This window comes from Triticum aestivum, chromosome 2D, assembly GCF_018294505.1.
Source record: "Triticum aestivum cultivar Chinese Spring chromosome 2D, IWGSC CS RefSeq v2.1, whole genome shotgun sequence".
NCBI lineage: Eukaryota > Viridiplantae > Streptophyta > Magnoliopsida > Poales > Poaceae > Triticum > Triticum aestivum.
This window is the reverse complement of record NC_057799.1, coordinates 515,520,814-515,592,902: the sequence shown is the minus strand read 5'-3', so window position 1 is coordinate 515,592,902 and position 72,089 is coordinate 515,520,814. Positions and strand designations below refer to the sequence as shown.

At 46.3% G+C, this 72,089-nt stretch overlaps 1 protein-coding gene across 2 annotated transcripts; it reads right to left on the bottom strand.

The window, feature by feature from the left end:
• Positions 1–22,251: 22,251 nt before the first annotated feature.
• On the bottom strand, positions 22,252–33,291 carry LOC123054155 (protein argonaute 1B). Of its 2 annotated transcripts, none has more exons than XM_044477855.1 (23): positions 33,049–33,291; positions 29,169–29,959; positions 28,868–29,088; positions 28,644–28,793; positions 28,429–28,562; positions 27,925–28,034; positions 27,739–27,845; positions 27,509–27,647; positions 27,272–27,388; positions 26,750–26,857; positions 26,587–26,658; positions 24,743–24,865; positions 24,475–24,640; positions 24,278–24,399; positions 24,068–24,205; positions 23,816–23,958; positions 23,671–23,733; positions 23,539–23,602; positions 23,297–23,432; positions 23,138–23,211; positions 22,971–23,065; positions 22,858–22,889; positions 22,252–22,767 (listed from the first exon to the last, which is right to left on the bottom strand). In XM_044477855.1, the coding sequence occupies exons 2-23, from the start codon at positions 29,949–29,951 to the stop codon at positions 22,565–22,567; spliced, it is 3,300 nt and encodes a 1,099-aa protein (XP_044333790.1). In that variant the 5' UTR covers positions 29,952–29,959; positions 33,049–33,291; the 3' UTR covers positions 22,252–22,564. The 2 variants fall into 2 exon arrangements, with proteins under 2 accessions (XP_044333790.1, XP_044333791.1); XM_044477856.1 differs by having other exon boundaries at positions 29,169–29,962; positions 33,049–33,269.
• Positions 33,292–72,089: the final 38,798 nt, after the last annotated feature.

The following is a 72,089-nucleotide window of genomic DNA, read 5'->3' as shown; positions in this document are numbered from 1 at the left end:
GAGCAAGTAATGAATCGCGCTCCTTCTGAAGATCTTCATAACTCACTCTTAGCTTTTCAAGATCTTGCTTTCTTTGAAGAAATTCATAAGAAAGCTTCTCATGATCAGACAAGAGAGTGTTATGATGACCTTGAAGGTTGTCAAACCTAGTCTGAAGTCTCTGAAGATTTTCAGTCAAGGTTTTAGTGCGATCCATTTCTTCACCCAACATATCATCACTTTTGTCTAGCATGTTTTGAACCTTTTCAAGGGCCCTTTGTTGTTTCACAGCAATCTTAGCAAGTTTAGAATAGCTGGGCTTAAGGTTTTCATCAGATTCATTCTCACTTGATTCAGAGGAGGTATATTTGAGTACCTTGGCACCCTTTGCCATGAAGCAATAGGTGGGAGCGTAGTCATCATTGCCTTCATCAGCCTTGTTGGTGAGGTCATTTTCTTCAGTGTTGAAGATAGACTTGCTGACGAATGCAGTAGCGAGGGCTAGGCTCGCCACACCGGATTCGGAATCCTCAGATGCCTCCTCTTCCTCATTTTCTTCAGATTCAGCCTCAGAGTCCATTTCCTTGCCAATGAATGCCCGAGCCTTCTTGGAGCTGCTCTTCTTGTGAGATGAAGACTTTGAGGATTTTGATGATGAAGATTTTGAGGATTTCTTCTTTTTCTTCGCATCATCAGAACTGTAATCCTTGTATTTCTTCTTCTTTGATTCCTTTTCCCACTGAGGACAATCTTGAATGTAGTGTCCTGGTTTCTTGCATTTGTGACAAAGCCTCTTCTTGTAGTCACTGGATGAGGAATCATTGCTCCTTGAGGGTCTTCCAAAGCGACCACGTCTTGAGAACTTCTGGAATTTCTTCACGAGCAGTGCTAGATCATGGCTCAGTTCTTCAGGGTCACCAAGGCTGCTGTCAGAGTCTTCATCCTCAGACTCAGAAACTGCCTTGGCCTTCAGTGCACGTGATTTGCCATAGCTCGAACCATATAGATCTCTCTTTTCAGCAAGCTGGAACTCATGAGTGTTTAGCCTTTCGAGGATATCAGCGGGATCAAGTGACTTGTAATCAGCACGTTCTTGTATCATCAATGCCAGAGTATCAAATGAAGAATCAAGCGATCTCAACAATTTCTTCACCACCTCATGGTCGGTGATGTCAGTGGCACCAAGTGCTTGAAGCTCATTTGAGATGTCAGTGAGGCGATCGAAGGTTTGTTGAACATTTTCATTGTCGAGTCTTTTGAAGCGGTTGAAGAGATTGCGAAGAACATCAACTCGAGAGTCACGCTGAGTTGAGACTCCTTCATTCACTTTGGACAGCCTATCCCAGATAAGCTTAGCAGTTTCCAAAGCACTCACTCTTCCATACTGTCCTTTGCTCAGATGGCCACATATGATATTCTTCGCTTGAGAATCGAGTTGCTTGAATCTCTTCACATCGGTAGCGTTCAGTGAGGGTGAGACAGAGGGAACACCATTTTCCACAACATACCAGAGATCGTTATCAATTGCCTCAAGATGCATTCGCATCTTATTCTTCCAGTAGGGGTAGTCCGTCCCATCGAAGGTAGGACACCCAGCAGAGACCTTGATCATACCTGCGGTCGACATAACTAAAACTCCAGGCGGTTAAACCAAAATCACACAGAACAAGGGAGTACCTTGCTCTGATACCAATTGAAAGTGCGTTATATCGACTAGAGGGGGGTGAATAGGCGATTTTTATGAATTCTTCACTGAGGAATTTGTGGGTGAGGAAATTCCTTAGCGAAGAACTACTTGCAGCGGAATAAGTACTCAAAAGTATGCATAGCAGAACACAAGCATAGTCATCATGATGAAATGAAGACAAGCACAGAGTACAGAAAGCGTAAACACAGGATAACACAGGATGAAGACAAACAGACTGAAGAAATTGAACTGAGGAAATTGAGAAAGTCTTCAGCCAAAGTCTTCAAACACAGATATGAACAAGCATACAACACAGTAATGAGGAAACGAAAGAGTTGAGGAAATAGAACCAGTAAGCTTGGTGAAGACAATGATTTGGTAGACCAGTTCCAACTGTTGTCTCAGTTGTACGTCTGGTTGGAGCGGCTAGGTATTTAAACCTGAGGACACACAGTCCCGGACACACAGTCCTCACCGTATTCTCCTTGAACTAAGGTCACACAGACCTTGTCCAATCACTCGTGGTAAATCTTCAGGTGACTTCCAAACCTTCACAAACTCAGTCACTCGGCGATCCACAATTCCTCTTGGATGCTCTAGACCATGATGCCTAACCGTCTGGAAGAAGCACAGTCTTCAAAAGTAACAAGCGTCGGATCCACGCAGGATCAATCTCTTCAGTGATGCTCAATCACTTTGGGTTTGTAGGTGTTTGGGTTTGGGTTTTCCTCACTTGATGATTTTCGCTCAAAGTCCTCGGAGGATGGGATGCTCTCAATTGACAAGTGTCAGTTTCTCTCGGAGCAGCCAACCAGCTAGTGGTTGTAGGGGGCGGCTATTTATAGCCTAGGGAGCAGCCCGTCATGATAAGACAGAAATGCCCTTCAATGATATGACCGTTAGGTGGGTAGATATTTTGGGACAGCTGGCGCATAGCACAGCAACGGTCGGAAATTTGAGTATCAAATTCCTCAGGGCTATCATGTTCCTCACTGTGTAGGCAATCCGCACTGGCGAATTCCTAACTCCTCAGTCAGAACAAATTCCTCAGAGACCAGAAGAACTTCGTCTCTGTCACTGAAGAATATGACTAAACTGTATGAGATTTCCAATGGCTTCACTCGAAGGGATTGGTAGGTGTAGGATTTTGAGTTGAGCATCACATGGAAATTTTTCCTTAGTATTTCCTCGACCCCCTTTAACTGTACGGTGTTTCCTATGACTCAAGAAAGAGAAAATGAAACTACGAAAACAAAAGTCTTCATGCTTCATGTTCCTCAAATGAATACCAAGTCTTCAAGGTCACACCAATTTCTTCACTTTCAAAGTCTTCAGAAATCCAAAGTCTTCAGTCGAAGAACTTCATTTTTAGGGGTCGACTTTCTCTGTAAATATCAAACTCCTCATAGACTTATGGACCTGTGTACACTCATAAACACATTAGTCCCTTAACCTATAAGTCTTCAATACACAAAAATCACTAAGGGGCACTAGATGCACTTACATCAATTAATCATATTACTTAAGAACTCCCACTTAGATTGACATCCCTCTAATCATCTAAGTGATCACGTGATCCAAATCAACTAAACCATAACCAATCATCACGTGACATGCAGTAGTTTTCAATGGTGAACATCACAATGTTGATCATATCTACTATATGATTAACGCTCGACCTTTCGGTCTCAGTGTTCCAAGGCCATATCTGCCTATGCTAGGCTCGTCAAGTTTAACCTGAGTATTCTGCGTCTGCAAAACTGGCTTGCACCCGTTGTACATGGACGTAAAGCTTATCACACCCGATCATCACGTGGTGTCTGGGCACGACGAACTTTGGCAATAGTGCATACTCAGGGAGAACACTTTTATCTTGAAATTTAGTGAGAGATCATCTTATAATGCTACCGTCAATCAAAGCAAAAGAAGATGCATAAAAGATAAACATCACATGCAATCAATATAAGTGATATGATATGGCCATCATCATCTTGTGCTTGTGATCTCCATCTCCGAAGTACCGTCATGATCACCATCGTCACCGGCGCGACACCTTGATATCCATCGTAGCATCATTGTCGTCTCGCCAATTTATGCTTCTATGACTATCGCTACCGCTTAGTGATAAAGTAAAGCATTACAGGGCGATTGCATTGCATACAATAAAGCGACAACCATATGGCTCCTGCCAGTTGCCGATAACTCGGTTACAAAACATGATCATCTCATACAATAAAATATAGCATCATGCCTTGACCATATCACATCACAACATGCCCTGCAAAAACAAGTTAGACGTCCTCTACTTTTTGTTGCAAGTTTTACGTGGCTGCTATGGGCTGAGCAAGAAACCGTTCTTACCTACGCATCAAAACCACAACGATAGTTCGTCAAGTTAGTGTTGTTTTAACCTTCTCAAGGACCGGGCGTAGCCACACTCGGTTCAACTAAAGTTGGAGAAACTGACACCCTCCAGCCACCTGTGTGCAAAGCACGTCGGTAGAACCAGTCTCGCGTAAGCGTACGCGTAATGTCGGTCCGGGCCGCTTCATCCAACAATACCGCCGAACCAAAGTATGACATCCTGGTAAGCAGTATGACTTGTATCGCCCACAACTCACTTGTGTTCTACTCGTGCATATAACATCAACACATAAAACCTGGCTCAGATGCCACTGTTGGGGAACGTAGTAATTTCAAAATTTTCCTACGCACACGCAAGATCATGGTGATGCATAGCAACGAGAGGGGAGAGTGTGTCCACGTACCCTCGTAGACCGAAAGCGGAAGCGTTAGCACAACGCAGTTGATGTAGTCGTTCGTCTTCACGATCCGACCGATCAAATACCGAACGCACGGCACCTCCGAGTTCAGCACACGTTCAACTTGATGACGTCCCTCGAACTCCGATCCAGCCGAGCTTTGAGAGAGAGATCCGTCAGCACGACGGTGTGGTGACGATGATGATGTTCTACCGACGCAGGGCTTCGCCTAGGCACCGCTACGATATGACCGAGGTGGATTATGGTGGAGGGGGGCACCGCACACGGCTAAAAGATCAATGATCAACTGTTGTGTCTCTAGGGGGTGCCTCCCTCCCCGTATATAAAGGAGTGGAGGAGGGGGAGGGGGCCGGCCACCCTTGGCGCGCCCCATGAGGAGTCCTACTCCCACCGGGAGTAGGAATCCCCCCCTTCCATGTTGGAGTAGGAGAGGAGAGGGAAGAAGAGAGAGGGGGAAAGGAAAGGGGGGCGCCGCCCCCGCTCCTTGTCCAATTCGGACTTGGGGGGAGGGGCGTGCGGCTGCCCCTTGGTCCCCTCTCCTCTTCCACCACTTGAGCCCATGAGGCCCGATAACCTCCGGGGGGGTTCCGGTAACCCCCCGGTACTCCGGTATATATCCGATAACCCCCGGAACCATTCCGGTGTCCGCATATAGTCATCCGATATATCAATCTTCATGTCTCGACCATTTCGAGACTCCTCGTTATGTCCGTGATCGCATCCAGGACTCCGAACTACCTTCGGTACATCAAAACACATAAACTCATAATATAACTGTCATCGAACTTTAAGCATGCAGACCCTACGGGTTCGAGAACTATGTAGACATGACCGAGACACGTCTCCGGTCAATAACCAACAGCGGAACCTGGATGCTCATATTGGCTCCCACATATTCTACGAAGATCTTTATCGGTCAAACCGCATAACAACATACGTTGTTCCCTTTGTCATCGGTATGTTACTTGCCCGAGATTCGATCGTCGGTATCTCAATACCTAGTTCAATCTCATTACCGGCAAGTCTCTTTACTCGTTCTGTAATACATCATCCCGCAACTAACTGGAACCCATCTGTACATGGGCCAGGATACAGGCCCGCAGGCCCAATAGGCCTTATCATAATTCAAAAAACAAAAAAAATAATGGAAAAAATAAAAAAATGCCGCCTAATGGGCCACACGGCCTGCATACGACTAGAAACCCATCTGTACATGGGCCAGGATACAGGCCCGCAGGCCCAATAGGCCCAACAAGGCAGTGACAAGGGTAGGCAAGTACTGCCTGCATATTAGAGAGGAGCTCAGCACCTGAGCCGCAACGCAGCTTATAAACAGGTGCTGAGCTCTCTCAGCTAGTGAGGTGGGACTAAATTTCCCACCGCACCGCGCCAGCACAAGGCCTTTGGTCCCGGTTGGTGGCACCAACCGGGACGAAAGGGGCGCACTGGTGCCGGTTCGTGGCACCAACCGGGACCAATGCCACCCTTTAGTCCCGGTTGGTGGCACCAACCGGGACGAAAGGGGCGCATTGGTACCGGTTCGTGGCACCAACCGGGACCAATGCCACCCTCTAGTCCCGGTTTGTGCCACCAACTGGGACCAAAGGTCTGAAACAGGGACCTTTGGTCCCGGTTGGTGGCACCAACCGGGACTAATGCCCACCTTTAGTCCCGGTTCGTGGCACCAACCGGGACTAAAGGCTTAGCTATATAAGATGACACTTAGGAAATTTTCACTTCTCATCTCGCAGTTGCCGCCCCGACGACGCCGACGACATCGATGCCGCCAGGCTGCCCCGACGCCGCCCGCCTCCCCCCCCCCCCCCGTCGTCGTCGCCGTCGCCCATGCCCGTCGTCGCCGTCGCCCGTGCCCGTCGTCGCCGTCGCCCGCGCCCCTCGCCCGACGCCGTCGCCGCTCGCCGCCCCTGCCCCGACGCGCGCCGCCCCGGCCCTGCCCCAACGCGCGCCGCCCCGGCCCGCCGTCGCCCTTGCCCGTCGTCGCCGTCGCCCTTGCCCCTCGCCCAACGCCGTCGCCGCTCGCCGCCCCTGCCCCGACGCGCGCCGCCTCGGCCCTGCCCCATCGCCGTCCTCCCCGTCGACCCCGCGCCCCTCCTCACCTTGGTCCGGTCGGCGCCTTCCCTGTCTTCTCCTCTTTTTATTCTTCTTCTCCTCTTTTTTTAGATGTATTTTTTGTATGTATGTATGTATGAGGAATCATATATGTATTTTTTCAGAATTTTCTATCGTGCATAGACCGATTTTAGACCACGGGAGCACCCCCCCCCCCCCTATCGTTGCAAAAGTTGCTAAGTGATATTAATAAGGAAGAAGAAGAAGAAGAAAAAGGAGAGGAAAAAGGAAAATAAGAAGAGGAAGAAAGGAGAAGAAGAGGAGAAATAAATAAGAAGAGGAAAAAAGAAGAAAAAGAAGAGGAGAAGAAGAAAAAATAGAATAGTTTCTATTTTTTCTTGTTCTCCTCTATTCCTTTCTTCTTCTCCTCTTTTCTTTTCTTCTTTTTTTCTTCGATCTTCTCCTCTCTTTTTTTCTTCTTCGTCTTCTTATTTTTTATCGGGTATGTTGTTGTCGATATACCCCCTCCCCGATAACTTCAACATGAGGGGGGTCGATATACCCCCTCCCCGATAAAAGAGCGGTGTCATCGAGGCCACCCCGAACCCTTGAAGCATTGCCGAGGCCACCCCGAACCCAAGAGAAGCGTCGAGGCCACTAATATGATTCCTTGTTGTGATTAGGTAGCTAGCTAGGTCTATGTTTGCTACTAATATATCCACCTGTTGTCATTTTTGTATAATAATTGTCATGTTGTAATATTTGCAGAAACAATGGAGCACGGACGAGACGAGGCAGCAGAAGAGGTGTTGGGGGACATAATCTTAGCCGAAGGTGATGTCTTGTCGTATCTTAACGACAATGATGGTCTGGAAGAACAGGGTGAAGAAGCAGGCTATGGTGATCGAACAATTGAGGAGGAAAGACATGATTATGATGGCTCCGGTGATCGAATGCCGGTGCAAGAAGGAGACCGTGATGACGGCTCCGATGACCGAACAGAGTCCGGCCAGGTATATATATTAATTAAGCCTGTGCTGACTAGCTAATTGATGCATTCATTGTTTTGGTATGTACACATATTAATTAACTCTCGTCTTTCTTCTTTTTTCTAGCCCTCCGGATCGAGCACAACTTCGGTAAAGAGCCGAGGCCCGAAGAAAAAGTTGCGCTCGGATGAAAGGTTTGAGATCACAGCAATCGCGCGCGATGGCCAACTGATTGAACCCATCCGGACCAAGGAAGCATTTTCTGCTCAGTGCGGGGTTCTTGTTAGGGACAAGATCCCGATCAGCATCCACCAATGGTTTAAGCCTAAAAAGGAAGACCCTGAGGTGTCTTATGTCAATGATATGTAGAAAGATGATCTTTGGACCGTGCTGAAGGAAAATTTCACCCTACCGCCAAAGGAGGATCTGGAGAAGCCAGTTAAAGAGCAATTGATCAAGTCTCATGCTCTTAAGAAGATGGCAGAACTATTCAGGAGGTGGAAGAATGAGCTGAAAACATCGTTTGTCGACCAAGAAAAGACACCAGAATTCACCGGCCGGTATGAGAAGATCAGAGATCACTGGCCCGCATTTGTGGTCCACAAGACATCGAACAAGAGTAAGAAGATGTCAGCAACAAACAAGAAAAATGCTGCGAAGAAGCAGCTTCACCATCGCACGGGGTCAGGTGGCTACCTCAAAGCCCGACCGTTGTGGGACAAGGCTGAGAATGACCTGGTTGATAAAGGGGTCGAACCAGAGACATTGAATTGGCCAGACCGTTGCCGGACTTGGTTCTTCGGGGTTGGCGGAACCTTGGACCCTGTATCAGGGAAGTGCGTTTGGATGAACGAGCAACTGCGAATACCAGTCACGAAGCTTCGGGAGTATATCGATGCAGCGCAGCAAGGGACGTTCGTTCCAGACAGAGAGAACGACGAGCTCACAATGGCCCTCGAGAATCCTGAGCACCCTGGACGGACACGAGGCACGCCAGGCTCCGTTCCGTGGAAGGCTGGGTTTCCGGACGCAGGCGGTTACAAATGCCAGGAGGAGGAAGAAAGTGGAGAAGACCCAACTGCAGAAGCTGCACGAAAGGGTACAAGCGCTAGAGGAACGAGACGCAGTTCACAGCAAGCGACCTGCCGAAGCTACCCCGCCATCTCAGCGGAGAAGCAGCGTGGCTTCCACCGAGCTGCTTCAGCTGGAGCATGTCTTGACGGCTCCTGCTAGCTACCCCGTGGATGCTATCACGGAGTCTCAACATTGCCACCTTATGACACAATGGCAGAACTTCAAAGTCAAGGCGGCTGTCGACTCTGTTCGACCTCCTGAATCCGGCGCAACTTTTCACTGCCTTCCGATTCCAGAAGGATATGCTAGGGTGACGGTGGAAGAAATAGCGGAGGGATTTGAGGACCTCGAGCTTGACCACCCTACCGGTGAAGGGGAGACTCGGCTGGGTTCTTCTCTGAAGACTCCATGCCTATGGCGGAAGGAGCTCATCAACCTTCCGAACTGGACGCCTCCGCCTCCTCCTCCTCCTCCGGCGAGTCAGGGCACTCCGCCTCCTCCTCCGCCTCCTCCTCCGGCGAGAGATCAGGGCACTCAGCCTCCTTCTCCGGCGCGTGGTGGCACTCCACCTCCTTCGCCTGCACCAGCGCGCCCGAGCAGCCAACCTCCTCCTTCTCCGCCTCATCAGCAAGGGCAGAAGAGACCCGCCGCCGCTCCGGCTGCTCCGGTGCATCGTAGTCCCTCTCCTCCGCCTCGTAAGCAAGGAAAGAAGACAGCCGCAGCCACTCCGTCTGCTCGGCCGGCGTCTAGCAGTACAGCCAGAGGCGAGAGGCAATATAGATTCGGTCCATCTCTCAAGCCTCTAGAGAAGTTACCATACGAGATGACCGTGGAGGAAAACAAGAAGATCGTGGAAGCCAAAGTGAGGGACTACATTCAAGGGGTGAAAGCAAAGAAACATCCACCTCCGGAGGAGAAGATAGATCCGGTGAAAGCAAAACGCACTATCGATGCCCTGAAGCGAGCACCACCTTCTCCGCCGCAATCCAACTATGATCGCATTATTGAAAAGTCATTTATCAAAGCGGAGCGGTCGGGAAGTACTATCAGTGATCAAAGGTTAGCAGAACGACAAGCTGGGAAAAAAATTACCCAGCTCAGCGAACAAGCGAACCAATCATGCCCCTCGCTCAAGGTGTCTAGCGATATCGTCGCTAATCATCCGGAGATTTTGCCCAATACCAATCTTGAAGATTACCTGCCCGTCGATGTACATTATGATTTCTTGGAGGTGGACGAACACAAATACCATTACGGGAAGCCTCTCGTCAAAGATGAAAGATCTCTAACAACGATGATGCGAAGATTCCATGATTGGTACATGAAAACCTGCAGAGAGTCTGGGGGGATGAATACTTTGACGCTGAGAGTTAAAGAGGAGCATGACCTCGTTGGAATTGAACTGTTGTCTGTTCCATTTGAGGAGTTCTTCCAGTTTTTCAATCAAAAGGCCCTCGATAAATTAACGGTCACTTGCTACTGTCTGTAAGTACTACTTCTGTCATTAAGTCTCTATATATGGCTCAGCTCTTTCATTGCATGTATATATAATTACCCTCACTATATTATGCAGATTGAAGATCGCCGAATTGAAGAAAAGACAAATCGGTAATATTGGGTTCATTAACACAAATCTCATAGATCAATTTACGGTTGAATTTCAAGCCAAATATACCGAGGCCAACTTGCTACGATCATTGGTAATAAATCAAAACAAAGATATAATACTCTTTCCTTACAACTTCAAGTGAGTGTTACTATCTTGTGCATATTCGGTTTCCCTTATTAGTCGAGGTTATAGTAATGTAATTGATGAGTTATGCATGCGTGCGCATGTTCCACTATATTCTCCTAGAGATTAAGCTTGAGCAGGGACTAGTAACCGTCTTAGACTCGAGACGAAAAAATCCCCAGGAGTATGCAGACATGACTGAAATACTCGAGAAGTAAGTTAAATCGATCATTATCGCACCATATCGGCAACTTTGTTCATTTCCTGATATCAAGTAATTGTTTTCTTTATCTGGCAGGGTTTGGAAAAAAATTCACCTCAAAAGCTCCGGGACTGCCGAGGAAGCTGCGATTTACACACCCGAAAGTAAGTACTACTAGCTAGTTCCGCGCATCTCCTAGTGATTCAAGCGCTAGTTTCATCAATACCATTTAGCATCCTTGCTTATCAGTTTGATTGACCTCTATTTCTTGTAAAGTGGTTGTGGCAGGAAGCCGGGAATGATTACTGTGGATACTACGTTTGCGAGTCCATCCGTCACACGACCTGTGAGTGGGGCTACTCTAACAAACAATATGAAGTGTGTAAGCAATAATATTCACAATTTTATTTTATTGCCATCATTTGTGTTGAGTTTCATTCATTCATATATATGTATTAACCCCCCTTCTTCCAATTAGATGTTTCGGATGCGGGTGAACTCCTAACACCAGATCGGATGCGAGCAATTCAAGAGGAATTGGTGGCATTCTTTCTTGACCACGTGATCGATAAAGACGGAGAATACCATGTGGACCCTGAGTTCATATATAATTAGGGGATTATATTGTAAGAGATCTTATATTGTATATATGTAGCCAGTAGCGTCGGATAGATATACGAAAACTTGTTGTTCGACCAATCTCTCGAAGAAGGAGAGGTCGATATCACTTCTCTCTGTATGCATATGTTCATGACGATCTTATGTTTCCTTCATTTGCTTACTAGCTAGCGTGTCGAGTCCTCTCTATACGTATAGTACGTAGCGTCGACCAAGCACGGAGATAAGAGAGGACACTTCTCTCTATTAATTAGCTAGCTAACACAATATATGAAATACCTAAATTAACCCCCCCCCCCAAAACCCCCTAAACCCACCCCCTTTTAAAAAAACAAAAACATCAGCTCCTGCCAGCTGCTGACGCATGCATGCCTTTTGGTACCAACAAGCCCTCCTGCCAAGGCTCGCCGCAGCGGCCACATGGAGGCCCATGTTGGGGAACATAGTAATTTCAGAAAATTTCCTACGCACACACAGGATCATGGTGATGCATAGCAACGAGAGGGGAGAGAGTTGTCCATGTACCCTCATAGACCGAAAGCGGAAGCGTTAGCACAACGCGGTTGACGTAGTCGTACGTCTTCATGATCCGACCGATCAAGTACCGAACGCACGGCACCTCCGAGTTCAGCACACGTTCAGCTCGATGACGTCCCTCGAACTCCGATCCAGCCGACCTTTGAGGGAGAGTTCCGTCAGCACGACGGCGTGGTGACGATGATGATGTTCTACCGACGCAGGGCTTCGCCTAAGCACCGCTACGATATTATTGAGGTGGATTATGGTGGAGGGGGGCACCGCACACGGCTAAGAGATCAAGAGATCAATTGTTGTGTCTACAGGTGCCCCCTGCCCCCGTATATAAAGGAGCAAGGGGGGACAGGCGGCCGGCCAGGAGGAGGCGCACCAGGGAGGAGTCCTACTCCCACCGGGAGTAGGACTCCCTCCTTTCCTAGTTGGAGTAGGAGAAGGGGGAAGGAGGAGGGAGAGAGGAAGGAAAGGGGGGCGCCGCCCCCCCCCCCACCTTGTCCAATTTGGACTAGAGGGGGAGGGGGCGTGCGGCCTGCCCTGGCCGCCCCTCCTCTTCTCCACTAAGGCCCATCTTGGCCCATTAAACCCCCGGGGGGGTCCGGTAACCCTCGGTACTCCGGTAAATCCCGATCACCCGGAACACTTTTGATATCCAAATATAGGCTTCCAATATATCAATCTTTATGTCTCGACCATTTCGAGACTCCTCGTCATGTCCGTGATCACATCCGGGACTCCGAACTATCTTCAGTACATCAAAACACATAAACTCATAATATAATCGTCATCAAAATTTAAGCGTGCGGACCCTACGGGTTCGAGAACTATGTAGACATGACCGAGACACGTCTCCGGTCAATAACCAATAGCGGAAACTGGATGTTCATATTGGCTCCTACATATTCTACGAAGATCTTTATCAGTCAAACCGCATAACAACATACGTTGTTCCCTTTGTCATCGGTATGTTACTTGTCCGAGATTCGATCGTCGGTATCTTAATACCTAGTTCAATCTCGTTACCGGCAAGTCTCTTTACTCATTCCGTAATACATCATCCTGCAACTAACTCATTACCGAGTTACCGAGAGGGCCCAGAGATACCTCTCCGACAATCGGAGTGACAAATCCTAATCTTGAAATACGCCAACCTAATAAGTACCTTCGGAGACACCTGTAGAGCACCTTTATAATCACCCAGTTACGTTGTGACGTTTGGTAGCACACAAAGTGTTCCTCTGGTAAACGTGAGTTGCATAATCTCATAGTCATAGGAACATGTATAAGTCATGAAGAAAGCAATAGCAGAATACTAAACGATCGAGTGCTAAGCTAACGGAATGGGTCAAGTCAATCACATCATTCTCCTAATGATGTGATCCCGTTAATCAAATGACAACTCATGTCAATGGCTAGGAAACATAACCATCTTTGATCAACGAGCTAGTCAAGTAGAGGCATACTAGTGACACTCTGTTTGTCTATGTATTCACACAAGTATTATGTTTTCGGTTAATACAATTCTAGCATGAATAATAAACATTTACCATGATATAAGGAAATAAATAATAACTTTATTATTGCCTCTAGGGCATATTTCCTTCAGCCTCCCACTTGCACTAGAGTCAATAATCTAGATTACACAGTAATGATTTTAACACCCATGGAGCCTTGGTGCTGATCATGTATTGCTCGTGGAAGAGGCTTAGTCAACGGGTCTGCAACATTCAGATCCGTATGTATCTTGCAAATTTCTATGTCTCCCACCTGGACTTGATTCCGGATGGAGTTGAAGCATCTCTTGATGTGCTTGGTTCTCTTGTGAAATCTGGATTCCTTTACCAAGGCAATTGCACCAGTATTGTCACAAAAGATTTTCATTGGACCCGATGCACTAGGTATGACACCTAGATCGGATATGAACTCCTTCATCCCGACTCCTTCATTTGCTGCTTCCGAAGCAGCTATGTACTCCGCTTCACACGTAGATCCCGCCACAACGCTTTGTTTAGAACTGCACCAACTTACAGCTCCACCGTTCAATATAAATACGTATCCGGTTTGCGATTTAGAATCGTCCGGATCAGTGTCAAAGCTTGCATCGACGTAACCATTTACGATTAGCTTTTTGTCACCTCCATAAACGAGAAACATATCCTTAGTCCTTTTCAGGTATTTCAGGATGTTCTTGACCGCTGTCCAGTGATCCACTCCTGGATTACTTTGGTACCTTCCTGCTAAACTTATAGCAAGGCACACATCAGATCTGGTACACAGCATTGCATACATGATAGAGCCTATGGCTGAAGCATAGGGAACATCTTTCATCTTCTCTCTATCTTCTGCAGTGGTCGGGCATTGAGTCTTACTCAACGTCACACCTTGTAACACAGGCAAAAAATCTTTCTTTGCTTGATCCATTTTGAACTTCTTCAAAACTTTGTCAAGGTATGTGCTTTGTGAAAGTCCAATTAAGCGTCTTGATCTATCTCTATAGATCTTAATGCCCAATATATAAGCAGCTTCACGGAGGTCCTTCATTGAAAAACTCTTATTCAAGTATCCCTTCATGCTATCTAGAAATTCTATATCATTTCCAATCAGCAATATGTCATCCACATATAATATCAGAAATGCTACAGAGCTCCCACTCACTTTCTTGTAAATACAGGCTTCTCCAAAAGTCTATATAAAACCATATGCTTTGATCATACTATCAAAGCGTTTATTACAACTCCGAGAGGCTTGCACCAGTCCATAAATGGATCGCTGGAGCTTGCACACTTTGTTAGCTCCCTTTGGATCGACAAAACCTTCTAGTTGCATCATATACAACTCTTCTTCCAGAAATCCATTCAGGAATTGAGTTTTGACATCCATTTGCCAAATTTCATAATCATAAAATGCGGCAATTGCTAACATGATTCGGACAGACTTAAGCATCGCTACGGTGAGAAAGTCTCATCGTAGTCAATCCCTTGAACTTGTCGAAAACCTTTTGCAACAAGTCAAGCTTTATAGACAGTAACATTACCGTCAGCGTCAGCCTTCTTCTTGAAGATCCATTTATTCTCAATGGCTTGCCGATCATCGGGCAAGTCAACCAAAGTCCACACTTTGTTCTCATACATGGCCCATCTCAGATTTCATGGCCTCAAGCCATTTTGCGGAATCTGGGCTCACCATCGCTTCTTCATAGTTCGTAGGTTCGTCATGGTCTAGTAACATAACCTCCAGAAAAGGATTACCGTACCACTCTGGTGTGGATCTTACTCTGGTTGACCTACGAGGTTCAGTAACAACTTGATCTGAAGTTTCATGATCATCATCATTAACTTCCTCACTAATTGGTGTAGGTGTCACAGGAACCGGTTTCTGTGATGAACTACTTTCTAATAAGGGAGCAGGTACAGTTACCTCATCAAGTTCTACTTTCCTCCCACTCACTTCTTTCAAGAGAAACTCCTTCTCTAGAAAGGATCCAAATTTAGCAACAAAAGTCTTGCCTTCAGATCTGTGATAGAAGGTGTACCCAACAGTTTCCTTTGGGTATCCTATGAAGACACATTTCTCCGATTTGGGTTTGAGCTTATCAGGTTGAAGCTTTTTCACATAAGCATCGCAGCCCCAAACTTTAAGAAACGACAACTTTGGTTTCTTGCCAAACCACAGTTCATAAGGCGTCGTCTCAATGGATTTCGATGGTGCCCTATTTAACGTGAATGCAGCCGTCTCTAAAGCATAACCCCAAAACGATAGCGGTAAATCAGTAAGAGACATCATAGATCGCACCATATCTAGTAAAGTACGATTATGACGTTCGGACACACCATTACGCTGTGGTGTTCCGGGTGGCGTGAGTTGCGAAACTATTCCGCATTGTTTCAAATGAAGACCAAACTCGTAACTCAAATATTCTCCTCCACGATCAGATCGTAGAAACTTTATTTTCTTGTTACGATGATTTTCTACTTCACTCTGAAATTCTTTGAACTTTTCAAATGTTTCAGACTTATGTTTCATTAAGTAGATATACCCATATCTGCTTAAATCATCTCTGAAGGTGAGAAAATAACGATACCCGCCGCGAGCCTCAACATTCATCGGACCACATACATCTGTATGCATGATTTCCAACAAATCTGTTGCTCGCTCCATAGTTCCGGAGAACGGCGTTTTAGTCATCTTGCCCATGAGGCATCGTTCGCAAGTACCAAGTGGTTCATAATCAAGTGGTTCCAAAAGTCCATCAGTATGGAGTTTCTTCATGCGCTTTACACCAATATGACCTAAACGGCAGTGCCACAAATAAGTTGCACTATCATTATCAACTCTGCATCTTTTGGCTTCAATATTATGAATATGTGTATCACTACTAACGAGATTCAATAAAAAATAGACCACTCTTCAAGGGTGCATGACCATAAAAGATATTAATCATATAAATAGAACAACCATTATTCTCTGATTTAAATGAATAACCGTCTCGCATCAAACAAGATCCAGATATAATGTTCATGCTCACCGCTGGCACCAAATAACAATTATTTAGGTCTAAAACTAATCCCGAGGGTAGATGTAGAGGTAGCGTGCCGACCGCGATCACATCGACTTTGTAACCATTTCCCACGCGCATCGTCACCTCGTCCTTAGCCAATCTTCGCTTAATCCGTAGTCCCTGTTTTGACTTGCAAATATTAGCAACAGAACCAGTATCAAATACCCAGGTGCTACTGCGAGCATTAGTAAGGTACACATCAATAACATGTATATCACATATACCTTTGTTCACCTTGCCATCCTTCTTATCCGCCAAATACTTGGGGCAGTTCCGCTTCCAGTGACCAGTTTGTTTGCAGTAGAAGCACTCAGTCTCAGGCTTAGGTCCAGACTTGGGTTTCTTCTCCTGAGCAGCAACTTGTTTGCTATTCTTCTTGAAGTTCCCCTTCTTCTTCCCTTTGCCCTTTTTCTTGAAACTGGTGGTCTTGTTGACCATCAACACTTGATGCTCCTTCTTGATTTCTACCTCCGCAGCCTTTAGCATTGTGAAGAGCTCGGGAATCGTCTTATCCATCCCTTGCATGTTATAGTTCATCACGAAGCTCTTGTAGCTTGGTGGCAGTGATTGAAGAATTCTGTCAATGACGCTATCATCCGGAAGATTAACTCCCAGTTGAATCAAGTGATTGTTATACCCAGACATTCTGAGTATATGCTCACTGACAGAACTATTCTCCTCCATCTTACAGCTGTAGAACTTATTGGAGACTTCATATCTCTCAATCCGGGCATTTGCTTGAAATATTAACTTCAACTCCTGGAACATCTCATATGCTCCATGACGTTCAAAACGTCGTTGAAGTCCCGGTTCTAAGCCGTAAAGCATGGCACACTGAACTATCGAGTAGTCATCAGCTTTGCTCTGCCAGACGTTCATAACATCTGGTGTTGCTCCTGCAGCAGGTCTGGCACCTAGCGGTGCTTCCAGGACGTAATTCTTCTGTGCAGCAATGAGGATAATCCTCAAGTTACGGACCCAGTCCGTGTAATTGCTACCATCATCTTTCAACTTTGCTTTCTCAAGGAACGCATTAAAATTCAACGGAACAACAGCACGGGCCATCTATCTACAATCAACATAGACAAGCAAAATACTATCAGGTACTAAGTTCATGATAAATTTAAGTTCAATTAATCATATTACTTAAGAACTCCCACTTAGATAGACATCCCTCTAATCCTCTAAGTGATCACGTGATCCAAATCAACTAAACCATGTCCGATCATCACGTGAGATGGAGTAGTTTCAATGGTGAACATCACTATGTTGATCATATCTACTATATGATTCACGCTCGACCTTTCGGTCTCAGTGTTCCGAGGCCATATCTGCATATGCTAGGCTCGTCAAGTTTAACCTGAGTATTCCGCGTGTGCAACTGTTTTGCACCCGTTGTATTTGAACGTAGAGCCTATCACACCCGATCATCACGTGGTGTCTCAGCACGAAGAACTTTCGCAACGGTGCATACTCAGGGAGAACACTTATACCTTGATAATTTAGTGAGAGATCATCTTATAATGCTACCGTCAATCAAAGCAAGATAAGATGCATAAAAGATAAACATCACATGCAATCAATATAAGTGATATGATATGGCCATCATCATCTTGTGCTTGTGATCTCCATCTCCGAAGCACCGTCATGATCACCATCGTCACCGGCGCGACACCTTGATCTCCATCGTAGCATCGTTGTCGTCTCGCCAACTTATGCTTCTACGACTATCGCTACCGCTTAGTGATAAAGTAAAGCATTACAGGGCGATTGCATTGCATACAATAAAGCGACAACCATATGGCTCCTGCCAGTTGCCGATAACTCGGTTACAAAACATGATCATCTCATACAATAAAATATAGCATCATGCCTTGACCATATCACATCACAACATGCCCTGCAAAAACAAGTTAGACGTCCTCTACTTTGTTGTTGCAAGTTTTACGTGGCTGCTACGGGCTGAGCAAGAACCGTTCTTACCTACGCATCAAAACCACAACGATAGTTTGTCAAGTTAGTGCTGTTTTAACCTTCTCAAGGACCGGGCGTAGCCACACTCGGTTCAACTAAAGTTGGAGAAACTGACACCCGCCAGCCACCTGTGTGCAAAGCACGTCGGTAGAACCAGTCTCGCGTAAGCGTACGCGTAATGTCGGTCCGGGCCGCTTCATCCAACAATACCGCCGAACCAAAGTATGACATGCTGGTAAGCAGTATGACTTATATCGCCCACAACTCACTTGTGTTCTACTCGTGCATATAACATCAACGCATAAAACCAGGCTCGGATGCCACTGTTGGGGAACGTAGTAATTTCAAAAAAATTCCTACGCACACACAGGATCATGGTGATGCATAGCAACGAGAGGGGAGAGTGTTGTCCACGTACCCTCGTAGACCGAAAGCGGAAGCGTTAGCACAACGCGGTTGATGTAGTCGTACATCTTCACGATCCGACCGATCAAGTACCGAACGCACGGCACCTCCGAGTTCAGCACACGTTCAGCTCGATGACGTCCCTCGAACTCCGATCTAGCCAAGCTTTGAGGGAGAGTTCTGTCAGCACGACGGCGTGGTGACGATGATGATGTTCTACCGACGCAGGGCTTCGCCTAAGCACCGCTATGATATTATCGAGGTGGATTATGGTGGAGGGGGGCACCGCACACGGCTAAGAGATCAAGAGATCAATTGTTGTGTCTAGAGGTGCCCCCTCCCCCCGTATATAAAGGAGCAAGGGGGGGAGAGGCGGCCGGCCAGGAGGAGGCGCGCCAGGGAGGAGTCCTACTCCCACCGGGAGTAGGACTCCCTCCTTTCCTAGTTGGAGTTGGAGAAGGGGGAAGGAGGAGGGAGAGAGGAAGGAAAGGGGGCGCCGCCCCCCCCCTCCTTGTCCAATTCGGACTAGAGGGGGAGGGGCGCGGCCTGCCCTGGCCGCCCCTCCTCTTCTCCACTAAGGCCCATCTTGGCCCATTAAACCCCCGGGGGGTTTCGGTAACCCCGGGTACTCCGGTAAAATCCCGATTTCACCCGGAACACTTCCGATATCCAAATATAGGCTTCCAATATATCAACCTTTATGTCTCGACCATTTCGAGACTCCTCGTCATGTCCGTGATCACATCCGGGACTTCGAACTATCTTCGGTAAATCAAAACACATAAACTCATAATATAACCGTCATCGAACTTTAAGCGTGCGGACCCTACGGGTTCGAGAACTATGTAGACATGACCGAGACACGTCTCCGGTCAATAACCAATAGCGGAACCTGGATGCTCACATTGGCTCCTACATATTCTACGAAGATCTTTATCGGTCAAACCGCATAACAACATACATTGTTCCCTTTGTCATCGGTATGTTACTTGTCCGAGATTCGATCGTCGGTATCTTAATACCTAGTTCAATCTCGTTACCGGCAAGTCTCTTTACTCGTTCCGTAATACATCATCCCGCAACTAACTCATTAGTTGCAATGCTTGCAAGGCTTATAGTGATGTGCATTACCGAGTGGGCCCAGAGATACCTCTCCGACAATCGGAGTGACAAATCCTAATCTCGAAATACGCCAACCCAACAAGTACCTTCGGAGACACCTGTAGAGCACCTTTATAATCACCCAGTTACGTTGTGACGTTTGGTAGCACACAAAGTGTTCCTCCGGTAAACGGGAGTTGCATAATCTCATAGTCATAGGAACATGTATAAGTCATGAAGAAAGCAATAGCAGAATACTAAACGATCGGGTGCTAAGCTAACGGAATGGGTCAAATCAATCACATCATTCTCCTAATGATGTGATCCCGTTAATCAAATGACAACTCATGTCAATGGCTAGGAAACATAACCATCTTTGATCAACGAGCTAGTCAAGTAGAGGCATACTAGTGACACTCTGTTTGTCTATGTATTCACACAAGTATTATGTTTCCGGTTAATACAATTCTAGCATGAATAATAAACATTTATCATGATATAAGGAAATAAATAATAACTTTATTATTGCCTCTAGGGCATATTTCCTTCATGAATATGATGCCCTTCTGCTGAATAACACGTGGCAGTTAGTTCCTCGTCCTTCCAATACAAATATCGTTTCGGGCAAATGGGTTTTTCGCCATAAATTTAATTCTGATGGGAGTCTTGCACGTTATAAGGCTCGATGGGTATGCCGTGGTTACTCTCAGCAACACGGCATCGATTATGATGAGACTTTCTCTCCAGTTGTCAAGCCCAGCACTATTCGCACTGTCCTTAGCATCGCCGTCTCTTCCTCCTGGCCAATTCATCAACTCGATGTCAAAAATGCTTTTCTTCATGGCTCTCTTCAAGAAACAGTCTATTGTCAACAACCTCTTGGCTTCGAACATTCCTCCTATTATAATCATGTTTGTCTTCTTCAAAAATCTCTTTATGGTCTTAAACAAGCACCACGTGCCTGGTTCCAACGCTTTTCTACTTATGCTCAAACCATCGGTTTTACCCCTTCCCGTTCTGACACTTCACTCTCACCTTTCATCACAACAACAACACTGTTTACCTTCTTTTATATGTTGATGATATTATTCTCGCAGCTTCCTCACAACAATTTTTAGATCATATTATCTCTCTTCTTCGCCACGAATTTTCTATGACAGATTTAGGTCTTCTTCACCACTTCTAGGTATTGCTGTTATCCGTGACTCCTCTGGTCTTTTCTTGTCTCAACGTCAGTACACTCTGGATCTTCTTTCTCGTGCTGGTATGCTTGATTGTCAAACTTCCCGTACCCCTATTGATACAGGTTCCAAACTCTCTGCCGGCAGCGATCCTTCTCTTTATTGTAGTCTTACCGGTGCACTTCAGTATCTTACTCTCACTCGTCCTGAAATTTCTTTTGCTGTCCAACAAGCTTGTTTATACATGCATGATCCTCGTATTCCACACTACAATCATGTCAAACGTATTCTTGGTATCTCAAAGGCACACTAGACTTAGGTCTTCATATCAACAAATCCTCTCCCACCTCCTTGACAGCTTACTCTGATGCAGACTGGGCTGGTTGTCCAGATACTCGTAGGTCCACATCCGGATTTTGTGTTTTTCTTGGTAACAATTTGGTTTCTTGGTCTTCAAAAAGGCAGGTTACGGTCTCCCGCTTGTCTGCTGAAGCTGAGTACCGCGTTGTGGCTCATGCGGTTGCTGATATGGTTTGGTTGCGCCAGTTGCTGTCGGAGCTGCACCGTCCTATTGAGCAAGCTCCATTGTTTATTGTGATAATATTTCAGCTGTCTACATGTCAGGGAATCCGGTTCAACACCGTCGCACCAAGCATATTGAGATCGCATACATTTTGTTCGAGAGAAGGTGGCTCTCGGTCAAGTTCGCGTTCTCCACGTGCCTACTTCTGCTCAGTTTGCTGATATCTTTACTAAAGGCCTGGCGACTACTCCGTTTCAAGACATTCGTTTCAGTCTCAACGTCGTCGAGCCTACCGTTGACACTGCGGGGGATGTTAGAATACAACTTGTAATAGGATTAGGACTCCTACTCGGTTTGTAATAAGGCTAGGTCAGGTGCGGCTTGGCTCTTATATATATACCTCTTGTACCGGCACAATATTGCATCAACAATTATTCAATACAATTCAATACAATTCTACATTGGTGCCTACTTGGAATATAGCCAAAGGCTCACGCATGTCAACGTTGTAGTTGCAGGTAGGCAGTAGAGCTGAATTACAACGCAGACTTGGAAGAATGCAAAACATCAGCTTCGAACGCAGGAGGGCACAAATGACAGGACTGGTGTACAATTGCTGTATGCAACCACAACTAGAAACAAAAGCTGGTCAGGTAGAAGCAGAAGCTGAAACTGGGGGGCTTGCACAGATTCTGAAACAGGAGCTGCGAGTATGGATCGCACAATGCGAGGGAAAAACTGACCTGGGTCGCCGTATCATTCACATTTAAGCAGCAAAACTGGAAAATAGAAACCAGCCTGAGTATTATTAGATCTCAGCAAAGGCTAGTCCCCATGTGAGATGTAAGTCAACAAACAAAAAGACCCCAGCAGATGGCTGCCATAAATATACATTTAGCATCATTAGATCCCAACATGATCATAGACTTTTAAACTAACGCAAGTCCTTCCCAAACTAGAAATGATTTCAGGGTAGTTCAAATACGACCACAGATAGGTAGACGGTTACAGAGTTTCAGACTGCGCAACAACGAAAGTTTGCATGGAGGTGTTCTCCCAGTGCCACCAATGCAGTGCAAATACTACTTCTAACACACCCAAACTCAGTCGAATATCTTCAGGTTTGCATAATAGTGTAAACAATGACCATCACGACCTTAACAGTAAAACATGACCCGCTTCACGTTTTCCTTCAGGGCGGGGAGGGGCCTGACAGCAACATTCCCAAACGGCCTGGTATTGCGTCCGCCCTGTGGAGGGCCACGGGCACCGCTTGCCATGGACCCACTGTCAGAGGTATCCGGCTCCATGTAAAATCTAGCCCGGAAGGCTGCCAAATGTGCATAATATGCTGGAGGCACTGCAAGCAAACGCAATAGTCGGGTCAAATTTTCAAACATTGGTAGTGCAATGTAACACTTAAAAGCGTGAGAATCGTATTTGGACTTACCAATTGATACAGAGCGGGTGCACCTAGCATACCTGAAACAGTAGAAAATGTGTCTTATATTTCTTTACAGAGGGAGTACATTTTAACTAAAAAGGTTTGAGACAGTAAATTACGTGTAGCACAAGTTGTTTGTTAGAGTTTGCAACTCATCAGCAGTGAATTTGTTCTCGTCCCATAGAACGTGATAATGAGCAGGACGGCTAGTTCCCTGAAAGGAATTAAGAGTTAAATCAGCAATCAGCACATTCGACAAAATGCAGACTGCAAATAAAATGCCAACCTGAATGCCAGCGTGGCTACACAAGTAGAAATCGAACTCGGTCGGATGGCAAATCTTTGAATCAACAACTGTGCCTAGAAATAGAGGTCCATTCCACAGTCGTCAGATTCGGAATTGAGTAGCTAAGCAGAAAACAGCTTGTGTGTACAAACAACTAACCAGGCAGTATGTTTCCGCTTCTATCAACAGTACGCTGATCGTTGTGGTTATTAGCAAAGAGCCTGGTGTGATGACGCTTCTGGACGACTACAAAAGTAACTGGAGGCTGGTAATTGGGCTCCAAGGACGCACATGCCTACATGTAGTTAAGAAATGACAGTTAGAGATATTGCGGAGTATTGCCAAATAAGTGTGGCTGGTCAGAGTTTATCAAGAAAAAAGCATGAACGAAGCAATTCTACCTTTCTAATGGCATCAAGTTCATACAAAAGAACTTGATAGAACTGTCCCTCGCTGACACCATCCCTGAAAATACTAATTGTTTAATAACAGACAATTATGTTTACTAAACATGCCCAAGCAAGAATAAGAACCTGTAAAATATGATTCTCTGGGGTTTCTGTCCAGTTGCCCTCTTGAAAGAAATGAGAAGCTCCCTGCAATTTAACAGAATTTACACTGTTAGCAGCAATAGATACTAGAGGAGTGATATGTATCATGAGATTACAAAGATTGTACTTGATCATGCCACCAGTCACAGTTCCTCTTTGGGGATCTTGCCATACTTTGAAAAGATCCTGTATCAACTCTTGCCTATGGGCTTGGGCGCTAACTAATCCTGCATACTTAGTGACCTCAGGCCAGTCTTGGGAAGCAACCACCTGAAGGAAAGAATATTGCACACGATTAGCTTCTAGTACACCTACCTAGCAGGTCCATTGTATCATAGCAGAACTTCAAAAAAATTCATAGTAGCAGTAAGTCACTTACAGCAGCAATGGAAGGACTGGAATCTTCTCCAGGATGAGGGTGTGTAACATCAGCACCAAATATTATTGTTGGTCTGTCACTGACAAGGGGAATCCTCCTTGTCAAGGCATCCACAAGTACAGTATTCCTTCCACCCACCTAAAAAGTAGGAAAACATATGACAACCGAGGTGCACAATAAAGATGGAATGGTTGAAGCACAGTCAAATACCTTAACATTAATCTTAAGAGCTACATTTGCAAGATACTGCTTGCTCATCTTAAAAACATGTTTTGTCAGACAACACTGAGATACCAATCCAAGATCAGTCTCGCAAATCCTTTTGAGATCCCCTGGGAGGGAAAGAAAAATAATAAGCAAAAATATCCTCCAGGCAACCTTTAAATGTCGGTTGGAAGAGATCATACCATAAAGAGAACCATTATTGTCAGGCAGTATTACAATTAGCAGGTCAAGTTCTCTTCCCTGGGGTCTGATTATATTCATGGCATCTTGATAACGCGCCTTTAGTGCTCTTTCTACATGTTCAGGTCTCGCAGTAAGTGGGGGCAGAACAGGTTCAGGTGCAAAGTCCTAAGAAAGAGAGAGAAAGTGAGAATTTTAACACCAGAGAATACAAAATAAGAGAAGTGAACAGATGTATTATGGAAAGCTAGTTGGATGACTCGATCATACCATTCCAGATATTTGGCACATTATAGCAAGCTCATGGCAAAACCCCCTGGCAGCACTATCTTGCACATTCCGAGAGAAGTTTATACATGCCCAGTGACTGACCCTACCACCGTTCACCATTTTCTACCAATGAAAATGAACACATATCAGAACTACATAAAACATAGCATGACAAAAGGGGGGATATGAAGTAAAACTACAGCCACTAGTACCTAGAAAGTAGATGTACATCTAGGTTTAAGAAATGCTAACATCAGAGAGATACCAACCAAAATAATATATGGTTGTTAAGGTAAATCATGCAGATTCATAAAATGTTCACATGTGAAAGAACAAAGTCCATTTTACTACCCTGAACAAAGTTAGTGGTTCACATTACACCCTGATCTTTATTTCGGTTCCTTTTACCCCCTGAACAATCCCAAACCGGACAAAAGACCCCCTTGGGTGGTTTGTCTCAACATGCAACTGATGTGGCGCTGGTCAATGGTGGTTTTGACCTGCGGGTGGGGCCACGAGGATTAACTTAACTGAAACAGGAATTAGCCCATGGTTAATTAGGAAATGGGACCCGTTTGGCAGTGACTAGGGGGGCGCTCAGTGAGGAAATTAGCCCTCGAGGCGACGCTTGATGTCGAGCAGGTCGCGGCGGAGGTCGTCGTCGGTGGGGAACCGCACGTCGATGGCCAGGAACTCGTGGGCCGCGGTGGCGGCGGCCGTGAGGTAATTGGCCGCCAGGGCGCGGCGCGGGCCAGGGCGGACTCGGCGCGGAGCGGAGCAGGGAGGCAGCCGCGCGGTCAAGGTCAGGGGGGCGGGCGAGGAGCGCGTCGAGGCAGGCGTCGAGGGCGCGGTGGTAGGCGACGCACTCGTGGAGCAGGCGGGTGGCGGTGAGGCCGCGGAGGGCGGCGAGGGAGGCCGGGTCGCCGAAGTCCAGGGAAAGGGCGGCATCGGCGGCCGCGTCGGCAGCCGCGGATGAGTCCAGGCGAGGGGAGCGCGGGGTGGGCGCGGCGGACGGCGCGGCCATGGCCGCCGGGTGGATCTCAGTGAGTTCAGATGTGCGGGAAGGGCGAGGAAAGAGAAGGGAGAAAGGAGAAGCAGGGCGTCAGGGCGGCAGCTTGGAACTCCGGCGGTCGCCGGCGTCATCCAGAGGCGGCGGGGTCGGGCGCGGTGCTCGGGAGGGAGGCAGCTGCGAGGGAAGGCTCGGGAGGAGCTCCTCTGTCTCAACCCAGCGTGACGAGGGAGACTCACCCGCAGGTAGAAAGTCAAAACCACCCATTGACCATAGCCACGTCAGCAATCAGTCAAGTCAAACCACCCAGGGACTGATTTTGTCCGGTATGAGATTGTTCAGGGGGTAAAGAGAACCGAAATAAAGATCAGGGGGTTATGTGAACCACCAACTTTGTTCAGGGTAGTAAAATGGACTTTTTTCCATGTGAAACTAGAAGGTCTTCAGGAAATGTGATAGAAGAAATGAACGCAAGAATATGAAGTTAAATAGCATCAATAAAACTCCTGAGTGTAGTATTTAGCAAAGTTGTGTGTTGCAAGGAAGCAGACAATCTAGGTACTGTATGTTATTTTATCTAAGCATAATTTTGTTCCAAATTTCTTGCAGTACGATTCTCCACTACTGTTCCCGGTATGGAAACAGGTAGGTGAAGGCCTTTACAAAAATGATATTACCTCCGTCCCAAAATTCTTGTCTTAGATTTGTCTAGATACGGATGTATCTAACACTAAAACGTGACTAGATACATCCGTATCTAAACAAATCTAAGACAAGAATCTTGGGACGGGTAGAGTAATATTTTAATTTCTGGTGACATTTTATCAAGGTGTACCTTGTTCATCATGTTCCATTGGCCGATCCTGGGCAAGACATCCTTCTCTCTGCCACTATCATGGTATTTAAGCTAATAAAAAAAGGTGTAGTCAGTTGCTACGCACAACGTATGTCCAATATGGTAAGTCAACTGCTGTCTAATCACGTCTGAATAGACTTACTCTTGGCGGAGGCAGAACACGAGCTTCAACCGATGCAAGTCGCTCATCAATTTTTATGCCAAATTCCTGTGCATATGGATCTTCATAGTATGCATTGTGATGCACTGTCTGGTCAAATATGAAAAGTGAGAGAAGAGATTTAGGAAGTCCAGTTTAAATGTATAAAGCTGGTGCAGATTAGAGTGAATCGGTGGGTAGTGTACTAGAATGTAATCAATAATACAGACACAAGAACAGTTCAGATAAATGGCTCATAGCCTCATGGATAGTTCTCTTCCCAAAAACTGTGGTTTTGGCCTTGTGGAGGAATTCCAAGAACTTTATAACTTTATAGATTATTTGATTGCAATAGTGTGGATTGAATACATCGAAGTGGAAATTTTTTGTCAAACTGAGGAGAACACCAAGCAGCAACGCACAAAAAATAGCAAGCGATAGGCAGTTAGGCACAGCATGTCATAAGGCAATTTTGTAACAGCAGTTATAACAGCTTGCATCAGAAATAATATAATGAACAATCACCTGCAAGATGTCCTTCTCACGCTCTTGAGGGCGCTGGCAAGTCACTTTCAGTAGAGCAGTTATCTGTTTCTCATTCAGTCGTTTCGAGTAACGTTGTCCTTCAACAATCTTACAAACCTGATATTTCAGAGTGATAAACTCATTGAACAACTCGACAAGATGCTGAGACTGGATGTAGCACATAGATGAACATATCATTTTCAAATCAATGCAAGCGAGATTGTTCAAGATAGTAACCTCCATAGGAAGATAATTAGGCCTTTGCTGATTGCCCACTTGCAAGCAAGGTAGAGTTGTGTGCTGAATATTAAAACCATAGGTCTCCAGGAAGTATTGCACCACAGTCTTCACAGTACCACGATCATCAACAGGGAATCTACCACATGAAACCAACAGGAAATCAATCGCCAACGAACGCACAAGAGCATAAAGATTTCGGTGTATAAAGCGAGGGAAGAAGCACATACGATAGCTCTCGTGTTGCTTGTGAAGTTAGTCCAGATATACGGTATTTCCTACGCATGTTTCCTCGATGTGTAACCTCAACCTTTACACCTCTTAGGGCTTTTTTAATCTGCAGGAGGGGGGATAATTATGGTAACTCAGCATAAAGCAAATCCGTTAAAAACAGTGAAACAAGTGATGAATCAAACCTTCACACGATCTGAATCAGATAGGGGTCTAACTGAGATGTCTCTGCTCAGAAGCTGAGCAACAAAATCAATCACAGGAAGAGGCTCAATAAATGCAGTAGAAGACATATCTGCAAGAATAAACACCATATAAATCATTATGTCAGCAAGACCACTCCCAATATGTAACCTCCACTAAGATGCTCTGTAAAGTGGAACGTTATGTACTCCCTCCATACCAAAATAAGTGTCGTTGATTTACTACAACTTTGTACTAACTTTATACTAAATCAGTGACACTTATCTTGGGACGGCAGGAGTATTACTTTGGGCCACCCACCACACATTCATCACAACTACTCCCTCCGTTCACTTTTGTAAGTCGTTTCAGACAACTCAAAGTAGATTGTTTTGCACATTGTTTGAAATGTCTTCAAGGTCTTATAAAAGTGAACAGAGGGAGTAATAAAACAACAAATGAACAGTGACACTGAGGCAAAAAAAAACATGAGAGGGATATCTAACCAATATTCAGCGAAAGCCCCATCTGTGTAGGTCTTATACTTTGGTAAAATCCACGCCAGCTTTCCAAACCATCACCAAGTTTCTGACGTCTCCCTAAGTTCGGAGAATAAAATGATCGGCCAACTGGAGAATACCTACAGAAGAAAAACACATGGAAATTATGACCCATACAGCCAGAGAAACAATAAAACAAGACATGGTTTGCTAAAGGATACCTGGCAGTAGGCAGTTCACGCAGCACAATGTCAAGCACCTGAAGAGCTTCTTGAGGTGCATCAGGTTGCCTTCCAGCTAGAAACATAGCCAAATGGTGGAGATCAGCACGAGCAGCAAATTTGATCACCACCCTGAATTGTCTCTCACGCCTTAAAACAAAAGGGATGTCAGTACAGAACTACTATGAACACAATGAAGTACAAATATCACAGCAACAGCATACCTTGGTGCGACTTGACCACCAACAAGGCTTTCTTCTTCGTCATGCAGAGTAATTTCAAATGTCTTTGAAGGAAATGGCAATGGCCCAGCTGTATATAGGCTCTTCCTTCCATCATACGCAGGTAGGCGTCCATCCAATTGAGAATGTCTATAGAGCCTAACAAGTTCTGCCATCACAGCACGATTGACACCACGTGATGTAATCTCTGGAGTTATGGAGACCTGACAAAACAAGATTGTCGATCAAAAATTACAAAATAAAAACGGCAGCGGGGAAAAAGAACTTCATGTAAAGGGCATACATCATATTGGTGAAGGTCTTTATCAGGGAGCTCAGCAAAGAAATGGTTTGCCTTCACGACACACCTATCTCCATGTGTACCCTTTCCAGGGCGCAATGGAAATCTAACTGATTTGCTTGATGCTGGTGCCAGTTGACTGGATTGGCTTGTTGAACTTTGATCAACAATCGCAAGTTTCTGAAACTGTTGCTGGACTTGTCCACTGCTCACCTCTGACACAGGCTGAGAGGATGAGCCAGCTCCCGATGCGGATGGTGAAACCACCGGGGCTTGATATTGGACATACGGGGCTTGGTGCAGCTCGGGAACTGTTCTTGATGGACCTGGAGGAACGTTACGTCCAGCACTACCTCCCCTATGCCCGCCATAGTATGGCTGCGGCACTCCACCACCTCTGGGGCGTGGACCACCACGTCCCTGATAGTCACGTGGTTGATATTCAGGTGGGCCACCCCCCGGATGTCCACGCCCCTGATAGTCACGATGTTGATATTCAGGTGGACCACCACCTGGATGTCCCCGCCCCTGATAGTCACGCTGTTGATATTCAGGTGGGCCACTACCTGGATAGTGTGAAGCTGATCCATGGCCCTGATAGTGCCCACCGCGGCCCTGGTGTTGCCCCCCACCACGGCCATGCTGTTGAGGTGCCAAACCACGTCCTCCACCATGCTGTTGAGGAGCTCTCTCAGCTCGCTGCGAGGAACCCTGCCCAGAAGCTCCCGAAGCTTCCCCAGAACTCTCTCCAGGGCTGCCAGGACCAGTTCTTTTCTTCCTAACCATTATGGCCGCTGCTAAGACAAGAGAGCACCAAAATGTAAGATCATGAGAATGTAAAATATCAAGACTAAAACATATCAAGTATAACTTCATGTAGAATGATGGAATATTAGAATCAAGCATAAACCTAACAACAGAAACGGAATGGGTGCATTTCTCAATTTACACTCTAGGAAGTGCATATAAGACATCACATAGTCTAAACATGTAATCCAACACCTACAATTTGACTGTATCCTCTTATCATATATACTTCTACCTCACAAACAGGAGCAGCTTATCAACCAAGACATGGTATAATCAATTCAAGTCTTAAAAAGAAAAAGATATGGAATGGGTGATGCACAAGAGGGTTTGGGCACACATTCTATAATTTTTAAAGAAGACCTCAATAAATTTTTCGGTTAAAAGTTGGCAGAACTGATGGTTGTAGGGCCAAAGCAAGGCACAAAGGGGATAAAGAAAATCGTGCAACATAACATTACAGAAATACTCCCTTCGTCCCAAAATAAGTGATCAAGTTATCCTAACATAGGGTTGACAGGGCACAAACAATAAAAATATGAGCACTACACCATGATCAAAACTATATTAATAGGAAGTAAAACTAAGCTTATATCAACGAAAACAATAAGGACTAGGTTAACATGCAGCCATAACATAGTAAAAAAAACTGCTGACAAATGTTAAAAAGATTCAGATTGTAAATTAACAATCACAATAAATAAGGTTTTTAAATGTGGTCTATGGCATTCAGGGGTAGGAATATTCAATTGGAAGTATTGCAGCTGTAGCTGGGTATCGCATAAGCTATGCTAGATGTTGTTTTGATATAATACTTATTGCCATAGCAAAATGAGAAAATAGTGAGCTATATTAATCTAGAGTAGGCATGTAATACACACACACACACACAAGCACACATATATATGCATACGGAAATGATTCTACACTCCTGGGAATATGATCCGCTTCTCATATACCTCATAGATGAATTATACCTCTTTATTGCCATATCATATTTCATTAGTAATTACTAGATGCCCCAAAGTGGGTTATATGGAAAACAAATGAGTGTGCATATAACATAATTTGCTGATATACTTAGTTTTGGCATACATACTGATTTTTGTGCATAAAAAGGGTAAAATGCATAAACTAAGGATGAGTACTGATTTTCTTCATACTACTCGTATGAAGTAGCTAAGAATGATTAATGAGTTATATTGAGAATGATAAAGAGGTAGGTGAATCGATTATATCTCTTTATTATTTTTAATATATTTCATTCGTAATTGCTACATGTCCAAAAGTAAGTTCCCTTATTATTTTAAATATATTTCATTTGCAAGTACTAAATACCCCAAAGTGAGTAGTACGGAGAAAAAAAAAATGAGTGCATATATACTGATTTTCTGTTCATAAAATGCAAAAAAGAAAAACAAGGATGTATATACAGACTTTCTTCATACTGCTCGTATTTGAGGTATCTAAAGATAATTAATGAGTTCTATTGAGAATTATCTAAAAATAATTAAGGGGTCCTATATATAGCAAACACCGAAATAAACTCAGAGAAGGAATTTGAACCACAGCTAATATTATCAACAATAAAAAATAATAAAACTTGGATGGAATAAACGAGAACAAAAAGTTACAAATAAATAGCGTACACTAGAGTCAGTATCGTGGGTTTAGGGTTTCCAGCTGTTATGGTGGGATAGCCTCCAACCATGGAATATGTCATGTCCAGAAATCTATAACAGATTATTTAAATACTCGCCAGACAGGAGAGGAAAAGGTTACCAAAGTGAATGCAATAACATATCATCCAAGTCATAGCTGCCTCATGTTCCCCTAATTTTTCTAGAATGGCAGGTGGGAGCCCCACCATGGTTTTATCGCTAAAACAAAGCAAGACAGAGTTCCGCGCTGAAAGAGAGGTACTGCTCATAGCAATTTCAGACGTAATTGCAACATAACCGTCCAGAGTTAAAGTATTCGTTTTCAAGCCTTTTGGCAAAACCCAATATCAATATTATTTAAATCATTTCTCACTATTTACTGACAAGTTGTTATATCCAATCCAAGTGATGTCCTCAAACACGTGGACGCACAATGAAAAAACACTTTCTATACAATAACAGAAACAACCATACTTTCATTTGAACCTCTGTGTTAGCCAGACTAGCTGAGAATAAAATAAATCTAGTAGATTATATCCTTTGAATAAACAGCAGCACCACAAGAAGTGGGGAAATGAATAATGGAGCTGTATTAAAGCCCAGAAGCATCTATACGAAAAAGAAACAGTTTGTGCAATAGATGAAATATGTAGGACTCGATATTGAACACCACCACTACAGCACATAATGAGGACATTCTTATTCCTAGGACCATACGAAATTATGATTGTTTTGCTAATGTCATTTCTAGGACAACTTCCAGTAAGTTATCAACGCACCACGAACACAGATTTTCCCAATATCGTAGGAGATGCTATATTCTTTGCCGTCTAACGAAGGTACAGGGTACAGCATCCCACTGGGAAACGCTTTGCCTCAACCTGAAGTCTAGAGCAGAAACGTGTTCTTATGAGGCTGCAGTTCATCCCGACTTGATGACGCGTTTAAACAAGCTACACGATCAGTTATGCTTAGTAACTGAAAACAAGAGCAAAAACAACCGTCTATACGCCGATTAACAACACTATGCAGAGCTACAGCATTAAGCACGCAAATAACCAATCTGAAATTGTCGCGCGAGCAACGGAACAGAACCAAACAAAAGTGTACGCGCTCCAAAATTAAGGGGAAATGTGGCACACATCGCATGCCGCATGAGAGCTTAGCGGGGGCGAAAAGCATGGGATCAGATCACCCCAAGCTAGATCCGCCGGAATCCGGCGACAAACACCACCGGAATCGAACGAAAACCTCTCAAATCCGCTTCCAACAAAACCCTCTCAAAATGACATAGACACCGACACGGGCGCGATTCCACAATCGCCTCCCAATCGACGGAACACGGACGCGCCCGCAAAAAAAACTAGCGAAACAAGCCGGAGAAAGGGACCGATCCAGAGAGCGGGGGTCGATACCTGAGCAAGCAAGCTCGGCGAACGGCGGCGCGGGAGGAGGCGGTCTCCGGAAGCCCTAGGCCTCGTCCGAGCTCCCCCCACTATCGCTCGCACTGGCGCTGCTCCCTCCCTCTGTCTCCGCCTCCAGTCACCACCACCCTACCCTCGGCTGCTTTTTTGAGGAGGGAAAAGACGACGGCCGCTTGCGGTTAACTAGCAGCAGTGCAGCTCGCTGGGGCGAAAGTGCCGAAGCGATGGCACAGCGTCAGGGTGGAAGCCCGTGTCATGTCCCGGGCGCGCAACGCGGGGCCGGCGGGTCTTGACCCGGAAACCCTGGGCGGACCCGTTTCCAAGCGAGTTCGTGGTGGGGCCCGGTGCGTACGGACGTGGGGGGTTGGCGTATCAATGACAGCGCGGGCCCCGGGGCGGGATTTGGGCCGGATTTGGACGCGAGCGGCTCCTCCTCCCCTCCTCGGACGCGACGCCCCGAGTGGGGAGGGATTAATCGGGTCTGCTAAACAAAATTAAACTAAGATAAGTACTGTACTGAGGTGCCAATGGCGGGGCGGGATGTCAGGAGTGGATAACTGCGCGCTCTGCCGCGGCTCCCCGGGGCCCATAGACGTTTCGGCACCCGATTGGGCGCGCCCCGTTGTGCGCCTCGTGCGCGCCGCACCTTGGCCATCATGGGAGCGCACGCACCCGGTCGCTCGGCACGCTCATTGCCCCGTCGCGCTCGGTGTCAGTACGAGCGAGCAACAGTAATCCCCTCCTGCCAGGAAGAGCATCACGATGCGAGGCAGGCTTTTCCCCGGCGACCGACGGTCGCGCCCGGCGGCACCAGTACTACGTCTGCGCATGCACCGAAGAGGGAATCCGCGGAGGACCGACGTGCGAGGGCGCGACGGGTCACTCGACAAGACCTGTGGGGCCGGGGCGCAATGGGTGGTGCGCGGTACGGTACGGCGGCCGCGCCGCTGCTCGCTGCCGTCCCGTTTTGGTTACGAGGGGAATGGGTCAAAGCGCCGCTCGATGCGTGAGCAGGGAACAGTGACGGGCCTCTGTTGCACGCCGAGGCTACAGGCACAGGGTACCGCGCCCTAGAGGCTGGAGCTACTTGTATGCCCTACCGGTCCAGTGGCTCGGGTTGGTTCCGACTGCGGGGCGCACGGGCCAGTGCGTGGGGGCACACGCATCGCCGAAGGCAAAGCCGATCGACTGTCCTCAATGACGCGATGGCCCCACGCGTCGAGCGGTCCCGCCTCGCAGTGGGACGCTTCGCCGTGGCTGCTGTGGCTCGGGTCCTCCTTCTCCCCGGTGTTGCGGGCCGCGGGGACCCATGTGGGGGGCCGTATCGGGTGGGCTCTCTGCTGGGCCCGGGGCCCGAGGTGAGAGGGCTGGGCGGGGCCACGTGAAATGCCAGGCTCCGGGCTGCCTCGGGCCTGGAGACTAGAAAACCACCAACGGCCTTCTCTGGAGCTAGAGAGAGGAGGGGCTGGCTATTGCGAAATCACTACTTAAAAAATACATGTTGCAAAGAATACTCCACATTACACGTCGCGACAAGTGGCGTATTTGGGAGTTTTTCTTTTTCGTAGATCCGTTTATTCAAAACGTTTTATCTCTTTAACTGTGCGTCCAAATCTCGAACCGTTTTCATCATTGGATTCCTCGCGTCGAGATCTTCAAAATTAGATACCATGTTGATAGGTTTTGACGAACTTTTTTTTCATGAAAAAACCGGACGAAAAAAACCGGGCGAAAAAATCGAACCGGGAGCACGGTTTTTTCCCTTTCCGAAAGAGGCACGCCCGTGCCTCTCGCGAAATCACAACCGTGCCTCTCGTGGAAGCAAAACCGTGACTCTCGTGGAAGGAAAAAAACAGAAAACACGTTTTTTTCGTTTTCGAGAGGCACGGCCGTGACTCTTGTGAAAGCACAACCGTGCCTCTCGCGGAAGCGGAACCGTGACTCTCGCGAAAGAAAAAAAACAGAAAACGTGTTTTTTTCATTTCCGAAAGGCACGGCCGTGACTCTCGCTAAAGCACAACCGTGCCTCTCGCGGAAGAAAAACCGTGACTTTCGCGAAAGGGAAAAAACGCGTTTTTTAGGAAAAAAATTCGAAATTTTTTTATCGAAAATCTAAGAAAGACCGGGGGAAAACCAAAACGTCGAAAAAACCCGGAAAAAATCGTTTAAAAAGCCGAAAACGCGTGCGGAAAAATAAAAAAAATTCGAAAGGAGCGTCCAGAGCACGACACGTGGCGAATGGCTGAGAGCGCGACACGTGGCGAATGGCTGAGAGCGCGTCAAGTGACGCTGATCGTTGCGAGGCTCCCGAAGGAACGCTCGTTAACTAGTTGCTCCCTGCCTATTGCGCAGAGCCCGGACAACGTAGCTCCCGCTCGGTTCTCGAAAAAAAAACCTAGCCCTCGCTCTCGGGTGCAGCCTCCCATTCTGCAGAGTTGCAGCCACGCAGGCCATGCACCGAAGGGGTTACTCGTAGCCTCGTAGGCAGTACCAGCGATGTGCGTAGGCACGAGACACCAGTGTTTCGACCAGGTTCTTGTCCGGTTTCGGTGCTCGGTGCTGCGAGGCGCCACGACGGTAGAGTTTTTCAGCTCGTCCAGCTCTGCGGAAAGCCTGAAATGCTAGTGTTGCGTTCGGCGGAATCTTTGGTCCGAAAGGCCGGCTTGGACAATGGGAAAGACAGGCAAGTTCTGTCGAAAAAAAAGTTGGGAAAGGGAACTTCGGTGGAAACATTCCTTGGTGAAGTGCTTTTACGAAGTGATGGAGAAGGGATATGATGAACTACTGCATTTCAACCATCAGACTGATTCATGTATGTGTTTTATTTGTAATGTTCAAGATGAAGACATCTTTCATGCTCTGATGAGTTGTTCTAAAGCTCGTGCTCTACGACTGGCCTGGAGAGAGTCGTGGAATGTTCCGGATGAAGAGTTCTTCAAGTGCACGGGACCAGATTGGTTATTGATTTTGCTAAGGCAATTGGGCTTGAGGCAGAGAGAGCAAATCTTGTTCTTTTTCTGGCGAGCATGGCATTTAAAAAATGATTTAATTTTTTGAAAGGGGAAAGAATCCATTAATGCCTCTCCATATTTTATGGACAATTATTGTGCCACTTTCACGTCCAGTCACGACACAGTTCAATTGGACGCTAGCAACAATGGTAAGGAGAAGGTGAGCGGTGCTGTAGTTGTTTATGCACCGTTAAAAGATCATGTGGTGTGGACTCCTCCCCCTAATGACCATATCAAGATCAATGTTGGCGCCAGTTTTATGGAGACTACTAATGCAGCCAGTGTGGGGGTTGTAGCTCGTAATCCATCTGGAGAAATTATTGTTTCTTCGTGGATTTTATTGGTCGGTGTCCCAGTGTGAATGAAGCTGAGCTCCGCGCCTGCCTCGCAGGACTTTATATAGGTATCACCTTCACCAATCTATTATTTTAGAGACTGACTGTGCTTTCGTACATTCGTTTCTTGTAAATGAGAAGCTTGACAGGTCCACTCTAACTGATCTAATGGATGAGGCTCTAAGTATATCCAGGATTATCAAAAAAATTAATATTTCAAAGATAAGTCGGATTGCCAATGGGGTGGCACATGAGAATGTGTGACGCCCCCGATTCAATCGTACACTAATCATACACGCAAACGTGTACGATCGAGATCAGGGACTCACGGAAAGATATCACAACACAACTCTAAAACACAAATAAGTCATACAAGCATCATAATACAAGCCAGGGGCCTCGAGGGCTCGAATACAAATGCTCGATCATAGACGAGTCAGCGGAAGCAACAATATCTGAGTACATACATAAGTTAAACAAGTTTGCCTTAAGAAGGTTAGCACAAACTGGGATACAGATCGAAAGAGGCGCAGGCCTCCTGCCTGGGATCCTCCTAACTACTCCTGGTCGTCGTCAGCGGGCTGCACGTAGTAGTAGGCACCTCCGGTGTAGTAGGAGTCGTCGTCGACGGTGGCGTCTGGCTCCTGGGCTCCAGCATCTGGTTGCGACAACCAGGTAGAAAGGAAAGGGGAAAAGGAGGGAGAAAGCAACCGTGAGTACTGTTGGAAATATGCCCTAGAGGCAATAATAAATGGTTATTATTGTATTTCTTTGTTCATGATAATTGTCTATTGTTCATGCTATAATTGTGTTATCCGGAAATCGTAATACATGTGTGAATACATAGACCACAACGTGTCCCTAGTAAGCCTCTAGTTGACTAGCTCGTTGATCAACAGATAGTCATGGTTTCCTGACTATGGACATTGGATGTCATTGATAACGGGATCACATCATTAGGAGAATGATGTGATGGACAAGGCCCAATCCTAAGCATAGCATAAAAGATCGTGTAGTTCGTTTGCTAGAGCTTTTCCAATGTCAAGTATCTTTTCCTTGGACCATGAGATCGTGTAACTCCCGGATGCCGTAGGAGTGCTTTGGGTGTACCCAACGTCACAACGTAACTGGGTGACTATAAAGGTACACTACGGGTATCTCTGAAAGTGTCTGTTGGGTTGACACGGATCGAGACTGGGATTTGTCACTCCGTATGACGGAGAGGTATCTCTGGGCCCACTCGGTAATGCATCATCATAATGAGCTCAATGTGACTAAGGAGTTAGCCACGGGATCATGCATTACGGTACGAGTAAAGTGACTTGCCGGTAACGAGATTGAACAAGGTATTGGGATACCGACGATCGAATCTCGGGCAATTAACGTACCGATTGACAAAGGGAATTGTATACGGGATTGATTGAATCCTCGACATCGTGGTTCATCCGATGAGATCATCGTGGAACATGTGGGAGCCAACATGGGTATCCAGATCCCGCTGTTGGTTATTGACCGGAGAGGCGTCTCGGTCATGTCTGCATGTCTCCCGAACCCGTAGGGTCTACACACTTAAGGTTCGGTGACGCTAGGGTTGTAGAGATATTAGTATGCGGAAACCCGAAAGTTGTTCGGAGTCCCGGATGAGATCCCGGACGTCACGAGGAGTTCCGGAATGGTCCGGAGGTGAAGAATTATATATAGGAAGTCAAGTTTCGGCCACCGGGAAAGTTTCGGGGGTTACCGGTATTGTACCGGGACCACCGGAAGGGTCCCGGGGGTCCACCGGGTGGGGCCACCTATCCCGGAGGGCCCCATGGGCTGAAGTGGGAGGGGAACCAGCCCCTGGTGGGCTGGGGCGCCCCCCATGGGCCTCCCCCTGCGCCTAGGGTTGGAAACCCTAGGGGTGGTGGCGCCCCACCTGACTTGGGGGGGAAGTTTCCCCCCTGGCCGCCGCCCCCCCCCTTTGTAGATGGGATCCAGGGCCGGCGCCCCCCCAGGGGGCCTATATATAGTGGGGGGAGGGAGGGCAGCAGCAACACAGCCCGTGGCGCCTCCCTCTCCCCCTGCAACACCTCTCCCTCTCGCAGAAGCTTGGCGAAGCCCTGCCGAGATCCCCGCTACTTCCACCACCACGCCGTCGTGCTGCTGGATCTCCATCAACCTCTCCTTCCCCCTTGCTGGATCAAGAAGGAGGAGACGTCGCCGCTCCGTACGTGTGTTGAACGCGGAGGTGCCGTCCGTTCAGCACTCGGTCATCGGTGATTTGGATCACGGCGAGTACGACTCCATCAACCCCGTTCATTAGAACGCTCCCGCTCGCGATCTACAAGGGTATGTAGATGCACTCCTTTTCCCTCGTTGCTAGTTTACTCCATAGATGGATCTTGGTGATGCGTAGGAAATTTTAAAATTCTGCTACCATCCCCAACAGTGGCATCATGAGCCAGGCCTATGCGTAGTTACTATGCACGAGTAGAACACAAAGCAGTTGTGGGCGTAGATGTTGCCAACTCTTCTTGCCACTACTAGTCTTATCTTGTTTCGGCGGTATTGTGGGATGAAGCGGCCCGGACCGACCTTACACGTACGCTTACGTGAGACAGGTTCCACCGACTGACATGCACTAGTTGCATAAGGTGGCTAGCGGGTGTCTGTCTCTCCCACTTTAGTCGGAACGGATTCAATGAAAAGGGTCCTTATGAAGGGTAAATAGAAATTGGCATATCACGTTGTGGTTTTACGTAGGTAAGAAACGTTCTTGCTAGAAACCTATACAAGCCACGTAAAAACTTGCAACAACAATTAGAGGACGTCTAACTTGTTTTTGCAGCATGTGCCTTGTGATGTGATATGGCCAGAAGATGTGATGAATGATATATGTGATGTATGAGATTGATCATATTCTTGTAATAGGAATCACGACTTGCATGTCGATGAGTATGACAACCGGCAGGAGCCATAGGAGTTGTCTTTATTTTTGTATGACCTGCGTGTCATTGAATAACGCCATGTAAATTACTTTACTTTATTGCTAAACGCGTTAGCCATAGAAGTAGAAGTAATCGTTGGCGTGACAACTTCATGAAGACACAATGATGGAGATCATGATGATGGAGATCATGGTGTCATGCCGGTGACGAAGATGATCATGGTGCCCCGAAGATGGAGATCAAAGGAGCAAAATGATATTGGCCATATCATGTCACTATTTGATTGCATGTGATGTTTATCATGTTTTGCATCTTATTTGCTTAGAACGACGGTAGTAAGTAAGATGATCCCTTATAATAATTTCAAGAAAGTGTTCCCCCTAACTGTGCACCGTTGCGAAGGTTCGTTGTTTCGAAGCACCACGTGATGATCGGGTGTGATAGATTCTAACGTTCGCATACAACGGGTGTTGACGAGCCTAGCATGTACAGACATGGCCTCGGAACACACGCAATACACTTAGGTTGACTTGACGAGCCTAGCATGTACAGACATGGCCTCGGAACACGGAGGACCGAAAGGTCGAGCATGAGTCGTATAGAAGATACGATCAACATGGAGATGTTCACCGATCTTGACTAGTCCGTCTCACGTGATGATCGGACACGGCCTAGTTAACTCGGATCATGTTTCACTTAGATGACTAGAGGGATGTCTATCTGAGTGGGAGTTCATTGAATAATTTGATTATATGAACTTAATTATCATGAACTTAGTCTAAAATCTTTACAATATGTCTTGTAGATCAAATGGCCCACGTTGTCCTCAACTTCAACGCGTTCCTAGAGAAAACCAAGCTGAAAGATGATGGCAGCAACTATACGGACTGGGTCCGGAACCTGAGGATCATCCTCATAGCTGCCAAGAAAGATTATGTCCTAGAAGCACCGCTAGGTGAAGCACCCATCCCAGAGAACCAAGACGTTATGAACGCTTGGCAATCACGTGCTGATGATTACTCCCTCGTTCAGTGCGGCATGCTTTACAGCTTAGAACCGGGGCTCCAAAAGCGTTTTGAGAAACATGGAGCATATGAGATGTTCGAAGAGCTGAAAATGGTTTTCCAAGCTCATGCCCGGGTCGAGAGATATGAAGTCTCCGACAAGTTCTTCAGCTGTAAAATGGAGGAAAATAGTTCTGTTAGTGAGCACATACTCAGAATGTCTGGGTTACACAACCGCTTGTCTCAGCTGGGAGTTAATCTCCCGGATGACGCGGTCATTGACAGAATCCTTCAGTCGCTTCCACCGAGCTACAAGAGCTTTGTGATGAACTTCAATATGCAGGGGATGGAAAAGACCATTCCTGAGGTATATTCAATGCTGAAATCAGCGGAGGTGGAGATCAGAAAGGAACATCAAGTGTTGATGGTGAATAAAACCACTAAGTTCAAGAAAGGCAAGGGTAAGAAGAACTTCAAGAAGGACGGCAAGGGAGTTGCCGCGCCCGGTAAGCCAGTTGCCGGGAAGAAGTCAAGGAATGGACCCAAGCCTGAGACTGAGTGCTTTTATTGCAAGGGAAGTGGTCACTGGAAGCGGAACTGCCCCAAATACTTAGCGGACAAGAAGGCCGGCAACACCAAAGGTATATGTGATATACATGTAATTGATGTGTACCTTACCAGTACTCGTAGTAGCTCCTGGGTATTTGATACCGGTGCGGTTGCTCATATTTGTAACTCAAAACAGGAACTGCGGAATAAGCGGAGACTGGCAAAGGACGAGGTGACGATGCGCGTCGGGAATGGTTCCAAGGTCGATGTGATCGCCGTCGGCACGCTACCTCTGCATTTACCTACGGGATTAGTTTTAAACCTCAATAATTGTTATTTAGTGCCAGCTTTGAGCATGAACATTGTATCTGGATCTCGTTTAATTCGAGATGGCTACTCATTTAAATCCGAGAATAATGGTTGTTCTATTTATATGAGAGATATGTTTTATGGTCATGCCCCGCTGGTCAATGGTTTATTCTTGATGAATCTCGAACGTGATGTTACACATATTCATAGTGTGAATACCAAAAGATGTAAAGTTGATAACGATAGTCCCACATACTTGTGGCACTGCCGCCTTGGTCACATTGGTGTCAAACGCATGAAGAAGCTCCATGCAGATGGACTTTTGGAGTCTCTTGATTACGAATCATTTGACACGTGCGAACCATGCCTCATGGGTAAGATGACCAAGACTCCGTTCTCCGGAACAATGGAGCGAGCAACCAACTTATTGGAAATCATACATACCGATGTGTGCGGTCCAATGAGTGTTGAGGCTCGCGGAGGATATCGTTATGTTCTCACTCTCACTGATGACTTAAGTAGATATGGGTATGTCTACCTAATGAAACACAAGTCTGAAACCTTTGAAAAGTTCAAGGAATTTCAGAGTGAGGTTGAGAATCAACGTGACAGGAAAATAAAGTTCTTACGATCAGATCGTGGTGGAGAATATTTAAGTCACGAATTTGGTACGCACTTAAGGAAATGTGGAATCGTTTCACAACTCACGCCGCCTGGAACACCTCAGCGAAACGGTGTGTCCGAACGTCGTAATCGCACTCTATTGGATATGGTGCGATCTATGATGTCTCTTACCGATCTACCGCTCTCATTTTGGGGCTATGCTTTAGAGACTGCCGCATTCACTTTAAATAGGGCTCCGTCGAAATCCGTTGAGACGACACCGTATGAATTATGGTTTGGGAAGAAACCTAAGCTGTCGTTTCTAAAAGTTTGGGGATGCGATGCTTATGTCAAGAAACTTCAACCTGAAAAGCTCGAACCCAAGTCGGAAAAATGCGTCTTCATAGGATACCCTAAGGAAACTATTGGGTATACCTTCTACCTCAGATCCGAAGGCAAGATCTTTGTTGCCAAGAATGGGTCCTTTCTGGAGAAAGAGTTTCTCTCGAAAGAATTAAGTGGGAGGAAAGTGGAACTTGATGAGGTGATAGTCACCCCTTCCGAACCGGAAAGTAGCGCAGCGCGGGAAGATGTTCCTGTGGTGCCTACACCGACTGGGGAGGAAGTTAATGATGATGATCATGAAGCTTCGGATCAAGTTACTGCTGAACTTCGTAGGTCCACAAGGACACGTTCCGCACCAGAGTGGTACGGCAACCCTGTCCTGGAAATCATGTTGTTAGACAACGGTGAACCTTCGAACTATGAAGAAGCGATGGCGGGCCCGGATTCCGACAAATGGCTAGAAGCCATGAAATCCGAGATAGGATCCATGTATGAAAACGAAGTATGGACTTTGACTGACTTGCCCGATGATCGGCGAGCCATAGAAAATAAATGGATCTTTAAGAAGAAGACAGACGCGGATGGTAATGTGACCATCTATAAGGCTCGACTTGTCGCTAAGGGTTATCGACAAGTTCAAGGGGTTGACTACGATGAGACTTTCTCACCCGTAGCGAAGCTGAAGTCCGTCCGAATCATGTTAGCAATTGCCGCATTCTATGATTATGAGATATGGCAAATGGACGTCAAAACGGCATTCCTTAACGGCTTTCTTAAGGAAGAATTGTATATGATGCAGCCGGAAGGTTTTGTCGATCCTAAGAATGCTAACAAGGTATGCAAGCTCCAGCGCTCCATCTATGGACTGGTGCAAGCATCTCGGAGTTGGAACATTCGTTTTGATGAGATGATCAAAGCGTTTGGGTTTACACAGACTTATGGAGAAGCCTGTGTTTACAAGAAAGTGAGTGGGAGCTCTGTAGCATTTCTCTTATTATATGTGGATGACATACTATTGATGGGAAATGATATAGAATTCTTGGAAAGTATAAAGGCCTATTTGAATAAGTGTTTTTCAATGAAGGACCTTGGAGAAGCTGCTTATATATTAGGCATCAAGATCTATAGAGATAGATCAAGACGCCTCATTGGTCTTTCACAGAGTACGTACCTTGACAAGATATTGAAGAAGTTCAATATGGATCAGTCCAAGAAGGGGTTCTTGCCTGTATTGCAAGGTGTGCAATTGAGCACGGCTCAATGCCCGACCACGGCAGAAGATAGAGAAAAGATGAGTGTCATCCCCTATGCCTCGGCCATAGGGTCTATTATGTATGCCATGCTGTGTACCAGACCTGATGTAAACCTTGCCGTAAGTTTGGTAGGAAGGTACCAAAGTAATCCCGGCATGGAACACTGGACAGCGGTCAAGAATATCCTGAAGTACCTGAAGAGGACTAAGGATATGTTTCTCGTTTATGGAGGTGACGAAGAGCTCGTCGTAAAGGGTTACGTCGACGCTAGCTTCGACACAGATCTGGATGACTCGAAGTCACAAACCGGATACGTGTATATTTTGAATGGAGGAGCAGTAAGCTGGTGCAGTTGCAAGCAAAGCGTCGTGGCGGGATCTACATGTGAAGCGGAGTACATGGCAGCCTCAGAGGCAGCGCAAGAAGCAATCTGGATGAAGGAGTTCATTACCGACCTAGGGGTGATTCCCAATGCGTCGGGCCCGATGACTCTCTTCTGTGACAACACTGGAGCTATTGCCCTTGCCAAGGAGCCCAGGTTTCACAGGAAGACCAGGCATATCAAGCGTCGCTTCAACTCCATTCGTGAAAGTGTTCAAAATGGAGACATAGATATTTGTAAAGTACATACGGACCTGAATGTAGCAGATCCGTTGACTAAACCTCTCCCTAGAGCAAAACATGATCAACACCAGAACGCTATGGGTGTTCGATTCATCACAATGTAACTAGATTATTGACTCTAGTGCAAGTGGGAGACTGTTGGAAATATGCCCTAGAGGCAATAATAAATGGTTATTATTATATTTCTTTGTTCATGATAATTGTCTATTGTTCATGCTATAATTGTGTTATCCGGAAATCGTAATACATGTGTGAATACATAGACCACAACGTGTCCCTAGTAAGCCTCTAGTTGACTAGCTCGTTGATCAACAGATAGTCATGGTTTCCTGACTATGGACATTGGATGTCATTGATAACGGGATCACATCATTAGGAGAATGATGTGATGGACAAGACCCAATCCTAAGCATAGCATAAAAGATCGTGTAGTTCGTTTGCTAGAGCTTTTCCAATGTCAAGTATCTTTTCCTTAGACCATGAGATCGTGTAACTCCCGGATGCCGTAGGAGTGCTTTGGGTGTACCCAACGTCACAACGTAACTGGGTGACTATAAAGGTACACTACGGGTATCTCTGAAAGTGTCTGTTGGGTTGACACGGATCGAGACTGGGATTTGTCACTCCGTATGACGGAGAGGTATCTCTGGGCCCACTCGGTAATGCATCATCATAATGAGCTCAATGTGACTAAGGAGTTAGCCACGGGATCATGCATTACGGTACGAGTAAAGTGACTTGCCGGTAACGAGATTGAACAAGGTATTGGGATACCGACGATCGAATCTCGGGCAAGTAACGTACCGATTGACAAAGGGAATTGTATACGGGATTGATTGAATCCTCGACATCGTGGTTCATCCGATGAGATCATCGTGGAACATGTGGGAGCCAACATGGGTATCCAGATCCCGCTGTTGGTTATTGACCGGAGAGTCGTCTCGGTCGTGTCTACATGTCTTCCGAACCCGTAGGGTCTACACACTTAAGGTTCGGTGACGCTAGGGTTGTAGAGATATTAGTATGCGGAAACCCGAAAGTTGTTCGGAGTCCCGGATGAGATCCCAGACGTCACGAGGAGTTCCGGAATGGTCCGGAGGTGAAGAATTATATATAGGAAGTCCAGTTTCGGCCACCGGGAAAGTTTCGGGGGTTATCGGTATTGTACCGGGACCACCGGAAGGGTCCCGGGGGTCCACCGGGTGGGGCCACCTATCCCGGAGGGCCCCATGGGCTAAAGTAGGAGGGGAACCAGCCCCTAGTGGGCTGGGGTGCCCCCCATGGGCCTCCCCCTGCGCCTAGGGTTGGAAACCCTAGGGGTGGGGTGCGCCCCACCTGACTTGGGGGGGAAGTTCCCCCCTGGCCGCCGCCCCCCCCTTTGTAGATGGGATCCAGGGCCGGCGCCCCCCCAGGGGGCCTATATATAGTGGGGGGGGAGGGAGGGCAGCAGCAACACAGCCCCTGGCGCCTCCCTCTCCCCCTGCAACACCTCTCCCTCTCGCAGAAGCTTGGCGAAGCCCTGCCGAGATCCCCGCTACTTCCACCACCACGCCGTCGTGCTGCTGGATCTCCATCAACCTCTCCTTCCCCCTTGCTGGATCAAGAAGGAGGAGACGTCGCCACTCCGTACGTGTGTTGAACGCGGAGGTGCCGTACGTTCGGCACTCGGTCATCGGTGATTTGGATCACGGCGAGTACGACTCCATCAACCCCGTTCATTAGAACGCTTCCGCTCGCGATCTACAAGGGTATGTAGATGCACTCCTTTTCCCTCGTTGCTAGTTTACTCCATAGATGGATCTTGGTGATGCGTAGGAAATTTTAAAATTCTGCTACCATCCCCAACAAGTACTCATCCAAAGTACTCGCAAGCAAGGAGCTACACTACATATGCATGGGTATATGTGTAAAGGGCCATTGCAGCATGTAGGAAAGAGTAGATGGTAAGTCCACCAAGTAGCATCGCATAGCATAATCCTACCCGGCGATCCCCTCCTCGTCGCCCTGTTAGAGAGCGATCACCGGGTTGTATCTGGCACTTGGAAGGGTGTGTTTTATTAAGTATCCGGTTCTAGTTGTCATAAGGTCAAGGTACAACTCCGGGTCGTCCTTTTACCGAGGGACACGGCTATTCGAATAGATAAACTTCCCTGCAGGGGTGCACCACATAACCCAACACGCTCGATCCCATTTGGCCGGACACACTTTTCTGGGTCATGCCCGGCCGCGGAAGATCAACACGTCGCAGCCCTACCTAGGCACAACAGAGAGGTCAGCACGCCGGTCTAAATCCTATGGCGCAGGGGTCTGGGCCCATCGCCCATTGCACACCTGCACGTTGCGAGGGCGGCCGGAAGCAGACCTAGCCTAGCAGGCGTTCCAGTCCAATCCAGCGCGCGCCGCTCAGTCGCTGACGTCACGAAGGCTTCGGCTGATACCACGACGTCGAGTGCCCATAACTGTTCCCGCGTAGTTGGTTAGTGCGTATAGGCCAAATGGCCAGACTCAGATCAAATACCAAGAACTCGTTAAGCGTGTTATTTGATGTAACCGCGAACACCGACCAGGGCCAGGCCCACCTCTCACCTAGGTGGTCTCAACCTGCCCTGTCGCTCCGCCACAAAGATCCACCCAGAGGGCCGTCGGGACAAAGGTCCTTTCAGCCCCCAATCCGTGAATCACTCGCGGGTACTCCTCGAGCCGACCCGAGTTTAGTCACCACATGTATCATGTATAAAGTATATAGTATATACCCGTGATCACCTCCCGAAGTGATCACGGCCCAGTAGTATAGCACAGCAGACGGACAAGAAGGTAGGGCCACAGATGGAATACTAGCATCCTATACTAAGCATGTAGGATTGCAGGTAAAGGTAACAACAATAGTAGCAAAGACATGCTATGCATCAGAATAGGATTAATCGGAAAGCAGTAACATGCTACACTACTCTAATGCAAGTAGTATAGAGAAGAATAGGCGATATTTGGTGATCAAGGGGGGGCTTGCCTGGTTGCTCTGGCAAGAAGAAGGGGTCGTCGTCGATGTAGTCGATCACAGGGGTATCGGCAACGGTCTCGGAGCCTACCGGAAAGAAGTAACGGAGGGAGAACACAATAAATAACAGAGCAATCAAATGTAACACAAAGCAAGACGCGGCAATACGTTGTGCTAGGGGTGACCTAACGCAGGGATAGGTGATACCGCCGAAGGGGGGAAACATCCGGGAAAGTATTCCCGGTGTTTCGCGTTTTCGGACAGACGGACTAGAGGGGGAAAGTTGCATGTTCGCTATGCTAGGGATGTGTAGCGGACGAACGGGTTGCGTATTCGGATTCATCTCGTCGTTCTAAGCAACTTTCATGCACAAAGTATTTTAATCCGAGTTACGGTTTAGTTTCTATGAATTGTTGAAGTTTAAACAATATTAGGGAAATATCTGGATTTGAATTAAAATGCCTGAATTACTTTTTATACACAGGAGGGGGCTAGCCCATTAGATTGACAGTGGGGTCCAGTCAGCAGGCCAGTCAAAGAGTTGACTAGTCAAAGTTGACTGGTCAACAGGGTCAAGGGGACCCACCTGTCATTGGCACATGTGTTGATTTTATTTATTCAATTAGTTCAATTAGTGGTGGGGCCCAATTGTCAGTGAGACATAATTTTATCAATGGATTTAATTGTTTAGATTAGACTAATTAGCAAGTGGGGGGCCATTAGTCAGTCTGTTAAGTGTTGGGTTAGTTTTAAAGGCTGGTTAGGCCTGCTGTTAATGGCGGTGGCCTTTGGCCACGGCGGACGGGCTCGGGGGAGCCACGGCGGAGGGGCTCCCTGCAGCAGCAGCGGCTGGAGCCGACGCGGGCGTGGCCAGCGACCGGCGGCGGCGGCGGCAGGGTCGTGCGACCGGGCGGCGCAGTTCGCGAGCGGCCGAGCGGTGATGGCCACGCGCGCGCGGGTATACAGGGGGCGGGGCCGGTGGTAGTAGCGGGTGGCAGCGAACGGCGAGCGGGCACGGCTGGCGCATGGAAGGACGCGGCGGGGCGTGGCCATGGGCAGCCAAGGCGCGCAGACGCATCCAGGGCTCGCGGTGAGTGGAGCCGAGCGGTGGTCGGGCGCGGTCGTGTGTGAGACAGAGGCGCGATGAGTGTGTGCTCATCGTGAGCTCGTCGCGGCGATTTACGGCGGGAGAAACGGAAGGGGAAGAGGGGGGGGGTCGACGGAGGGCCTCACAGGGGGAGCCTATGGCTGAAGCATAGGGAACATCTTTCATCTTCTCTCTATCTTCTGCAGTGGTTGGGCATTGAGTCTTACTCAATCTCACACCTTGTAGTACAGGCAAGAACCCTTTCTTTGCTTGATCCATTTTGAACTTCTTCAAAACTTTGTCAAGGTATGTGCTTTGTGAAAGTCCAATTAAGCGTCTTGATCTATCTCTATAGATCTTAATGCCTAATATATATGCAGCTTCACCGAGGTCTTTCATTGAAAAACTCTTATTCAAGTATCCCTTTATGCTATCCAGAAATTCTATATCATTTCCAATCAGTAATATGTCATCCACATATAATATCAGAAATGCTATCGAGCTCCCACTCACTTTCTTGTAAATACAGGCTTCTCCAAAAGTCTGTATAAAACCAAATGCTTTGATCACACTATCAAAGCGTTTATTCCAACTCCGAGAGGCTTGCACCGGTCCATAAATGGATCGCTGGAGCTTGCACACTTTGTTATTAGGGAGCTAACAAAGTCCATACTTCCGGTTGCATCATATACAACTCTTCTTCCAGAAATCCATTCAGGAATGCAGTTTTGACATCCATTTGCCAAATTTCATAATCATAAAATGCGGCAATTGCTAACATTATTCGGACAGACTTAAGCATCGCTACGGGTGAGAAGGTCTCATCGTAGTCAATCCCTTGAACTTGTCAAAAACCTTTCGCAACAAGTCGAGCTTTATAGACAGTAACATTACCATCAGCGTCAGTCTTCTTCTTGAAGATCCATTTATTTTTAATGGCTTGCCGACCATCGGGCAAGTCAACCAAAGTCCATACTTTGTTCTCATACATGGATCCCATCTCGGATTTCATGGCTTCAAGCCATTTTGCGGAATCTGGGCTCACCATCGCTTCTTCATAGTTCGTAGGTTCATCATGGTCTAGTAACATGACCTCCAGAACAGGATTGCCATACCACTCTGGTGCGGATCTTGATCTAGTTGACCTACGAGGTTCAGTAATAACTTGATCTGAAGTTTCATGATCATTATCATTAACTTCCTCACTAATTGGTGTAGGTGTCGCAGAAACTGATTTCTGCGATGATCTACTTTCCAATAAGGGAGCAGGTACAATTACCTCATCAAGTTCTACTTTCCTCCCACTCACATCTTTCGAGAGAAACTCCTTCTCTAGAAAGGATCCATTCTTAGCAACGAATATCTTGCCTTCGGATCTGTGATAGAAGGTGTACCCAACAGTCTCCTTTGAGTATCCTATGAAGACACATTACTCCGATTTAGGTTCGAGCTTATCAGGTTGAAGTTTCTTCACATAAGCATCGCAACCCCAAACTTTAAGATACGACAACTTTGGTTTCTTGCCAAACCATAGTTCAAAAGGCGTCGTCTCAACGGATTTCGATGGTGTCCTATTTAGAGTGAATGCAGCCGTCTCTAAAGCATAACCCCAAAACGATAGCGGTAAATCAGTAAGAGACATCATAGATCGCACCATATCTAATAAAGTACGATTACGACGTTCGGACACACCATTACGCTGTGGTGTTCCGGGTGGCGTGAGTTGCGAAACTATTCCGCATTGTTTCAAATGTAGGCCAAACTCGTAACTCAAATATTCTCCTCCACGATCAGATCGTAGGAATTTTATTTTCTTGTTACGATGATTTTCAACTTCACTCTGGAATTCTTTGAACTTTTCAAATGTTTCAGACTTATGTTTCATTAAGTAGATATACCCATATCTGCTCAAATCATCTGTGAAGGTGAGAAAATAACGATATCCGCCACGAGCCTCAATATTCATCGGACCACATACATCTGTATGTATGATTTCCAACAAATCTGTTGCTCTCTCCATAGTTCCGAAGAATGGTGTTTTGGTCATCTTGCCCATAAGGCACGGTTCGCAAGTACCAAGTGATTCCAAAATTCCATCAGTATGGAGTTTCTTCATGCGCTTTACACCGATATGACCCAAACGGCAGTGCCACAAATAAGTTGCACTGTCATTATCAACTCTGCAGCTTTTGGCTTCGACATTATGAATATGTGTATCACTACTATCGAGATTCATTAAAAATAGACCACTCTTCAAGGGTGCATGACCATAAAAGATATTATTCATATAAATAGAACAACCATTATTCTCTGATTTAAATGAATAACCGTCTCGCATTAAACAAGATCCAGATATAATGTTCATGCTCAACGCTGGCACCAAATAACAATTATTTAGGTCTAAAACTAGTCCCGAAGGTAGATGTAGAGGTAGCGTGCCGACGGCGATCACATCGACTTTGGAACCATTTCCCACGCGCATCGTCACCTCATCCTTAGCCAATCTTCACTTAATCCGTAGCCCCTGTTTCGAGTTGCAAATATTAGCAACAGAACCAGTATCAAATACCCAGGTGCTACTGCGAGTATTAGTAAGGTACACATCAATAACATGTATATCACATATACCTTTGTTAACCTTGCCATCCTTCTTATCCGCCAAATACTTGGGGCAGTTCCGCTTCCAGTGACCAGTCTGCTTACAGTAGAAGCACTCAGTTTCAGGCTTAGGTCCAGACTTGGATTTCTTCTCCTGAATAGCAACTTGCTTGCTGTTCTTCTTGAAGTTCCCTTTCTTCTTCCCTTTGCCCTTTTTCTTGAAACTAGTGGTTTTACTGACCATCAACACTTGATGCTCCTTTTTGATTTCTACCTCCGCTGCCTTTAGCATTGCGAAGAGCTCGGGAATTGTCTTATCCATCCCTTGCATGTTATAGTTCATCACGAAGCTCTTGTAGCTTGGTGGCAGTGATTGAAGAATTCTGTCAATGACACTATCATCCGGAAGATTAACTCTGAGTTGAATCAAGTGATTGTTATACCCAGACATTTTGAGTATATGTTCACTGACAGAACTATTCTCCTCCATTTTGCATTTGTAGAACTTATTGTGGGCTTCATATCTCTCTATCCGGGCATTTGCTTGAAATATTAACTTCAACTCCTGGAACATCTCATATGCTCCATGACGTTCAAAACGTCATTGAAGTCCCGGTTCTAAGCCGTAAAGCATGGCACACTGAACTATCGAGTAGTCATCAGCTTTGCTCTGCCAGACGTTCATAACTTCTGGCGTCGCTCTTGCAGGAGGCCTGGCACCTAGCGGTGCTTCCAGGACGTAATTCTTCTGTGCAGCAATGAGGATAATCCTCAAGTTACGGACCCAGTCCGTGTAATTGCTACCATCATCTTTCAACTTAGCTTTCTCAAGGAACGCATTAAAATTCAACGGAACAACATCACGGGCCATTTATCTACAATTAACATAGACAAGCAAGATACTATCAGGTACTAAGTTCATGATAAATTTAAGTTCAATTAATCATATTACTTAAGAACTCCCACTTAGATAGATATCCCTCTAATCATCTAAGTGATTACGTGATCCAAATCAACTAAACCATGTCCGATCATCACGTGAGATGGAGTAGTTTCAATGGTGAACATCACTATGTTGATCATATCTACTATATGATTCACGCTCGACCTTTCGGTCTCTGTGTTCCGAGGCCATATCTGCATATGCTAGGCTCGTCAAGTTTAACCTGAGTATTCCGCGTGTGCAACTGTTTTGCACCCGTTGTATTTGAACGTAGAGCCTATCACACCCGAACATCACGTGGTGTCTCAGCACGAAGAACTTTCGCAACGGTGCATACTCAGGGAGAACACTTTTATCTTGAAATTTTAGTGAGAGATCATCTTATAATGCTACCGTCAATCAAAGCAAGATAAGATGCATAAAGGATTAACATCACATGCAATCAATATAAGTGATATGATATGGCCATCATCATCTTGTGCTTGTGATCTCCATCTCCGAAGCACCGTGCTTGTGATCTCCATCTCCGAAGCACCGTCATGATCACCATCGTCACCGGCGCGACACCTTGATCTCCATCGTAGTATCGTTGTCGTCTCGCCAACTAATTGCTTTTATGACTATCGCTACTGCTTAGTGATAAAGTAAAACTATTACATGGTGATTGCATCTCATACAATAAAGCGACAACCATATGGCTCCTGCCAGTTGCCGATAACTCGGTTACAAAACATGATCATCTCATACAACAAATTATATCACATCATGTCTTGACCATATCACATCACAACATGCCCTGCAAAAACAAGTTAGACGTCCTCTACTTTGTTGTTGCAAGTTTTACGTGGCTGCTACGGGCTTAGCAAGAACCGTTCTTACCTACGCATCAAAACCACAACGATAGTTTGTCAAGTTGGTGTTGTTTTAACCTTCGCAAGGACCGGGCGTAGCCACGCTCGGTTCAACTAAAGTGAGAGAGACAGACACCCGCCAGTCACCTTTAAGCAACGAGTGCTCCGAACGGTGAAACCAGTCTCGCGTAAGCGTACGCGTAATGTCGGTCCGGGCCGCTTCATCTCACAATACCGCTGAACCTAAGTATGACATGCTGGTAAGCAATATGACTTATATCGCCCACAACTCACTTGTGTTCTACTCGTGCATAGCATCAACGCATAAAACCAGGCTCGGATGCCACTGTTGGGGAACGTAGTAATTTCAAAAAAATTCCTACGCACACGCAAGATCATGGTGATGCATAGCAACGAGAGGGGAGAGTGTTGTCCACGTACCCTTGTATTCCGACAGCGGAAGCGTTATCACAACGCGGTTGATGTAGTCGTACGTCTTCACGATCCGACCGATCAAGTACCGAACGTACGGCACCTCCAAGTTCTACACACGTTTAGCTCGATGACGTCCCTCGAACTCCGATCCAGCCGAGTGTTGAGGGAGAGTTTCGTCAACACGACGGCGTGGTGACGATGATGATGTTCCACCGACGTAGGGCTTCGCCTAAGCTCCGCAACGGTATTATCGAGGTGTAATATGGTGCAGGGGGGCACCGCACACGGCTAAAATATCGTATATCAAGTGTGTATAGAGGTGCCCCCTGCCCCCGTATATAAAGGAGCAAGGGGGAGGCCGGCTGCCCTAGGCGCGCCAAGGAGAGAGGGGGAGTCCTCCTCCTAGTAGGAGTAGGACTCCCCATTCCTAGTCCTACTAGGAAAAGAAGGGGGGAAGGAAAGAGAGGGAGAGGGAGAGGGAAAGGGGGCTGCGCCCCCCTCTCCTAGTCCAACTAGGACTCCTCCTGGGAGGGGGCGCGCCACCTCCTGGCTGGTGCCCTCTATCTCCCCTCAAGGCCCACTAAGGCCCAATACTTCCCCGGGGGGTTCCGGTAACCCTCGGCACTCCGGTTTAATCCGAAACTTCTCCGGAACACTTCCGGTGTCCGAATATAGTCGTCCAATATATCAATCTTTATGTCTCGACCATTTCGAGACTCCTCGTCATGTCCGTGATCACATCCGGGACTCCGAACAACCTTTGGTACATCAAAACACATAAACTCATAATATAACTATCATCGTAACTTTAAGCGTGCGGACCCTTTGGGTTCGAGAACTATGTAGACATGACCGAGACACCTCTCCGGTCAATAACCAATAGCGGGACCTGGATGCCCATATTGGCTCCCACATATTCTACGAAGATCTTTATCGGTCAGACCGCATAACAACATACGTTGTTCCCTTTGTCATCGGTATGTTACTTGCCCGAGATTCGATCGTCGGTATCTCGATACCTAGTTCAATCTCGTTACCGGCAAGTCTCTTTACTCGTTCCGTAATACATTATCCCGCAACTAACTCATTAGTCACAATGCTTGCAAGGCTTATAGTGATGTGCATTACCGAGTGAGCCCGGAGATACCTCTCCGACAATCGGAGTGACAAATCCTAATCTCGAAATACGCCAACCCAACAAGTACCTTTGGAGACACCTGTAGAGCACCTTTATAATCACCCATTTACGTTGTGACGTTTGGTAGCACACAAAGTGTTCCTCCGGTAAACGGGAGTTGCATAATCTCATAGTCATAGGAACATGTATAAGTCATGAAGAAAGCAATAGCAACATACTAAACGATCGGGTGCTAAGCTAACGTAATGGGTCATGTCAATCATGTCATTCTCCTAATGAGGTGATCCCGTTAATCAAATGACAACTCATGTCTATGGCTAGGAAACATAACCATCTTTGATTAACGAGCTAGTCAAGTAGAGGCATACTAGTGACACTCTGTTTGTCTATGTATTCACACATGTATTATGTTTCCGGTTAATACAATTCTAGCATGAATAATAAACATTTATCATGATATAAGGAAATATATAATACTTTATTATTGCCTCTAGGGCATATTTCCTTCATTAACACAACAGATGTCCTAGCGAAAGGACTTAGTCGTGGAGCCATCGCAACTAGGTTAGCTTAAAGGGGTTAATGGGGACAAAGGACACAGAGGATTTATACTGGTTCAACCCCTCGCGGTGGAGGTAAAGGCCTACTCCAGTTTGGGATTGTATTGCTTGGGTTTCGATTACCAGGGAGCGAATACGCTTGACCTAGTTCTCGATCTCTTGTTTCTTGAGTTAACCCGCCGCTGGGTCACCCCTTTATATACACAGGTTGATGCCCGGCGGCTTACAGAGTCCCGGCCGGCTCATACGCAATGTGTCCGGCTCGATGACTAACTATCCTTGCCTTACAATACAAGTTATACTTTATGGCGGTTCATCCTCTTGGGCCTCAAGTCGCCTCTAGGTCTTGGGCCGTCAATAGGCTCATCATGATCCGCCATCTTCAATATATAAGCCGTCAGTGGTATGACGCATATCCAATAGTTATATCCCCAACATTAGGCCCCAGGTTGATTTGAACTTGTTCACATCAATCTTCAGTACCTGACTTGTCAAAATCTTGCATCGCCTGTTTAACTAATTTGCTGTAACCCGCCATGACGTCAGCTCACAGAATTATGTTAACCTACCATGACGTCATCTTGCATTAATTTCGCACGAGGCCCAGAATATCTTAACAGATCCTTATCTTTTAATGAACGTCCCGGAAACCGAGGCGTCCATATAGCCACATGATGATTTCAGCCTCCTCGATTCCCGCGCATTCCTTGTATCCATCCTCTTATAAATAGGGACGGGGTCCTTTTCATTCCCCCCCTTTCCTCCTCGTCTTCGTCTTCCTCTCGCGACTCCTCTGTAGACCCGAGCTCCGCCGTCGCCATCCTCCGTCCGCTGCACCAAGTTGATGGGTCCAGAGAACGCCGACGCTCCACCGCAGTCCATCTGCATCTGTAAGTATTCATCTCCTTATACCTCAGATCTGCATTAGGGTTTGCTTTGTTCATCGGTGTTATTCACCGTTCTTCGTTTTCTCCTTTAGCTCGAGTAGCCTTTGGTCTGAACATGGCATGAAACTTGTGCGGTAGTAGTTTAGCATTCGTTTTTATCATCAGAATACCTTCTCTCCATAGAAGATCTCATCGGAGCACACAAACTTTTCTGCTGCCGCCACCTTAGGTTTAGAATTTATTGCCTTTTGTGAACTGCTATAGATCCAAAATTATAGCTCCAGTCTTTGAAATCGGTTTGTCCATCACTTAGCAAAATTTTTACTGATAAATTTGAAATGCCATAACTGCCCCGGCGGCTTATACCATAAACCGTGGTCCACCATATACCATTAGGCCCCGTTTAAGCCGCCAACATACGCTTCATATCCTGCATAACCTGGCAATATACTCCGGTTTAACCATGCTTGCTTATTCATCCTCATAATTTGGTTCTGTGCAATGTTTTTTTACTTTTAAACTTTGGCCGGCTTAACAGTATAATCCTCAACCCGGCAGGTACCATTAGCCTCCTTTTAAGCCGCCAATATGAATATCCGCGTACTTCAATGTTCATCTTCCAGCTTAACACGTCAACCGTTTATAACACTTTTACTTTTGAATCAATGGTCTGGTTTAATAGCATAATCTTAAACCGGTAATATTTCTTTCTTTTAGGCCTTCAACCTCAAAATGGGCAATCATTTCCCGGGTCACCGAGGAAGAGTTGAATGAGTATGTTCAAACAGGCATCCTAGCCAAAAAAGATGTCATCCATTGGAGGGTGCCAGGCACAGAAACCCCTCCTGAGCCCAAGGATGGTGAAGTAATTGTCTTCACTGATCATATGCTTTGGGGTTTCAGCCCTCCCGGCTCAAAATTCTTCCGCGATGTGCTGCATTTTTTCAAGCTCCATCCACAAGATATCGGACCAAATTCCGTTTCAAACATATGCAACTTTCAAGTATTCTGTGAGGTGTACCTTCAGCAGGAGCCCACCATAGAGCTATTCAGGGAATTTTACTATTTAAACTGGCAGAACGAGTTCATAGACGGGGCCAGCCTAGAGCTAGGCGGCATCTCTATACAGTGATGGAAAGAAGCCACTTTTCCAGCTGCCACTCTGCCCAGTCATCCCAGAGATTGGAACCAAACCTGGTTTTATTGCAAAGACACTTCTCCAGAAGGGGAAAATCCTCTGCCAGGTTATCGTGCCAGTCGGCTTAGCAACAGGCACCCTCTGCCAGACCGCATCAGCACAAAGGAACGGGCCAAATATGTGCCCATTTTTTCAAAAATCATAGCCTTCATGGCTAATGGTTTAACCGGCATCGACCTTGTCCGGTGCTGGGTTTCATGGAGGATATTGCCCCTAAGCCGCCGACCCGGCTTAATGTGTGAGTACACTGGCGACTTAAAAGATCCACTTCGCCACTGCTAGACAGAGATGACTGAAGAGGATATTAATAATATGACCAAATCTCTCCTGAACGAGAGTCTGGAAGATTGCAGCAAAGCTGGACTGAATCCTTTCTGCGCTCTCAACCAACCACCAGCCGTAAACTTTTAAGCTATTTCCGGTTTAAGCACTGTCTTTCATTCAAACTGTCTTCTCATAACCCATTTTATTTGCGCATGTCGATTCCTCTTTCTGGAAGAAGAAATTAGATAAGCCGGTCAAGAAGAATCGGACAAAGAGCAAAGCTATCAAAAAGCTTGCCATGAAGAAGACCAATCCTGCCGAGTTATTCAACTTGGATAATAATGATGATGATGATGATGATGATGACGAGTCGGAGGTAGAACTTGACTCCCTTGGCTCATTTTTTGTACATCTTATTGACAGTGACCATTATCAGGATGATGTGGAGGCCAGCCGTGCAGATGATGAAGAGGTAATTATTCTTTCCTCCGGCTCAGAACCTCTGCCAACATAGAAAACCCGACAAGCAAGCCGAAAAGTAAGATTTTCTCACCCTTTAGCTTACTTGGATCCCAACTTTATTTTGAAGAAGCAGCAACATGAAGCTCGCCGCACGACTCGGAACAGCGGCGGCGGAATTCTTTCCTCCGGCTTACCCAACACTCCAGCACCTCGCAAGCATCGACCGGAGGTTTTAAATATTTTTGACTTAGCTTATCCCAAGGCAAGTCTCTTTCGACAACCTCTTACCCCATCTGATTCAAACTATCAGGGAACATCTCATTCTTCCTCTGGCGACTCAACTGGGACCCAAATCCCCATCTTCAAAACTGTGCCTGGGTGAGAATGTCAAATCTGTCCGCTCTGAATCATGCATTTACTTGTCATATTAACTCTGTCTTGTATTTCCTTTTTAGTGCTATGGCAAAGCCCAACAAGAAGCAGAAAGTTGATAAACCGGCTGAAGAGCCCAAAACCGTTGAACCGGAGAAACATGCCACATCCGAGACTTTGCATCAGGTTTCAGAAGCTGCTATGGATGACCTTCCTCCAGAGGAACACCATGTAACCAACAACACCATGGAAATTGACCCGGAAAATGATAAACCGCCCAGTCCCGCTCAGTTGGCTCAGGAAACTGAGGATATAATGATTACTGGGACGACTTATCAAGCCCCAGGCAACCCCATTGCCCTATCCAAACACAGCGCCAAAGAGGAGTTCTCTGCTGTTGATAAGGGCAAATGGAAAGTGGACTTGAAAGGCTATGCTCAATTTAGCGCTTGAGAGATTCATTCTGGTTATTTAAACCGCCTTCACACCAGCCGTGACTTCAAAGCCGGCCAGGTCAATCTTATGAAGGAACGCTTTGAGGTAATTCAGCACAATCCTCTTCATATAAATATACCTCTTTCAGCTGCCAAGTCTATATAATATGATAGCATTGAATATACTGTAGAATTTTAGATCGTCATATGAAAATCAAAAGTAGTAGCCCCCAAGGGCCGGCTTAAACTATCAAGTTAAGCCGGAACTTCAATTAGCAGTGATCAACTTTGCACCTATAGCCCCCAAGGGCCGGTTTAATCAGCATGAATAAGCCGGGACTTATCACCATGGCTAAAAAATAAAATCCAAGTATGTAGCCTTTATCAACCGGATGATATCATTTTGCCCGGGTCATCATATAAACTTGTCTTGAAAAGATCAATAGGCATTAGCCCCCAAGTGCCAAGGAAAATACTTGTATTGTGCTTGGGACTCCAAAAATAATCATGATCATAATACCTTCCATGTTGTTCATGTTGCAGGCTGAACTAAATGAGAAGGAATCCCAAGTCAAAGATCCGAGGGCCAATATTCAAACTCAACAATCTGAGACTTCAAAAGAGAAATCAGAGCTAAAGACTGCCTTGGAAAACATTGAGCAGCTGAAACAAAACTTCAGTACTGATAGAATCGGCTGGGAGACCGAGAAGGCTTTATTAAAAAGAGCGGAAGATGCCGAAGCAGCCCTTAAACCGGTAACTGGTGAGTTGTCCGGTTTAAAACATCAAATCAACAGCATGACATCGGCCATCTTCGGTAAGTAGCAAAAAGTACTCTCCTTTGCACCAACAACGTATCATAATCATCTGCCAGTTTACCAATAATTTTACTGATGTAGGCTCCCGAAGCGCCAAGTTGGGTTCAGACATGCGCATCAAGCTTAAGGCTGTCTATACTCTAGTAGAGCAGCTATACACTGGTGCTCCACGGACAATCTCTGCTGCTATTCATAAGAAACAACCGCCCTCTCTCAGCAAGGAAACATTGGAGAGGCTATCGGCACTACCCCAAAGAATTGAGGATTTGAAGCGATCAGCCGCCAGAGCCGGCGCCAGGACTGCCCTAAGCCGGGCCAAGGCATGGCAAGCAGATCTTGATCCAGAAGATTTGGCCAATGGCTGCCCTAGTGTAAAAGAAGACGGGTCTCCCTTCAGTGCTGATGACTTTGCAAAAATAGCAAGGGAAATGCGTCCATTGGCAAGCAAACTGGCTGAAGACACAGATCTATCCCAATATCAGGCGGCTTACGATACTGAAAACAAGAAGGTGAAGGCGCCGGTTCATCAAGAGGTGGCTCTCATCCCGCCGACTCGTAAGCACACCTTCGCTCCTAACATTGATCCATCAAGTCTTATAAATGACGAGGCTGTGTTTAGAGCTTTGACCGGTATCAGCTGGGCTACGCCTGACTTCCAGCTAATGGGTAACCAAGGAGAAGAAGAGGCAGTGCAGGATGACCCGGAGGCTTCGACCCGCCAAGACTAGAAGTCTTAATTCATGAGCCGGTTTCTGTGCATCTCAAAAACACATTGTTTTGCGGCCATATGACGCCTTGTATAGGCTAGTTGAACAACCCTAGTCTGTCACGCCATCGTGCGTATTTGTTTGCATAACACTGCCGATCTATCATTTGAAGATCTGCCACTTATGCTTATAATATCATCCATTATGCGGACCATGCTTATCATTTTTCCCTGCACATAAGCAGATAACAAGTTCCCTGGTGGTGTACCCCAGGGCGGGTCACAATACCCCATATAAAAACCACTGATACCTAAATAGTCCATAACCAGGGCCGGTTTATCAAAACCTCATATAATCACAACAAAATAAATATCATACCTATGATATTTGTTCACACTGCCAGCTTATCGTACGTCGTGCAGTAAGGGTAACAGCCCAAATAATGAGAGCACAACGCCCTCTTCAATTTATTCATACCGCCGGCTTATCACGCCATATGCAGCAAGGGGTAACATCCCAAAGCTTAGAGCACAACACTCCAAGCACATAATCATCATACGCTAGCGACTTAAAGTCCAAAACCAGGCCGGGTTAATAAAACTTCGGAGCAATTCATATATGAACCATAAGGCAACGTGGCCCTAATTAGTTTTTCAACCATGTATCAACATGGCACAAAAGATGAATCTCAAAAAATATTTAAAGCAAATACAAATCAGAAAAAACAAGGCATTCATAGGCTGCCAAGCCTCAATGTCAAGTGCTATTCAAGGGTCGCACAGCCGCAGTTAAACCTTAATTCAAACCCGTAAGCTGGACCTCACATGACCAATCACCGTTTTAACCTTGACAAATTCAGGGTCATTATAAGATTGATTGTCGAGAGTACGACGAGTCATTCCGGATTACCTGGTCGGAGTGGCAGGCAAACAAAGGCAGGATAACCTGGATTTTTGGTGAATACACCTGGCGTCCAAGCCTATTACAAGGGACAACAAAGCTCTGTTCATTAACATGAGCCCCCAAGTAATATTTCATTCCAGGCTTATAAGCCGGATTAATAGGGTAGTCATAGCTATGCTCAATGAGCAGGAAGCCGCAGGTATTTTGTAATCATGGCGTACAAGCCGGATCAAGAGGATAGTCATAGCTATGCTCAATAAGCAGGAAGCCCCCAAGTGATCGTATGAAGTGACAATAAATACTCATATTCTCATAAATGAAACGGCAGAGGCCCTGAATTATCAGGGATGCCGGCTTTATTATATTCATCATAATATATACATTGACAAAGTATGTACATCACAAGAGCCTATGGCTCAAGTGTAGTAAGGCCGAAGATGAGCAATATTCCACGACCGGCGGGTCTCCTCCTCCGACGTGCGTGAGTCCTTGTGGTCTCGAACATCGATAAGGTAGTATGACCCATTGTTCAGATTTTTGCTGACCACAAAGGGCCCTTCCCAAGGTGGGGATAGCTTGTGCATGTCAGTTTGATCCTGGATGAGCCGGAGCACCAAATCTCCTTCTTGAAAGGTCCTGGTTTTAACCCGGCGGCTATGATAACGACGCAGATCTTGCTGGTAAATCGCCGAACGAGCCGTCGCACGGTCACGCTCCTCATCCAACAGGTCAAGAGCATCCTGACGTGCTTTTTAATTATCAGCTTCAACATAAGCCGCCACATGGGGCGAGTCGTGACAAATGTCACTAGGGAGAACCGCCTCTGCTCCGTAAACCATGAAGAAAGGCGTGTAACCCGTAGATCTGTTGGGGGTAGTATTGATACTCCATAACACTGAGGGTAACTCCTCCACCCAACAACTCGGCGTCCTCTGCAAAGGAACCATAAGCCAGGGCTTGATGCCCCTCAGGATCTCTTGATTGGCTCTCTCAGCTTGACCATTAGACTGGGGGTGAGCCACTGATGATACGTCAAGCCGGATATGCTCACGTTGACAAAATTATTTCATAGCACCTTTGGATAAATTAGTGCCATTATAGTGATAATTCTATGGGGAAAGCCAAAATGGAAAATCACCTTTTTGACAGAAAGCCTTGGCTACGAGGGATTTAGAGCCGGCATGATGACCACAATCTCCTTCATGAATCTCTCATAGAATCTCACGGCCTTCCTCAGGAGAAACACAATGTTGAAACACCCCTGTGACATTGCAATGATGCAACTCTCCGTTGACAATAGTCATTGACTTAGATCGCCGGGTTATCTGCCTGGCCAAAGTTTCATCTTCAGGTAACTCGCCCCGGGTCATATAAGTCAAATATGGAACTGTCCAATCAGGAATAACATGAAGAGCCGCCACCAATTGCGCCTCCGGGTCAGGAATAGCAAGATCCTCGTCTGTAGGTAATTTGACTGAAGGGTTATGTAGAATATCAAGGAAAACATTAGGTGGTACCATCTTACGCTGGGACCCTAGCCGGCTCAAAGCATCAGCCGCCTCATTTTTCCTGCGTTCAACATGTTCCACTTGATAGCCCTTGAAATGACCAGCAATAGCATCAACCTCTCGGCGGTAAGCCGCCATGAGTAGGTCTTTAGAATCCCAAGTGCTTGAGACTTGCTGAGCCACCAAATCTGAATCGCCAAAGCACCTTACCCGGCTTAGATTCATCTCCTTAGCCATCCGAAGACCATGGAGAAAGGCTTCATACTCAGCTGCATTGTTAGTACAAGGCAACATCAACCTTAAAACATAACAAAATTTATCACCTCGTGGGGAAGTCAAAACAACTCCAGCCCCCGAGCCCTCCAACTGCCTGGATCCATCAAAGTGAATAGTCCAATATGTGTTATCTGTCTTCTCCTCAGGCATCTGCGGCTCTGTCCAATCATTGATGAAATCCACAAGTGCTTGAGACTTGATGGCTGTGTGAGGCATATATTTCAAACCATGGGGTCCAAGCTCAATGGCCCACTTGGCTACCCGACCTGTGGCCTCTCTATTTTGAATAATATCCCCTAAAGGAGTAGAACTAACCACAGTGATGGGGTGACCAAGGAAATATTGCTTGAGATTTTGACTAGCCATGAACACCCCATGTACCAGCTTCTGCCAATGCGGATACCTCTGCTTGGATTCAATGAGCACCTCATTGATATAATAAACCGGCCGCTGAACCGGATGTTTCTTGCCTGCTTCCCTCTGTTCTACCACGATCGCTACACTAACGGCTCGGCCATTGGCAGCCACATATAACAACAGGGACTCCTTATCAATAGGAGCGGCAAGGATCGGCGGCTCAGCTAACTGTTTCTTCAAGGCTTCAAACGCCTGATCAGCAGCATCACTCCAGACCAAGTGATCTGTTTTCTTCATCATCTGGTACAGAGGGATGGCTTTTTCTCCCAACCGACTTATGAACCGGCTTAAGGCCGCAATACGACCCGCCATAAGATGAACATCATTGATACACGTTGGTTTAGCCAAGGAAGTAATAGCCTTGATTTTCTCCGGGTTAGCTTCAATGCCTCGTTCAGAAACCAAAAAACCCAAGAGCTTGCCTGCTGGCACACCAAAAACACACTTGGCCGGGTTAAGCATCATATTGTAGGCCCAGAGATTGTTAAAGGTCTCTTTCAAATCATCTATCAAGGTTTCCTTCTTCCTGGATTTCACAACAATATCGTCCACATAAGCATGAACATTGCGTCCAATCTGACCATGAAGGCAATTTTGAACACAACGCTGGTAAGTCGCCTGGGCACTCTTGAGCCCAAAAGGCATAAACACATAGCAGAAGGCCCCAAAGGGAGTGATGAAGGTTGTCTTCTCCTCGTCCTTAACTGCCATCTTGATCTGATGATACCCAGAATAAGCATCCAAAAAACTCAAACGCTCACAGCCCGCCGTAGCATCAATAATCTGATCAATACGGGGAAGAGCAAAAGGATCGGCCGGGCAGGCTTTATTAAGGTCTGTGTAATCCACACACATGCGCCAAGTACAATTTTTCTTAAGCACCAGCACCGGGTTAGCCAACCATTCAGGATGAAAAACTTCAACAATGAACCCAGCTGCCAAGAGCCGGGCCAGTTCTTCACTAATGGCCTTACGCCTCTCTTCGTTGAAGCGACGAAGGAATTGCTTGACCGGTTTAAACTTTGGATCAATATTGAGAGTGTGCTCAGCGAGTTCCCTCGGTACACCTGGCATGTCTGGAGGCTTCCATGCAAAGATGTCCCAGTTCTCACGGATGAACTCGATGAGCGCGCTTTCCTATTTCGGATCTAGATTAGCACTGATACTGAACTACTTGGATGAATTGCCAGGAACAAAATCAACCAACTTAGTGTCATCTGCCGACTTAAACTTCAATAGAGGGTCATGCTCTGTGGTTGGCTTCTTCAAAGGTGTCATATCTGTCGGGTCAACATTATCTTTGTAAAACTTCAACTCTTCTGTTGCACAAACAGACTCAGCATAAGCAGCATCGCCCTCTTCACATTCCAAACCTATCTTTCGGTTCCCATGCACTGTGATGGTACCCTTGTAACCCAGCATCTTAAGTTGCAGAACATAACAGGGTCTTGCCATGAACTTAGCATAAGCCGGCCGCCCAAACAAAGCGTGATAAGGGCTCTTGATCTTAACCACCTCAAAGGTCAATGTCTCAACTCTGGAATCATGATCATCACCGAAAGCCACTTCCAAAGCTATCTTGCCCACTGGATATGCCTGTCGGTGTCAAAACCGGCAGATCTCAGGTAGGGGGTCCCGAACTATGCGTCTACGGATCGAAGGTAACAGGAGGCAGGGGACACGATGTTTACCTAGGTTCGGGCCCTCTTAATGGAGGTAATACCCTACTTCCTGCTTGATTGACTTTGATGAGTATATGGGTTACAAGAGTTGATCTACCTCGAGATCGTAATGGCTAGACCCTAGATGTCTAGCTTGTATGATTGTGATTGCCTCTACGGACTAAACCCCCCGGTTTATATAGACATCGGAGGGGCCTAGGGTTCTACAGAGTCGGTTTACAGAGAAAGGAAAATACATTATCCGAATGCCAAGCTTGCCATCCACGCAAAGGAGAGTCCCATCCGGACACGAGGGAGGACCTTCTGCCTTGTATCTTCACGGCCCATTAGTCTGGCCCACGTAGCATAAGCTGGCTCCCCAAGGACCCCATAATCCAGGACTCCCTCAGTAGCCCCTGAACCGGGCTTGAATGACGATGTATCTGGCGCGCAGATTGTCTTTGGCATTGCAAGGCAGGTTCCTTCTCCGAATACTCCAAAGCAGTCTTCCGCACATAAGAGATGTATCCGGCTCTGTTCTATAATTACAACCCTAGGCTATAAGGGCAAAAATACTTAAAACAAAATAAGTCACATCCACTGGCAACTTTTTCGGCGAGGCATTATGTCCTGCCTTGTTATTATTCTGAACCGTTTTACTGCCCCAGCTTCGCGCTTCGAGGCACGGCCATTGACACGTCTTGTCAAAGCAGAGATCGTGTCCCCTTATCACGGGATTCTCATCAATACGGGTTTGGGTAATCCAACCGTGCCGTTTGCATGACCCCTTGGGAATAGGCGAGTTTTAAGACTCGTGGGCGACGCTTGATATTCATTGCCTTTATAAGAAGATAAGGATCCGTCTTTTTACCCACGCCTTCTTCCTCCTTAGCCCATCCGCCCTCGAGCTCTAGTGCCCAAGCTTCAATCCTTTCCGCCAGAAAACACTCCAGCCATGTACGATCTGGAGCGCAGGGCAAGTGGATGGCTTCCTCCGTCATGGAGGAAAACATCAAGGAACTCCGGGGAGCGGGGTACCTAGCCAAGGAAATCGCCCACCGGCTTCCTGCCAAAAAGCAGATCATCCGCACCCCAGAGCCTAATGAGAGGGTAGTATTTATCCCCCATTTCCTTCGTGGATTAGGGTTTCCCCTCCATCCTTTCGCCCGCGGTCTCATGTTTTACTACGGGCTAGAGTTCCATGATCTAGCCCCAAATTCCTTCCTCAACATATCGGCGTTTATAGTTATGTGCGAGGCATTCCTCCGCATTCCCCCCCACTTCGGCCTATGGCTCAAGGTCTTCAATGTGAAGCCGAAGGTGGTTGACGGTCAACATGCAGAGTGCGGCGGCGCCATGGTGAGCAAACTCCCCAATGTCACCTGGCCCAAGGGTACCTTTGTGGAGACCGTGAAGGGGTGGCAACAGGAGTGGTTCTATTTACGTAACCCCGTGCCACCACATGGGCCGCCCCTCCCGAATTTAAGTCCGGGCCTCCAATGCGGCTTCATCTTGGCTCAACAAGGGCCTGGATTGGGCGTCGTCCGACAAGGTGATGACGCTGCAGAAGCGCGTCAAGGGTATGGTAGACAAGAACACCAGTCTTGCGAGCGTGATCCAGGTGATGCTTTTTTGCCGGACTCTCCCCTGCTAGCGCCAGACTCAGTATATATGGGAGTTCGATCCGGACAGTCCCCTGACCCTGCAACGGTTCTTCGGCACAACGCACGAAGACATATGGAAATTACTTTTCAAGGCCTAGAAGTCGTGGCCGAAAACGACCGAAGACCTCGGCCTCGACCGTGCTCATCCGGCCACTCCTGTAAGTTTTCTGAGGACTTTAATTTGTAAATCGGAGGAGTATACCGAGCTTTTCATTCTTCCCAATGGGCTAGATGAAGAAGGCGGAGCGAATTCAGTGTCCGGCTCCGCTACCCGAAGAGCCAGCCATTCCTCTGTTGACGAAGATGCTGGTTCCGGCGCCGCATCAGGCGCCGGAGAAGAAGCCCAAGAAGAAGAGCAAGGAGGCTAGAGGTGGCCTCCGCCGTAAAGGCGCTTCAGACGCTGTGTCCGAAGACACCGAGACTCACTCCTCTCATGACGAAAATGAAGAAGAGGCGGAGAGCAATTCTCCCCTTAAGGGGGGAAAGAAGAAAAGGGCGGCTTCCGTGGACCAAGAGGCGGAGGCGTCCAAGAAGGGGAAACTCTCCCTTTTGGACGATTCCGAATCGGACGCTGACGCCATCCCCAAGTGGCGCTCCAGGTTGAAGCCCCTGGCCGGATCGTAAGTATCCAAATACACCGTACATATATCTGGTTTTATGTTTGCGGTTCTAACATATTGCGCATTGCAGTCCGGCTCGCAATCTCCCCCAGCGATCATCGTCCTCTGGGAATTTGCTGGGGCCGAACATGATGGAGAGTGAGTCGCCTCCGCATGCCTCTACGCCCACCACTACGGACAACACCGAAATGTTGTCCTGAAGAACCTCTCCAGGTCACGAGGAGGTGCGGGAGGCCGAGAAGGTGGTGTCGGAGGGTAATACCTCTGTTGCCAAAAAGAGGGGGGAACCTAACCCCATGGAGACTGGTGACGGGGGCCATGCCCAATTCGCCCCCCGACCAAATATTATTCCGGAGACCCATACGGCTCCGAAATCGGGCGAGCAGCCTCCTTCGAAGGAAGGGGGCGCGCCAACTCCATCGGCGACCTCTGTTAATCCGGAGGCGCCGGATACTCTGGTGGAAGCGCTTCAGAGTGCTTCCATTGTGGAGGAACATCGTACCCTTATGGGTATGGTGGTTGAAAAGGTTCGGTCCGCTAAAAACAGATTGAACGAAGCCTATACCAGCCTTCTAACAGGCTTTGAGGTATGTGATGTAATATATATGTTTTGGTTATTTGTATACGTAAAAGGAATGCCCGTATATAGATGGTAGCCCCTGAGACTCTGTTCGGTGTTCGGAAACAAAGGCCGAACAGAGGATCAAATATTTCTTCGCGGGAGATAATATACATGTCTATTTGGATAAACATGCATTGATGTTAGCGGCAACTTCCCAGGCTGCCGAAGTGTCCGAACTAAAGCGGGAATTGGCGGAAAAGCAAGGTATGCGATATCGAATCATATCTGAAACGAGTATGAGTTCTAATTTGTGCGCTGAATGAGTTTTATTATTATGCTCATAGGTGACGCGTCTGAGGTCGAGACGCTCAAGAATGCGCTGGACGAAGCCAAGAAGGAGGCAGAGGAGGAACGAGCCGCCCGCCTAAAACATGAAGCGAGGTTGGATGAAGTCCAACAAGATCTCAAGGATGCTATAAGAAAAAGTGAGTACTTGGAGCGCAAGGTGTCGGATCGAGACTCCAAACTTGCTACGACGCTTCAAAGCACGAAGGAGGCCCGGGTTGAAGCCCAAGGCGCCTATCGGGAGGTCCAAGAGGCAAAGCAGATCGCGGCGGGTAAGGCCTTTAATATGTAGAGCAGATATGTAAGGAGAAAGTACATCTTACTGATAACCCACAAGTATAGGGGATCGCAACAATTTTCGAGGGTAGAGTATTCAACCCAAATTTATTGATTCGACACAAGGGGAGCCAAAGAATATTCTCAAATATTAGCAGTTGAGTTTTCAATTCAACCACACCTGGGTAACTTAATATCTGCAGCAAAGTATTTAGTAGCAAAGTAGTATGGAAGTAACGATAACGGGAGCAAAAGTAATATTTTTGGGTTTTGTAATGATTGTAACAGTAGCAACGGAAAAGTAAATAAGCGAAGAACAATATGTGAAAAGCTCATAGGCATTGGATCGGTGATGGAGAATTATGCCGGATGCGGTTCATCATGTAACAATCATAACATAGGGTGACACAGAACTAGCTCCAATTCATCAATGTAATGTAGGCATGTATTCCGAATATAGTCATACGTGCTTATGGAAAAGAACTTGCATGACATCTTTTGTCCTACCCTCCCATGGCAGCGGGGTCCTATTGGAAACTAAGGGATATTAAGGCCTCCTTTTAATAGAGTACCGGACCAAAGCATTAACACACAGTGAATACATGAACTCCTCAAACTACGGTCATCACCGGGAGTGGTCCCGATTATTGTCACTTCGGGGTTGCCGGATCATAACACATAGTAGGTGACTATAGACTTCCAAGATAGGATCAAGAACTCACATATATTCATGAAAACATAATAGGTTCAGATCTGAAATCATGGCACTCGGGCCCTAGTGACAAGCATTAAGCATAGCAAAGTCATAGCAACATCAATCTCAGAACATAGTGGATACTAGGGATCAAACCCTAACAAAACTAACTCGATTACATGATAAATCTCATCCAACCCATCACCGTCCAGCAAGCCTACGATGGAATTACTCACGCATGGCGGTGAGCATCATGAAATTGGTGATGGAGGATGGTTGATGATGATGACGGCGACAGATTCCCCTCTCCGGAGCCCCGAACGAACTCCAGATCAGCCCTCCCGAGAGAGTTTAGGGCTTGGCAGCGGCTCCGTATCGTAAAACGCGATGAATCTTTCTCTTTGATTTTTTTCCCCAAACACGAATATATGGAGTTGGAGTTGAGGTCGGTGGAGCACCAGGGGGCCCATGAGGTAGGGGGGTGCGCCCCCCACCCTCGTGGAAAGGGTGTGGGCCACCTGACCTAGATTCTTTCGCCAATATTTTTAATATTTTCCGAAAATAAGTTCCGTGGAGTTTCAGGTCATTCCGAGAACTTTTGTTTCTACACATAAATAACACCATGGCAATTCTGCTGAAAATAGCGTCAGTCCGGATTAGTTCCATTCAAATCATGCAAGTTAGAGTCCAAAACAAGGGCAAAAGTGTTTGGAAAAGTAGATACGACGGAGACGTATCAACTCCCCCAAGCTTAAACCTTTTCTTGTCCTCAAGGAATTCAGTTGATAAACTGAAAGTGATAAAGAAAAACTTTTACAAACTCTGTTTGCTCTTGTTGTTGTAAATATGTAAAGCCAGCATTCAAGTTTTCAGCAAAGATTATAACTAACCGTATTCACAATAACACTTAGGTCTCATGTTTACTCATATCAATGGCATAATCAACTAGCGAGCAATAATAATAAATCTCGGATGACAACACTTTCTCAAAACAATCATGATATGATATAACAAGATGGTATCTCGCTAGCCCTTTCTGAGACCGCAAAACATAAATGCAGATCACCTTTAAAGATCAAGGACTGACTAAACATTGTAATTCATGGTAAAAGAGATCCAGTCATAGTCATACCCAATATAAATTAATAGTAATGGATGCAAATGACAGCGGTGCTCTCCAGCTGGTGCTTTTTAATAAGAGGGTGATGACTCAACATAAAAGTAAATAGATAGGCCCTTCGCAGAGGGAAGCAGGGATTTGTAGAGGTGCCAAAGCTCAATTTTTGAAATAGAGATAAATAATATTTTGAGCGGCATACTTTCATTGTCAACATAACAACCGAGAGATGGAGATATCTTCCATGCTACACACATTATAGGCGGTTCCCAAACAGAATGGTAAAGTTTATACTCCCCCTCCACCAACAAGCATCAATCCATGGCTTGCTCGAAACAACGAGTGCCTCCAACTAACAACAGTCCCGGGGGAGTTTTGTTTGTAATTATTTTGATTTGATTTGCATAAAGCATGGGACTGGGCATCCCAGTGACCAGCCATTTTCTCGTGAGTGAGGAGCGGAGTCCACTCCTCTTGAGAATAACCCGCCTAGCATGGAAGATACGGACAATCCTAGTTGATACATGAGCTATTCGAGCATACAAAACAGAATTTCATTTGAAGGTTTAGAGTTTGGCACATACAAATTTACTTGGAACGGCAGGTAGATACCGCATATTGGAAGGTATAGTGGACTCATATGGCATAACTTTGGGGTTTAAGGAATTGGATGCACAAGCACTATTCCTGCTTAGTACAAGTGAAGGCTAGCAAAAGACCGGGAAGCGACCAACTAGAGAGCGACAACAGTCATGAACATGCATTAAATTTAATGAACATTGAGTGCAAGCATGAGTAGGATATAATCCACCATGAACATAAATATCGTGAAGGCTATGTTGATTTGTTTCAACTACATGCGTGAACATGTGCCAAGTCAAGCCACTTGAATCATTCAAAGGAGGATACCACCCCATCATACCACATCACAACCATTTTAATAGCATGTTGGCATGCAAGGTAAACCATTATAAACTCCTAGCTAATTAAGCATGGCATAAGTAACTATAATCTCTAATTGTCATTGCAAACATGTTTATTCATAATAAGCTGAATCAGGAACGATGAACTAATCATATTTACAAAAACAAGAGAGGTCGAGTTCATACCAGCTTCTCTCATCTCAATCAGTCCATCATATATCGTCATAATTGCCTTTCACTTGCACGACCGAACGATGTGAATAATAATAATAGTGCACGTGCATTGGACTAAGCTGGAATCTTCGAGCATTCAATAAACAGGAGAAGACAAGGTAATATGGGCTCTTGGTGAAATCAATAATAATGCATATAAGAGCCATTTCAACAATTTCATCATGGTCTTCTCCTATCGACCCCCAAAGAAAAGAAATAAAATTATTTACACGGGAAAGCTCCCAACAAGCAAAAGAAGAACATGAAATATTTTTGGTGTTTTTTCTTTTTAATTATTACTACAACAAGAAAAGTAAACTAACTAAAAGCTACTACTAATTTTTTTTGTTTTTCTTAAGGTTTATCAAACACACAAGAAGAAAGAAAGAAAAAGAAAATAAACTAGCATGGATAGTACAATGAAAGAGTATGAGCACCGACAACTAGCAATGAGTGTGTAAACATAAATGTAATGTCGGTGGGAAATACGTACTCCCCCAAGCTTAGGCTTTTGGCCTAAGTTGGTTTACTGCCACAGATGGCCTGGCGGATATCCAAAGTTATAGTTGGGGTCGTACTGAGATGCAGCAGTCATTGCATCGTGGGCTGCAGCTTGGAGGCGAGCTATCTCAGCCCTCCTCTTATACTCTTCCGCCTCCTCTTTGGTTATAAAATATCTCCCTTTTGCCTGAAAGTCAAAGAAAGTAGAAGCAGGGAGAGCGACGTGATAGGTGCGTCGTCTGTCAAAGATTAGTCGGTACTGGAGGAACTGATCGTTCCTCTCAACAAAATGATGACAAACCATAGCCTCATAATCCAAATAAGCAGGAGGCAACTCAATATCATCCTCACGTATGGTTATACCAAGAAAATTAGCTATACGGGTTGCATAAAGTCCACCAAAGAAATCTCCATTAAATCTATTATGATGCAACCTACGTGCAACAATGGCTCCCAAATTATAAGATTTATCTCCTAACACAGCACTCCTAAGAATACTGAGGTCAGGGACACACGTGTGACATGCTTCATCCTTACCATTTATGCACCTACCTATGAAGAGAGCAAAATAATGTATAGCAGGAAAATGAATGCTCCCTATGGTAGCTTGTGCTATGTCCCTAGATTCCCCCACAGTTAT

Coding starts and splice junctions, on each gene's coding strand:
- LOC123054155 (XM_044477855.1), bottom strand. CDS start 29,951: ATGGTTAGGAAGAAAAGAACTGGTCCTGGCAGCCCTGGAGAGAGTTCT. Junction 23,959..24,067: donor CCAGTCCTTCCATTGCTGCT/GTAAGTGACTTA, acceptor TCTTTCCTTCAG/GTGGTTGCTTCCCAAGACTG. Junction 23,734..23,815: donor GTGACTGGTGGCATGATCAA/GTACAATCTTTG, acceptor GTTAAATTGCAG/GGAGCTTCTCATTTCTTTCA.